Here is a 72,089-nt window from a genome sequence, read left to right as displayed (position 1 = left end):
GTTTCCTGACAGCATTTGAGTTACAGGCAATGTGCAAATAAGGAAAATACGTCCTGATTAACTTTCTTTGCAGCAGATACATTTCTATGAAAATCCCCAACACTACAAGATTCGTTAAAAGAATACTAGCCAAGTCTAGATCCAGTTCTCTTTTTGTTAAATCCTTGCCACCTCTTTTAAGACACATTGTTTTTCCCAAGTAAACTGTATCACTGCAGGTACATGTGACTCTGCTTTCTCTACATGCTAAAATATGCAGACTTGAAATTTGCTTTCTGCAGTAATTCACGCCACTGAAGCTGAGTGACTCAAATTTTTGAGGAAAGCAAACAAAAAAGGAACCTATTTTCAGCTGAAATAAATTAGAGTGAATATTCATGGAGGAATTTTACAGTATATTTCTAAATCTTTTCACCTAAATAAAGTATTTTGTCTAACCTCTTTACATCTCCCAGGACATCCTCATTCCACATTTCTCATTAATCCAACAAAGAAAGAAGGTCTTGTTTCTATTGGTTTAGCAAACATGAGAAAACAGTTTTAATTCCTTTTTCTACGCAAAGTTTTAACAGTTTCGGGAAAATGACTGGCTGTTTAATCTCTACAAGTCACTTGAAGTAGACCTTCAAAGGACTACACTTAGATCACCTTAGGTTGTAATTAAAAAGATAATAAAGTGAACTTTTAAGAGATGTAATTTTAATGAAACTGGAAAGAAAAACCACAAAAATGTAATTAAAAACCTGTTTCTTATATGGTAACAACATAGTTGGTTGTCAGAAATACTAGTCTTTGTTTAAATGAAAGGTGTAGTAGAGACTAATAACAATAAAGTAGTCATCTAGAAGACATCAATGTGAATACCCAGCAATATTTATTCAGGGTGGTGAACTATGCTCCATAAATCAAACACAACAACACAGCAATGACAATACATTTTTCTGGAACACACACACACTACACACACACACCATTCTTTCTTTGTTTAACTCAGTATAGATACTACAATGACTCGCTACATCCGAAACTTGGCCCTAGCAAAATGCACTTACAATGGATCTGCTACTCCAGGTGCGTGTGTGTCACAACAGAGAAGATGAGGGTCAGCAAAGAAACAGTAACTTTCTTGAAGCCCATGAACTGTATTAAACCATTTAGTTCCAAGGGGCAGAGTTTCAAAAGGAACAGGCTTTTTGACAAACCAGCCTTTACTTTGGTAAAGAGCATGTTTCTTATAGACTGTGCAGCTGATGCAGGAACTGAGCTTTAGAATCAGCTGAACATTTTCAGAGATCCTCTTCTCTGTGAAACTTGTGGTTGCTTGGTCAAGCATCCTGTTCTTTATGAATAAAAACAAGTATAAATTGAAAGAAGCTGAAGGAAATCAGAAGCTTGAAAAAACCTAAAGGGAATCTGAACAGAAAAATGAAAGGGAACATACACTTAAATAAAAAGGCAACATTTTAAAAAACAAATTACCCGTATTTGTGTTTCACAAAGCCACAATTACTTTTACAAATTCTAATGCAGACTCATTCCCTGTCGAACTCTATGAAAAAATTCCCAGTAAGTCCTAAATAAAGTTATTTGATCCTACTACTAGAATAAAATTATGCTAGCGTTGAAGCCTTACAGCTCCAGATTTACAAAATATAAAAGAATATTATGTGGTAGACCAGAGGGAATAATGAGAGCTTGATTCCAAACTCCTACAAGTTCCTGGTGTCCTACAATGAGATGTAAAATTTTCCTGAGAGAGAATAAGGGACAATGGTTGAGGGCATACAAGGGCTAGAAATAGACATCTCCACATGGAGTGGATCAGCTTGATCTGCTTCACTGGGCAAAACACACCATTCCACCCTCGGTGGTGTAGAACAAAGGACAATGTGATCTCCCTGCTGCCTCAGACCTGTGCTGTGGGTGTGCAGCAACAGGGAAAGTGGTGTTTTCCCTTACCTAGCTGAACTTCTGGCTAGAGAAGGCTTTGTTCTTGGTGTGGCATGCTAAACTTGCTGTAAGTTTGAACTGCAGAGACATCAAGCAAACACTGGTTTGATAGTGGAGAAAGGGCACTGATCACACCCTGAAACCTTGCAACCTAAAACAGCAGTCAGTCACTGAGTTTGTTATTGAAAAGTCTATGGTGTGGATGGTCATCACTCAGATGGCCAAGGTCATGCTATGACTTGGAGCAGTGTCCAGGAACCAACAAAGGGAAATTAAATTATACATTTCCCAAACTGTGGTGGGTTGATAGACAGTATGCATATCACAGTTCTGTGTTCCTTCCCTGTCTAATTTGCCCTTGGGGCACATAAACAAGGGCTACTTTTCTGTTTAAGCAAGCATTGGTGGATGTCTAGAGATATTTCACTGGCATTAACAGTAGCTAAATAAAGAAGGTGCATGATATTTGACCTTTAGGAACAGAGAACCATTTGACAAGCTGAATACAAGGACACTTCTCCCTGACCAATATATTCACACTGGGGATACTGATGCTAATTGTGATTCTCAAAGAGCCAAATGGTGTTTGCAGATGAAGACCTTGTCTGGGCACATGGACAGCAGCAAGGAAAGATGTAACTACTGGCTGAGCTGGCACATGATGATTTTGGAGAAGTATGTGCCAGATTGAAAGGATGCTGGCACTGCCTCATGACAAGAGTATTTCTCAGTGGGTTAAATATTCCCACTGTTATTGATACATGTTGTGTTTTATATAATATTTATGAAGCGGGGAAGCGTTACAGGCAGGGTAGAGGGGAGAAGTAGAGAGCGAGCGGATTTTGAGCAGCTTGACACAAGGGCAATTACCAGAGCATATCCAGGTGCTATACATTTAAGAGAGGCCTCAAGAAAAGCAGACTGACATTTTCCATAGTCAGACCATGTGCAGCTCTGTGTCACTTTGTGAATAAACAGCCCTTGGCTCACGTATGAATTTTTTACAAAGTGATAAGAAGCTACTGATTTGGGGGGGTTAGCACTCTGTTTTCTTAGAAACAGTACAAAAATCATACTTCTCACAAAGCAAATGTTCTTGTGCAGCAACAAACAAACAGGCTTCTACATTTTTAAAAGAAATGATTAAAAGCAAAGTGCAAGGGACTGACTGAATTGTGAATTATCCAGGAACAATGTAGGCATAATCCAAGTAAACCACTTTATCTTCCTTTGGGTTCGAGTGGAAGGGAAACTCTGATCATGCTGTGTCAATGCCTCAAGGGTGGGATGGCACGTGGCCAAATCTCAGTAGGAAGGAAAGCATAGCAAGGATTCCAGGAGCACAAGCCTTTGGATGTTTTGCTCTATAATGTTTTGTGGAGTCTGAGTTTACTGCTTAGAGAGCTGCATGATGGCCTGATGCATTTTCATATCGTTCTGGCTGTCTTCACATGTGCATTTTTTTCATTCACTGGTCTTCCAAGCACCAGACTGAGTGCTCCTAAGCAGTTCAAAGAACTCCTCCCTTGTTTCTTTTTTCCTGATCAAAATCAGTCTTTCAATAGGCCTGGAGATGGTGCCTTTCAAAGGTACACCAGCAAAAGCCTGTGATAAAATGAGACTCCCCAAGTGACCAGGGAGTCAGTGAACAGGGGTAGCAGAGAGGGCAAGCAGTTTGCATGCAGTTCGCTGGTCAGTTCGCAGGCCAGTTTGCCCCACACTGCTCTTTGAGGGGACAGCCTTTCAGCTTGGTGTGAGGAAACAGGGAAAAAGGAACCCTTTGGGGCCAAGGAACAGTAAATAGGCCAGCTTTCAGGTGAGTTTGCTAGGGAAGGTCTACTTGGAAGAAGGGCAGTAAGAGAAAAGAGGCAGATTAAGAGACCCAGAGAAATGACTGGAGGATGTTGCAATGCCAGAGCCACTGCCACTGCCTCTGCTTGCACCTGTGAGGTTTATGTCCAGGAAGGACTATTTACCATCAAGGCTTCCACCCAGGTCTAGATTTGGTGCTGTGGGGACTGCAGCTGGCAGGTTCCTTCCAGTGATGGCCAGATAAGGGAATGCCTGCCTTGCAAGTAGTGCCTCCTGGTGGTGTCTCTCAGGGAACAGGCAAGAGAGCTACAGGAGGCGGCAGCAAAGCTATGAAGCATCCTCTGCCATGAGTTCATTGATTCAATGTTGCAGGAGACCTCCAGGACTGTGGAGGAAAAACTGCCAGAAGCAGCAAAGAAGAGAAAGGACATGGACTCCCAGGAAGCCTAAAGCTTGTGACCTCTGGCAACAAGCAGAAATCTTCATCTCCACCTGCAGCAATTTGTCTGGAGAATTGATATGGAGCCCTGGCAACAGAGGGCAAGGAGCACATTCCGTTGGTGGAGGTGGACAGGCCAGGCCAGGCCAGGCCAGGCCTCCCCAAGGTGGGAAGGATCGAGACGACCGCCACCAACAAGAAGCGATAGACGGGGGTGGTTAGAGACTCCCTTCTCCAGGGGATAGAGGGAGCCATCTGCCATCCTGACCTGTTATCCCAGGAAGTCTGCTGCTTGCCCAGAGCCTGGATCCAGGATGTCACAGAGATATTTCCAAGACTCATCCAGCCATCTGACTGCTACCCCATGCTGCTCATCCATGTGGGCACCAACGATACTGCCAAGGGACACCCTGAGCAGATCAGAAGTGACTACAGGGTTCTGGGTACAAGGGTGAAGGGGACAGGGGCTCAAGTGATGTTCTCTTCGTTCCTTCTGGTCAAAGAGGAGGGCTCAGGCAGGAGCGGGTGCATCCTGCAGATCAATGTCTGGCTGCACAGATGATGATGCCAGCAGGGCTTTGATTTCTTTGACCATGGGATGATGTTCCAAGAAGCAGCATTGCTGGGAAAAGATGGGATCCACCTGATGAAGAAAGGGAAGAGCATCTTCACAGACATGCTTGATAACCCAGTGAGGAGGGCTTTAAATTAGGTACGCTGGGGGATGGAGACCAAAGCCTGAGGTAAGTGGATGACCTGGAGGAAGAGCAAGCAAAAGGGGGTGGGGGGACAAGGGAGGTGATCTTATTCTTCCTGAGAAATCAGGGCAATCAACATGTTACCTTAGATGCCTGTACATGAATGCAATGAGCCTGGGAAACAAGCAGGAAGAATTGGAAGTCCTCGCACAGTCACAGCACTGTGTTGTGATTGGAATAACAGAGACTTCATGGGATAGTTGCATGACTGGAGCACTATCATGGATGCATACAAACTGCTCATGAAGGACAGGCAGGAAGAAGAGGATGGGGAGTTGCACTTTATATAAAAGAGCCATATGATTGCTCAGTGCTCCAGTATGAAACTGGAGATAGACCTGCTGAAAGTCTCTAGGTTAGGGTCAGAGGAGAGGGCAACAAGGGTGATGTCGTGGTGAGGGTTTGCTATAAACCACCAGACCAGGAGAAAGAGGTGGATAAGGCTTTCTTCAAACAGCTAGTGGAAATTTCCTGATCACAGGCCCTGATTCTTAGGGGGAATTTCAATCACCCTGACATCTGCTGGGAGGGCAACACAGCAGGGCACAGGCAATCCAGGACATTTTTGGAGAGTGTTGGGGATAACTTCCTGGTGCAAGAGCTGGAGTAGCCAACTAGGGGCCATGCTCTTCTTGACCTGCTGCTCACAAACATGGAAGAATTGGTGAGGAATGTAGTAGTGGATGGCAACTTAAGAAGCAGCAACCATGAGATGATTGAGTTCAGGACCCTGAGGAAAGGAAGGATGGAGAGCAGCAAAGTATGGACCTGGACTTTAGAAAGGCAGGCTTCAACTCACTCAGGGAACTCACAGGCAGGATCCCATGGGAAACCAGCCTGAGGGGAAGAGGAGTCCAGGAGAACTGGCTGTGTTTTAAAGAAGCCTTACTGAGAGAGCAGGAACAAACCATCCAGATGTGCAGGAAGACTAGCAAGTATGGAAGAAGACCAGCTTGGCTTAGCAGGGAACTCTTCAGTAAACTAATTCACAAAAAGGAAGCTTATAAGAAGTGGAAACTTGGACAAACAACCAGGGAGGAGGCAGCAGGGGCAGGAGAGTGATGAGGACTGGACACAAGAGGTCTTCATTTTCCTGGGCACATGCTTCGTCACTTCCTCTGCCATGCGCCGCTGCTCGAAGGCCAGTGCTCCGCTCTGGACTGATGACCTCCAGGATAGTGGAGGTCATCAGTCCAGATTTAAGTGATTTGATCCCATGACTCTGGGTCAATGCCAAAACTAGGGGGCAATAAAGAAATGCTATGTGGCCTAGCCCTAGAGTAAATTGAAGTACCTCCAGGAGATAACCATTGCCATAATTTATTTCTGGGAGGCTTCCTGGGCCAACAATATAGAATATTTCTCCCTTTCAACCTTTGAATCAAAACACAGTATTCAAGTAGTTATTTTTGACTTGGACTCCCAGATGGGATAGCCAGAACACTGAGCATTTATGCTTGTATTCACATTCAGTTAATGTATTGACACGAAAACAGGTTGAATTTGAAATTGGATTCTATGCAAGAATCCAGAGTATTTTTTTCTCCATTTGCAATTCTTTTATACTTTCAGTTGTTATGCATTTGGGAATATTTTGTAGTTGCTTGAAGAAAGTTAACCTTTTTTTTCCTAACAGTGCTCTGGAAGGTCACTGATGTGGACGTGCACCTCTGACACCAGTCTTGAGACTCCAAAATGCTTGTGGGTGGCTACTGGGAAGGAGCCTAAGCAGCCTTGCTAGCATACTTCAGGGTTTGGAGTGTGTCTGCAGGCACAGGTAATGGGAGACATCGGAGAAGGAGACTCAGGCTGCAGCATAGGCAAGCCCACTGTGACAGCTCCAGAATTTCTGCTGGCTTCCTTTGCCTTGTGGAAGGGCTATCCTTCTTTACCTGACGTTGCTGCTCACCCTTGTCATTACTCCACATTTCACCTTTCCTGAGCAATTCTGTAGCTGGGCTTGCACTGCTCAACTTCCACCTGCAGGCTGAGGTGGTCCAGAACTCTTTCCTCGACTAGGCAGCAACCCAAAGCTTGTCTCGATCTGCTTCTAGCTGTACCTTGCCCTAGTGCTGCACATCACTGCTAAGATACCAGCAATCTACTTGTAAAGATCAGCTAGCAGGACAAGAGGGAGGGCAGACTGTTGCAACTTCCAGGGACACTTATTCCAGGCCCACTGCTGCACATTTGCCAGTGAATAAGAAACAAAATAAAAATGAAAAAACTTTATTCGGTCGGCTGGCTGGTCAGTCCAACTGACAGAAAGGATAAATGCCAGGGTACAAAAATTCAAAGCCCTCTTGAGAACATGTATCTTTCTACAAGCATTCTTCTTTGAACCATCCAGTCACTGGCTAACACATACATGCACACTGCTAGATGTTATTCCTTTTTCCTACATATCAGTCCATTACCATTTTAATGTTCTTCACATTTCTTGACTATCTTGTCAACTTCAAAGTCCCTCAGGAAGCTACACCAGACTAATAGGACTAACTACCCCTTCTCTGCCCTTGGTTGAGGAAATAGTGAATAGAGGGTATTTACGTTCATTTCCTAATCATTTAAGACTTAGACACTTCCCAGTCCTCTGATGCTGTTCACCATTCTTACATTCCCAGGCTGTGTGTGACAATAAAGCAATCCCTAGGTAACTTCCAATCATGCTGACAGCCAACACAGGGTTCATGAAACTGTGAGCAGTCACTGTTGTGGGGTGCTAGGGGCCTTACAAGACTATTGCTATAGGAATGGGTGAACACATACAAGTAAAGCAGCCACACATGGTCATGGGGCTAAGGGAGTGTATTAGTGTAAACATTAGGCCATTTGGGGCACATCTACATGTGCAAGTAATGCATATGAATAAACTGGAGCTTATTGCTCAGGAATTTATTTGTGCACAGCACATGAAGCCTAGGTGGAGCAGCCTAGGCTGGCAGGGAACCTAATAGGGAAGCCCATATAGACACCAAGATGTTTACTCTGCAGTTAATACAGGGGTGGGCAATTATTTCAGACGAAGGGCTGCTTACTGAGTTTTGGTAAGTCATTGAGGGCTGCATGACAGGCAACCAGGGACAGATAAATATAAATTTTCTAAATTTTTTAGGGGCTCCACAGGCCTGGCAGGCCGCATCCAGCCCATGGGCTGCATTTTGCCCACCCCTGAGTTAATAAGTCAACTGTACAGTAAATATCTCATGCAGATGCACCCCTGGAGAGAGTTTAAGCTGATAGGCATGAACTCAGGGTTCTGCCAGCAGGACTCGAACCTAAATGCAAGTACACATCAGCATATGTTAACCTGGAGCTAGTTTTACTACTAACTCATTGGTGGCAGTCCCTCAGTACAAAGGAAGATGCCTCTGTATGTCTTCGTTTAATGTGGGGATTCCATTGTGCATCATCAACCACATGATAGTTCCTGGGAAGGAAACCTTAATCCAATGGCAAGGAAAACCTAGAAGACTAAGCTTTCTAATCTTCTGCAGCCTTCATCTGCCCTTACAAGTTTCATCTGCCTTTGCAGCTATTGTGAAGCATTGCTTCTTCATCTGCCTGTGCCACTGGTGAGGACTTCTTTTTTTTATTCTTTTGGATTGCTGTTAGTCTAGAAAACTCGCTCTTGACCTTGGAGCCCAGCATGACCCTACCAGGAGTACAAGACTACAAAGGACATCACTCTCAAGGTCTATATAGCACACAAGTCTTGGGAGATGTACATAGTAACAAGGCCTAGGGATCCATTGCCAGAGATGGACTGTTCCTCCCAGACTCACTCCCCGAGTCAGTCTAACAAAAGGGAGGAATGGGGAGAATAACACCTTCCTCAGATGCGTCTCCTCATCAACTCTTCCAGCCTCCTCCTTTGCCCTCCCCATAAATGAGAGTAGGGTAGATCAGAGCTTGGCTGCACAGATGTCCTGTCCCCTCAGATGGAATAGCATTATGGCAAATGGCAAAGAATGATATTTATAGAGGTGCTGAGGATACCAAGCTTCCACTTTCTATATAGAAAATTTACCACTACCCTTGAAGATCAGATTACTTGTTTAAGCAGCTTATCTATGGATGTAGATACCTACCTCAACACCCAAGTTTGAAACAGTTTTGCAATAGGATGGAACAGTGATCCATTTCTGCAAACCATGAATCACCTGTATGAAATTTAAAAAAAACAATCAGCTGAGTGAGAAGCACCTACAGTAGCCATTGGAGCAACACAGAGGAAGGGTACCTTCCATGGCTGCCTAGGTTGGAAACTTTGCTGGAGAAAACTGCCTCACTGCACTTGCCTACCTCTCTTCTATGAAACATGTTAGATTCACTGAAGCAGGGATAGGGACTGTCCAACCAGAAGCATCCTAGCTGCTATACTAGAGAAATGTAACTTTTAACCACTATAAAATGGGAAAGGGAGCTGCCGTTTGGGAGTGTACATCAGCTACTACATTGTAACTGTGACATCTGCATACTCCTGTAGTATTACAAATGAACTAAATCACTGTAATTTTAACTTTGAATGAAATGTGTTTAAAATTGCAGCTGCTTTGCTACAGCATCATGTAAACTGACGCTTGCATCATAACAACTTATACTGGTATCATTTGATAATTAATACAACTCTTACACGAACCTATGTCCACAGCCATGTTTGTTCTCCCAGACTATCCCTAACTCAATGAATACTGGAAAGCAAGATAGTTACCAGATTGCTTCATCTACTCTATAATTGCTCTCCATTAGTAGCCAGAATAAGCTGTTCCCAAGGAAATTGCATGCAAGATAGAGGAGTTTCAGCAGCAGAAGCTAAGAGCCCCTGTTCCACTGAAACCTTGGTGGTTAAGATATTCCTTGAAAACATATGGGTGCGAACCTCCTCAGCTAGAGGCGGGAGTTGAAACCAGCATCCCATATGCCAGAGAGAACTATCAACCTTTGAGCTATTAGATAAAAAGAAGAACAAGCAGCACCAACCTCTCCTGCTCCCTGCACTTTATGGGCCAGGTATGTAGGGTTAACAGATAAGGAGGCCCTGCAGACAAGGTAAGACAGAAGAATGCTTAATTTGTGGATCTGGGCTTAATTTGGTAACTGGGCTGCGGTATGATTTAGGGAGCTGGCTGCCCAGACCGTGTATGTCCAGAAGGAGACCCTCTAACTCCTATGGACCTTTAAGTAGCAAAAATGTTGGGTTCAACCATATGTTCTGCTTATTAAAATCCTATATATGACCTTTTGCAAAGCACCATCTGTCACAGAAATAGGACTTGTTCCATAGATCTATCTGGGAAGGAATACCACTAGCAGGAGCAAAAGATGATGCAAGAAAAAAAGTCATTAGGACTCATTTGGCATAAAGGAAAGCCTGGAGGGGAGGAAAAATCATTCTTATACACCTGAGAATATCTGGTCAGCATTCCTTAACATTTGCTTTCCTTTAACAAAGCAAACTTCATCATTAAAATAGTCATAAAAGTGAACAAAGAAGGGATATAATCTCTAGTGAAAAGCTGTTTTTTAAAGTTTATGATTTGAAGAACTATGACTTGGCACAGTCAAACTGTACACACTGAAGATTTGAAGTATGAGTGCTCAGAGCTTGGCTCCTCAGTTCACACCTAGCCATAAGTCAACCAAACAGGCCGGCATGTGAAGACTGTTCCCTGTGGCCAGGTTCTTTCAGAATTCTCTACTTGAAGATTTTTTGCAATTTACTTGGGAACAGCTTATTCTGGTTACTAATGGAGAGCAATTATAGAGTAGATGAAGCAGTCTGGTAACCATTTTGCTTTCCACATTTTCAAAAAAGGATAGAAGTGGGAGAAAACAGTAATGAGAAGTCAGAAAAGCAAGTTATATTTTTTATTTTCCCATTCCTTCCTTTACTGCAATGCATTGCAGCTCCAATTCTGAAGGTGATTGTGAACAAAAGATAAGCATTGCTTTTGTCTGGTGACAGCTAAAGAAAATACGTTTGTATCCCATAAAATAACTCCATAAAATGTTAAATGGAAAAACAATAAAAATTTTAAAAGAAAGTTAAAAAATGGGATTCAGAAGAGGAACACATGGAAACTACATCTATAGCGAAAAGCCAATTTAAAAATAAAATGAAGAAAACTGGTGGAGAGGACTGAATAAGATGGCCTCACAGAAGTCTCTGCCATCTCTGCTTTTGGTTTCTTTTAAAATCACACTGGAAAAAGGGAGAACAAAATGAGGACAGCTGATTCAGATTTTCAGGCTCAAGGCTGAAGAAAGCTGAGTTCTACTTTTGCTATGCTTTTCTGGAGAGGTTTTCACCTGTGAAGCCATGTGAAAACTAAAAAGGCAGCACGGCTTGATGTTGTATAGAAACCTGCCTCGGTAGAGGACTTCAGCATACAAGCTCTACTTGGTAAATTTCTAGCAAGATCAAGCTTTGAGGCATCTACTTAGCAATGACTTCAGCCAAACAGTGAATAGAAACAAATCCAGGAGCATAACTGCACCTTGCTAGGGATAAGTTAGATGGTTAAAGTACTGAAGCACTTTGCAATAAGGGGAGAATCCAATTTCTGTCTGTCCACACAAACGACACTCACTCAGCTGTATACGTACCATTCCTAGCACTTAAACAGTTTGGTATTCTATTCCATATGCAGCATGAAGCTGTAAGTGTCTGCACAGCTACTGAGCATGTGCAGTGGACATACCTTTGGCTGGACAGGTATGCAGCACCATAACTGAGCTCACATCCCCAAACTAAAGCAGGACAAACATTAGAAGAGGGGGGAGGAGGAGGATCCTCCCATGTTTTAGTCCATTTGCCAAATGGTCAGGGCGCTTACCCAGGAAGTAGACCAGGGTTTTATGCAAGTGTTTGAAGTTACACCTGTCCAACTTCCCAGCACAGTGTTCCAACCATCACGCCATAGGTCAGTCATTGTCCAGTCCCCTCTTGCCCACTCCTTTTAAAGCTAAGCCACTGCTCCGTGCATTCAATATTCCTTAGATAAAATGGGTGGAGAAGAGTAGGAATTTCTGCCCATACGGAAAAACAGCCAGCTCACTGAACCACATGCTTTCTAGCTTGCTCGCTTCTTCCCGACTCCATGTATTGCTCCCTCTTGGGCTGCCCAGAAGCCCAGCTTCAAAAAGAGGGATGGAAAGGAGAGTGGGTAATACTTAACCTGTGACCTGGTTATTGGAACACTGTACTGGGAAGCTGGAGACAGATTCAAATCTCCTCTGAATGAAGGGCATCAAAAACCCGGTCTACCACTTCCTATGCAAGCACCCAAACTACTAGCCTACTGGATGAGAACAGTGGGGGCCAACCTTTTTGCCAAGTGTGTCACAAATTAGCCCATGCAACCAGAGTGCCTCTCTGATCCCTTTCCCCATCTGCTGCTCTGCTTTCTTCTCCCAGCCCAAGCTGCTATTTCGCTTTCTAGTCAATCCTATCTGTTGCTGTATTCCTTTCTTCTCCCTTGATTTACCAGATGTTGCACACACAGGTTGCCCATGCCAGTTGTGGGACCCAGGCTGCAGGTTGGCCACTCATGGGTTAGAACATGGGAGGAGTCTCATCCTTCAACATCTAATACCTGCTAGTCTCGGGTTTTGGCTTGACTGAAATTTCGGGACTCACACACAGGAAAGCATGCGCATAGGCACGTGCCTGCCCAGCCAGCACACTGCTTCTGTTGTCCATACTGCACATGGAACAGGATCACTAAGTGCCAAAAAAAATAAATAAATGAATCATTATGCAGATGTGTAACTGCCATTTAGGTCCATGAAGTGAAATAGGATTCTGCCCTAAATGTTAAAAGGTGTAAAATTCTAAGATGAATATTAAAATTTACAGGTTGCCCGACGCAGTTTAAAAGTGCAGGTGTGTATCTTGAGTACACAGCAAGTTGAGTATGATGCCAGATAGCTCCCTAGGGAAAATATCCTCCATTAGTTCTATACACAGTAGCTTTGGAACCAAAAACAGTATAACTGCATTACTGCAGTGCTGAATTTAGATTAATAAAGTAGCCATACTGCTTGCAATTCTTGAGCTAGCACGTGTTGCCTCCATCATATGGACATACCGACAGCGATCTCAAAGCAAGAGTGATAAAGCTCTTGTGGTCTTTATTAAGGACGGACATGTGCAAGAAAATTTCCTATTTTGGCTAGCTAAACCATGCTGGCAATTTACCAAACTATGTACTATGAAATGACTGGAAACTGAGCTTGCATTCACTCCCACAACACATCCTTTCAAAACAAGGAAAACTAAGGTTCAGCATTCAGTTTGTAAGTGCCGTACTTAAGGCTGACCATCCAAACCTAACTCTGCCCTGCTTCTGCAGGACAAGACAGTAATTATCACTGCCAGAGTAGTCCAATCGGTCCTATGGTCTCAGACATGGGGGGGCTTATCAAGTCTATCTATATTACCTATGCTCTGTAAGTGAAGGTGTGTATTTACAGCACTCTAGCCACTCCACAAACACTTCATGTTGCTTTTAGTATGCACTAAATGCTTCTGTACTAGGTGAAGTAACCTACCTTCCACCTGAACATCCACAAGCAGAGGCTGCATGGAGTAAACTTGTGCACTGAAACTTCGCACCATAGCTTAAGGAGCACTGATTTCTCAGCAAACAGGCCCTCGCAGCACAAAGGGAAAAGCTTAGTACAGGCAGTCCTCGACTTCCAACATTTTGAATTACAATGTACCGCACTTACAACCTTTATAAATTGACACCTGTTTCAACTTTCTGATGTCAGTTTCGACTTTAAAATGCTTGATCCGATGCCACGCCACACCAGCAAACAAGTTCGCTCCCTTGCCCATCTCCCGTCTGCCTAAACTTCCTTGAACACTTGCTTTAAGAAAGCAGACAAGACTCCTGAAAATACTGCAGCCAAGAACCCTTCAAAAAGTCCAACAAGGAGCCCTTCAAAAAGTCTAGCCAAGTCACCTCAAAGCCTTTCTCAATCAATATGATTGCTATTTACGATATAAATACATTAATGTAGCTATATTACTCATCCAGAATTGATTGAGTACAAAATTCTGGGTTATTTTTGGTGAAGAGGGTATTGGGCCTTGGTTCAGGAACCAATCCCCCATTTATAACATTGTTTCCTATGGGAAAAATCAGTTCCAAGTTGCAATGTTTCAACTTACAGACATGGTTCTCAGGAACCAATTGCGTCATAAGTCTGAGGACTGCCTGTAGACCCCAGAGCAGAGGTATGCAAAATACGGCCCATAGGCCAGATCTGGCCCACCAATGGATTTTTATCTGGCCCATGATAGATCCCTTGGCCTTCCCTGACCCAGACGCTGGGGGCAGCCTTGGCTGTGGCATGTGCAACTGGTTGCACAGCCGCTGGGTGTGCAGCAGGGCTGAAGTGGCACAGCAGCGAGATTCCACTTCCCAGCAGCCCCAGCTCCTTCTACCTGCTGCTGCCATTAGACCTGGCTCTGTTGCCCAGAGACCCCAGCCCATCCATCCCAAACCCACTGCATGGGTGCCAGACAGAGCGGGCAGGTAGGGTCTTTATGGAAAACGGCCTGGGACCTGTGTGGACAAGGTGCATTCAGCCAGGCAAATGGCATGGGGCCATGGGCAGGCAGAGATCGCCATCTAGGAGTGGGATGGGTGGGTATAGCTGGGATCATGGGGCAGTGACAGCAGAGGGCTGGACCCCAGGGTAGACAGTCTGCTGCCTGCATATCCATGATGGGAGCTGGCAGGGGCCTAGCAGGACCCTAGCCCCAGCTGCCCTTCCCAAGCCTGGATGCTGCTCCCTGCCCATCCATAGCCCTATCCCATGTGCTTGGCCCAGGATACCCTGCCCTGGAGCAGTCTCCATGGAGACCCTGGGATCACAGGATAGTGTGTAGGGCCAGGCCCCGGAGCACAGCCACTTAGCGAGTTTTAGTGAGCTGTTGCAGGCCAAGGTGGGGAAGGGAAGGGGGCAGAGGTGCTGACCCAGCCTGTGACAGCTCTTCACAACTCCTTAAGTGGCCCTCTGGTCCAAATAATTGCTCACCCCTGCTCTAGAGCCACTAAATCATAAAATACACTTAGAGCCAAAGAAAAGAAATATCTTGGGTTACAAATTCCCACTGATACTCCAGTATTTAGCTCCTAACAAACGGAAAAAGCAGACAGGCTTTTGTCCACAATAAAAAAAGGAGACTGGAGACTGTCGCACATTAGTACATGCCTCTGCCTAAACCAAACATTTCTGGCTGACTACCTGAGATCTGCCATAGCAAGCTGGGAGGAACAAGTCTTTCATACCTAGTATGGGCTTTTGCCTAAACCAAGGCCCCAGGGTTTTGAATCTCCTTGTGGCACTTACCTCTCTTCATGCATAGTACAGGATACCTTGGAGGCTAACTCAGGGATGTTTAGACACTAAGCCACTCTACAGTGCAATGTCCCCTCTAAGGTTCTAATCCATACCAATGAAGACATGAATGGATTAACATAAAAAAAAAATCAGGAGAGATACACCAAGAAACAGCAGGTACCTGCTTATGTCTAATCAGCTTTGAATAGAAACATTATATTTAACCTATCAGAAATGGAGTATTACCAGTTTCAAATCCAAGATCTTTTTATAATAGGATATCCAAGAATTAATAGTAAAATAGTACCTTAACTATTTCAACAAACAGCTTAATATTTCCAAGTCATTCTGTTTATTCACCACAGATGCACGTAGTTTTTTCAAATTTTGAGAACAGAAATTCCAAAGTTGTGGGGAGTAGTTTTTTCTTTTTTTAAAAACACAAAATTAGGAACTCACTTTTAGCTTTAATTTTTTATTATTATTATTGTTATTATTATGATAACGTTGAAATACTGATAGAGTTTTTCAGGGCATGCACAAATATCTATCAGTGATGATGTTTCTGTTTAAACTGAAGTCCACAGTAGCCACATGTCCCAGTTTTTGTTTCTTTATCCTGTCAAAAAATAAAATAAAATTATTTTTATAAATTTTCTATAAAATGAAGTGTGTAGCTAACAAATTTCTTCTGAAATTAACTATATTTGCATGATATTGAAGTTATTTATTTCAAGTGCAAGGCTATTCTAAAAAGTAACAAAAATAGCAATATGAAGTTCATACTTGATCTGTAAAACATGCTCCGTTTCCAATGTTCTTACTGTTATTTCTGCTGGGATTTTAGCCAGTGTTGACATCTAATACAGCAGTGCTCAAATCCTGGCCTGTGGTGCCATGGCATCCAGCTCACAGGGCTTCCCTAAAGTCAGAAAACTTGATGGTGGGGGAGCAGTGACCATTATTACTGACACCTCTTCCCTGCTGCTAAATTCCCAAGCTATGCATGGCCAGGCTGGGGCCAGACTGGCTCCTGCCCCACTCTGCATGTCCAGGTCAAGCCCCGCTATGCTTGTCAGACTACCAATATGCTAATAAAGCCCAGCTCATTATGGATTTGACCAGGCCACCAATAGCTATGACCTTCATACACTTAGTTGGAACTTGTTTCTCTAAAATGAGGTATGTCAGGGTTAGGCAACCCCCAATATATGTGATAGTGTGGCACATGAAAGCATTTTGCTTGGCATCCCCACCTTGGGGTGAATTGCAAGGACGTGGCTGGGGCTGCATTGCCACAACAAGGATTGGGCCCCTCAGCTCTCCCACAATCCACACCTGGCACGCCAATATCTTACAAGTTGCAGCTGTAGGTGTTTTTGACACTGACCCAAAACTCTGCCAGTCCCTTATATACATTATCATTAGTAATCATTTGTTAGTACATTAGTATTAACAAACTAGATAGTAAGAGGAGGACTTTTACCATTCACTTACTACACAGAGAGCTTCTCTCCTCCAAAACCTATTAAAACTTTAAAAAAACCAAACCCCAAACCAAAAATAATAATAATTAAAAAAAATACTCAAAAAAAATTTAGGAGGGTTGGTCAGAAATTAATACCTTCTAATTTTTATCTCCTAAGCAAGCCATGGACATAGAGGTTGTTCTTGTTGACTCCTTGGATAAGAGACAGCCAACTCAGAGGTCTATCAAGACTCTGACAAAACTGAAACATTGCAAAGAGTCTGCCCCAATAGAGGCATGTCAGAGATGCTGCTTCTGCATGGCAACGCTTGCACTCCAGCTTGTGCACCAGAGAGGCAAAGAATCTCTTTGTTTCAATGGACTTCTCTGCCCCAACTTCCACTCAACCCAAAGAAGGAAGAGGCAACATTTTCAGGAAGACAACAAAGTGATAAAGACTGTGCAACAGTGGTTCCACAACAAACAAGGGCTTTTAGGATGTTAGGATCTGTGCCCTTGTTTACTGGTAAAAAAAGACCACTAATAGAGAAGGAACAATGTAAAACCTTTTTGTGAAAGTTAAATGCTTTTTCAGTAACAGGAAGTGCAAGACTCTAGAACTCTTGGTTCACAGATAATAACTTATTAGACCAACTAAGAAATAACTTTTTGTGATCTTTTTCTGCAAGCTTTCACAAAGGCTCACATGCCCTTCCTCATGGACCCAGAGAAATAGACTTCCATCTTCAAGTTCCTCTGTGCAAAAATGATGTTTGTTTCCTACCTATGGGGATTTTTTACCATCTTTAATTTTCCCTGAGCCTGATGAAGGGCGAGAGCGCCCAAAAGCTTGCAGAAAAAAAAAAAAAAAAAATTGCGATTTCTAAGTTGGTCTAATAAAAGGTATCATCTCTGAGCCAAGAGTTCTAGAGTTTTGCACTTCTTTTTTGTCTCAGACCAACATAGCTACCAAATACATCCCTTTTCAATAACATTTAACTTAAAAAAACCCAACAAAACAAGCATTATTTTCTGACTAATACACAGCAGTGCTCAAATCCAAGCCTGCTATGCTATGGCATCCAGCCCACAGGGCTTCTTACTGGTCAGAAAACTTGATGGCGGGGGAGCAGTGACCATTATTACTGACATTATTAAATATTTGTATTTAAGCCAACAGAAAAATTTCTAGCAACTTCAACAAGCTTTGGGTCAGAATCATGTTGAGCCATTTAAGACTGTTGTTGAAACAGCTTAGACGTCTTCCATTTTAAGGACACTGTGGCACTATAGAAATAAGTCTATTGTTTAAGAGAATCACTTCTTACCTCATTAAAACAGCACTCCCCCCCCAAAAAAAGAGAGATGATCTTACAAAAAGTAAAATATGCTACAGAATAGCCAAAAGAGAGGTTCATTACCAAGTTTATATATACTTTAGGATGTCCCAAAGCTCCTCCACCACCATCGCATGATATCACTCTGCTTTCAACTTCATTCACAGGTTGCTCTGCTATCAAATCGATGGCAAAGCTTGTATTCACCTGCAACAGAAAGAAGTTTCAAAAGTGCACTACAGCATAACACAAAGCAATAATCACCAACTTATCTCTCCTCAAAAACCAATTCTGCATCTTCTCTTTAAAAGTAGCATCAATAATTATTGCACAAATAACTACAAGTGATGGTATATAGCTTGTGCTTTTAACTTTTTCTTCGTTCTAATGTTCTCATTTGCACAAAACCAGTTAAGTTCCTTGGCTTTAGGAGGAGAGCATTTAAACTGCCTACTGAAATAGAACAGCTCAAAAAAAAACAAACTTTAAAAGTATTCAAATGCATTGAAGTATGAGCTGGTCTCAAACGCATTCATTCAACCTCACCTAAATCCACTGTATATATATTTCAAATGCTCTCTCTCTTGGAGGACATACACTTTTAATTAGATTCTTAATTGCATTTCTAAACAAAAAAAAAAAAGAAGCAATAGCTACACTCAAACCAGAGTGCATCCACTAATTGTTAAGAATTCAAATCAGCTAAAGGAAAATTTAGCAACAGATAACTTATATGCCTAGAGGTAATATGCACCAGCTAGCAAACCACATTTAAGTTTGATTATGCAGGTCAAACCAGAGATTTTTTTTTTTTGGATATTATTTGGAGAATAGTGACAAGTGATTCTTACTAACTTTAGTATCTGACCATTGCATTTCATATATTAAAAAGCATGCAATAGGGAAGAACCCTTGAAGTTATAGCAGCAGCTTAAAATGAACTTTTTATCAATGAAGAACACACTCTCACCCCTTTTCTTTATAAGTCTTTGAACTAATGGCCTTCACTAGAAAGGCCAGAATAGTCTTTTTATATAAAATTACACACACACACACACACAAGACAACAACCTACTGGGCAATTCATATTAAAAAAGCAGTACCTGCTGTGTGTGTATGTTTGCATATCGTAGCAAACATTATACAAAATATACGAATGAGTTTTCATCACTGTGAATCCACAATGTAAAGCAGGTAAGCAGTGGTCATACGAACTCTGAAGTGTAATAAGCAGTTCACAAAGCTCTGCTATACAAATCTTATAGAAAATGTACTAAAGAATTTAAATCTTGGAATTTTGTACAAACGTGGAAAATTCATTTTGCAAGTCATGCTCAAGAAGATTCAATTATCTAGGTCAGATTTGTTGATAGTTAAAAAAAAAAAACCACATCTCATGAAAAATAACTATGATTAATTTTCATTTTTAAACAAATTTTCCAGGGACCTCAATATGGCACTTTTAAACAATCAAATGATCATAAGATACAGACACTGCACAACACCAAACTGCATCTTGGACCTCCATTGGTTCTGGACATATATCCAGAAGTTGGGCAAAATTTCAGTTTGCATATGAGGTTTGGGAACTATTACAGAAGTGGGTAATGGAGAAACCCCTGATTCCTTTACTCCTCCCCGCACATTACAGTTATCACACAAACTGTAATGTCACCAGTTCAAGCAATTTATCACATGATAAAAATAGTGAATCAGCCATGCTACTCATTAAATGTAAAACACCTTCGTGGCTGGTTCTTACTGTGCTTTAATTGGAAAGTGAGCTGCTCCCCAGTGCTGGGATGCCCCTGCACCCTTTAAACTTGCCAGCACATGGGAAGCCCTGCATCAGGGACAGTCTCCATGCTGCCAGGCTACACCCAATCCATTTAAATTTCCTAGTACATAGGAAGCCTGGCATTGGGGAGTCAGTCTCTAATGCAGTCACACAGGGCTCCCCAACTGTCAAGTTTAAAGGGCATGTAGGCAGACACACATTGGAGACTGGCTCTTTTTGAAGATCTGGGCACATGGAGAGCCTGAGTTTGAGAAGCAGCTGTCCAATCCCAGGTGCACTGGCAAATGTGGGATGGGACCCAAGGAATTTTATCCTGGATCCTAAAAATCATGCACCGTGACAACTCACACAAAGCACAGGATGACCATTTTTGAGATCCATGATAAAATTCCTCATGAACCCATCTAACGATTAATGTCTGGAGGGGGTCAGGCATACCACAGTTGACTGAGATAAGGGAAGTCTAAGTGCTGAAGGACACTGATTCAAAAGAGCAGAAACAGAATCCATCCTCCCCAACCCCCAGTTCACTGCCTTAGTTAAAATAATACCCTTTACCATACAAACATCTGCTTGATTCACAATTCAGTCTACACAATAACAAAGGCCTAAGGAAGGAAGGTCTAAGGAAAAATATGATCAAATCATTAAACATTAGACCACATTGAGCAAGGAAACAGATTTAAGACTACATGGTAGCTCAATCTTCGCACTTCCTACCAATGAAATTTCTCACTTCCAGTATTTATAATGAGAGTCCTACCAAATTTGCAATTGTGTGGTTTTCACTAAAATCACAAATTAGAGCATATTCCAAGATAAACAACAGATTCACTGCAAAAAAAAAAAAAAAAAAAAAAAAAAAAAAAAAAAGCAAACCAGGGGGGCGGGAGGGGTTAGGAAGGAGTCACAGGGCTGCTCACAGCAGGAGACTGCACAAGCAGCTGCAGCAAGGTCCTGGGCCAACTGTGGTAGGCAGCCAGGAGGCTGCACCAGGTCCTGTGGTGCCCGATCCAAGGGGGTGGGGGGGAGGGGGGAGGTGTCTGCCGCTGACAACAAGCCAGGCCAGAGCTCTGTAGACCCCAGTGCAGCCTCCCGGCTGCCTGCCGCAGCCAGCCTGGGACTCTTCTGCAGCTGCTTGTGCAGCCTGCTCACTTGGCGACAGCCTAAAACTGTGGCTTAATTACCCTGATTTAAGCCTGAGGAAGGCATTAATCCATGCTTAATAATGTGTGGATTAATTGGTTCCTCAGGCTTAATCAGAGTACTTAAACTGATGTTTTGGGCCATCTGGCAATCTGCGAAGAGGGGCAGAAGTGCCAGGACCCCTTGACCAGAGGTGCAGGGGGGACCCTGCCACACACAGCCCATGAAAATAGTGACTGGCCCCAGGGTCTGCCCATGAAATCAAGTGGCAGCCTCCTTGAGTTTAGTAAACCCATATTGATAATGCATGCCAAAGACTATTACTTAGTATGCTGCCATGGATGCTAACATAAAATACTATAACATGGTAAATACTTAAATGATACAGGGGATCCCATATCATTCATATTTGGCTGCTTTGCAACCTAGAATACTATGTACTTATTTGTTTACATAGTTAAGACCAAGAAACCAACTAAGCCCTCCTAGACTGGAAAATGCAGGAGTCAGACTGAAACCTAGCGCTTTCCTCCTTTACAGAACACATGGCAAAGGACTGCCTGCCTTCCCATCTTGGCCAGTCACCACCTCAAGTCTGCATCTGTTCACACACTTCCATTTTTAATGGTCAGAAATAGGTGACTCTACATCACACCCGAAGCGTGTAATTTTTAAGGAAATTAGTATTTTAACCATTTATTTTGTTAGCCACTTTCAATTCTAGCTGAGATTCTCTATTATTTCACAACAGCATATATTAAATTGACTTAGGTAACATAAATTATGTAACTGACTTGCAGATTTTGTCATCTGACTGATAAAGACATTTCTTATGAAGGCACTGAGCAGTTTAGACTAAAAAAAACCTTAAGATTCTGAAAATAAAAACATAAAATTAGGTTTCTAAATCCAGAGTTAAGCATATATCAGATTATAATTCAGCAAGTGCTTCTCTGAACACACGTGGTATTAGTGGAGTTGGGAGTTATGTTAAGCTCAAGTGCGCTGCTGAAACAGAGCATGTGACTTAACTTTTCCAATGCTGAGCAGTCAGGTCTCACTTAAATTAAGCCACTTAAACTGACTACATATGATTTGGTAGACTAAAATGAAGTTACTTCTAAAAAACCTGGCCAAACCTAACAACAACTTGTTCTGAAATGCGGTGTCTAAAATAGACAATGCCATTGCCTGTCCTAGGCTTTTCAAAAATATACCTCATCTTTATTTCAAGTAGCAACTTACAAACTAAAATACTGTCTATGTCTAGGCTAGCCAGTCTTAAGGTTAAGAACTGTTAAGCTGTACTAAAGAGTCTACAGATGCTCAGCTGAAAGAGGAAAGAGGCAAAATCTGAGTTTTTGATGCTAGAAGTAACCCTAGCCTGAACCTGCACAGGTTTCTTGGAATTTTTCTTTTTGGCTAAAGAAATGTCTTAAATTTAAAAACTGATCTGAAGTTAATTGATATTTATCTTCATTTAGTTGCACAGTTGTTTGACAATCAAGTTTGCCATTCTATATTAATAGGATTTTAAAAATAGCCTAAAAAATTCTAATAGGTTTTTTAAAACTGTTTAGTGGTTTTACAACTCCTTATCTTGTTTTCAGTTAAGAGGTACAATGAATTCCCTTGCAGTATTACTGATATCAGTGAATGATGAAGTTAATGTTACTTGTTCACATAAGTAATTTGAATACATGGATTTACATGTACATCTGATTACTAACCCTTTTCCTTTCCTGTATTTTCAATTTCTTATTACTTCAATAAGCCTAGAGGTATAAACAGACTTGCTAACATAAATGTTAACATCCTAGTTAGAACCTACGTAAACATGATGTCATGTTAACGGTTCACCTCAAGATTACAGTTTACCATGACTGTAAAATACTCAACAAAATCAGCCACCATATTGCATTAACATTTAGAAAGGGGAGATGGTTCTGCTTTGCAATTTAGCTTTGTGAAACTGAATTTCCAAACCCAGAACTTACAGCTATGTTCTCTAAAAGCTCCATACCTCAAAATATTTTCTAGGGAGGATAGTTTATTTGAGATTTTCTTCAAATGTTTTGTAGACAAATTCTGCTGTTGCTCCAAAAGGCCTACTGGAGAGGAGAACCTCCAAGACACTGAACCCTGAGGAAGCCTTGATTTAAATTATTTTATTCTTGGTTTGCACTTGGACTTCGAATTTTTCTTTAGCAAAGTAACAAGACATGCACCGGTAAAGATGTTCTTAGCCGATACTGACAGCTGATTATTAACCAGCTATATCAGCCAATACCGATCCAATAGCCAATTTACAGGAATGCAGCCCAGCAACTTGGAGAGCAGCGCCCTGCTGGTAAGTCTGGGGGGGGGGGGGACTGAGCCCCCCCCACAGTGAGGGAGGGAGTGGAGCAGGGGCAGCCACTGCCCAGCCAGGGCAGTGAATGCAACCCTGGAGCCGGGACAAAGCAATGGGCCTTCCCCACCATGCCCCTTCCACACCACAGACTTACCAGCTGCAAACTGCTCTCCAAGCTGCTGGGCTGCATTCCTGTCCACATGCATACTATGGCTGCACACATACACGCGACATTTATCAGTGACGTTACTGGCTACATCAGCCAAAAAAGCCAATGGGTGATAATGTTAATTTTCCTTTTATCAATGCCAGTCCGATATGCAACTGATATATTGGTGCGCCTCTAAAAATAAGTATTTTGTTTCGTTTGTAACCATTAAGACATTTTAACTTTCAACTACACTATAAAGAACTTGTACAAAAAAAACTGTACTTCAGGCACAGGAGGAGACCTCACAAGTCTACACTTGGTGAAACAACTGTATATCTTAACCTAAATATATTCCAATTTTCAATTTACATTTACTATTACAATTTAGGAATGAATCTATCCTCATGGAAAGGTCAAAGCTATCAAAGGAGAGATTCTTGAAATCAGTATTTCTTTTCCATTCTATCTATGGATAAGATGTCCTTGGCTTTTTCCTCTCACCATGCTGCAAGTTCCTGTGGAAATTCAGTTACAGAAATGTAACAAATAGTAACTGAGCTTTTCAATTTGTTTGCACTCTCAACTGGCTGCTGAAAAAACAAACTGAGGCAACTAACTGACTTGCCTTGTTTATAATAGTTCTAAGAGGAAGAATCTAGTAGGTACAGCTGCTTGCAGACATGGAAAAAAAAACCAAAAACACAGCACTTTAAACTGCATGCCCCCACACTGAGCCCAGTGCATCCCCAAAAGAGGTAGCGTGTTAGCTGGACCTGGCTCACTCAACATCTGTATAGATTGGGTGCTTTAGTGGGGCTTTTTTGGCACTTTTATCTAATAGCTGATTGAATCAACTAGTAGATAAAAGCACCCGATCTATATAGATGCTGTGGAGCCAGGTCAAACTAATGTGCTGAGTCTTCCAGTAAAGTCGGGTTTTTGGGGTGTTTTCCCACCATGTCTGTCAACAGCCTAAGTGCTCAGCACCCCAAGTAAATGAGCTATGAGAGAAATGCATAGCAAAAAGACATCTCAGATTGGAAAATAAAAGTGAAACTAAAAAAGGCAAAAAACACCTAGACTAATGAGCAGTCAGATCGGGAGCACAGGTGCTGTATATGAAATTTATGACCAAATGGTATCAGTCTACCAGGATTTGTTTCCTCACTGGACAATTTCCGACCTATCAGTTCAAGACAAGGACAAACTTCCCAACCTCACTCTGGCTGTAGCAGAGAATGACCACTGACTTGAACACACCAGGAACAGCAGAAGTACTTAACTAGCAACTTGCTTCCTTTTGGAGATGGCAGCAGACATGAGTAGAATGTGAGGCATAGCTTCTACAATGGAAGAAGTGGTTGTCCTAATTCAGAAGGTAGTTGTGACGGCGGCCCATCGCCGTCAAGGACACAGGCGGAGGACAGACAGGACTGGGGGGCAGCAACACCCCTTCAAGAAAATCCAAGGCCAAGATACTTACCTCTGAGAGCGGTGTCGGAGCCGGGATCGCAGCCGCAGCCGCCGCTACAGCCATGCGAGCCAGGACTACGCCAGCTGTTTAAACAGCTGTTCCCGATAAGGGCAAGAGCAGAGCCAGTCGCGGCAGCCGCTGTGGCTGCCGCAGGGAGTTTAAAAACCCCAGCAAACCCCGCGGGAAGGGGGAAGCCAGAGGAGGGGAGAGGAGGCGTGCAGCACGGCGCTGCTGCTGCAGCTTCCCCAAAGCCAGAGCCTCAGGCAGCCAACTGGGCATCAGCCCAGCAGCTGAGGCGAGAGCTGGAAACCCCGGTGGGGGCAGGAGGAGTGATCCCCAGGGGTTGCCGGGACCAGAGCAGCGACTCGGGAAGTTCCCCCATTCGCGAGGAGTATTATTTCTGAGAACAGGGGAGAGAAGAAAAGAAATGACCTGAGCTAGCGGCCGGGTCAGGCGGAGGCTGAGCCAAGCTGCCTGAAGACGACTGTTGGTCTCGGGAAGGCCTGTCAGTAAGAAGGGCTGCAAGTAGCGGCGGACAACCATCCCATAGACAGGTGACCGGTTGGCGAGTGGACGGGGTGTAGGGGTTGCGGAGCCCCGTGGAACATCTGAGGACCCAACCGTGAGTACCCCCCCCCACGTTGGGCAAGCCCCTCTGGCAGAAGATCTCCACTAAACCCCTCCTTCGAATCACTTATAACATCCAAGTCGTGGCAGGCGGGATGAGGGGGAGGGGCTACCGGATGAAGGGGTGGTACTGGACGTGAGGCCCACCGACGTCACAGTAATCATTCCTTTTTAGCTTAGTTCTATTCTTCTGCTGTACTGATTATGCTATATACCAAATGTTGTTCCACGATCATAGTGCAGGAGAAGGGGGCTGCCCAGAAAAGAGCTGTTCTAGGTAAAAATCACTAGCACCTTCCTGAGTCTTTGAACAGTCATGCATCTTATTTGGACTCATCTGATAAGTGTGGCAAACACAGCAAACACCTCATCCTTAGAAACCACCATGCTAGAAAATAGTTATGGTATTACCCATGGTATTTTGGGATGGAAAGCTTCAATGCCACACAAATGCTGAAGGACATTCTCAACAAGATCCCTAATACTGGCCAAACCCCAAAATGTATTACATCAAGTTTATTTCCTGGTACCTCAACCTGTACTCTAATATTATAAAAGCCGTAGTCTGTCTGTCTGTAACACTTTATTCACACACTGATTGATTGTTTGAAACAACCACAGTGCTCCAAGAGCATTCCAGACAGGAGGCAGTGGCGGAACACTGCCATGATGGGGAGAACAGAGTGGGGGGGCAACCCCCCCACAACCCTGCTCCCTGGAAGCAGCAACAACAGCGAAGGGGGGGGGGGAAAAGGGGGACAAGTTGGCAGCAGAAGGGGTGAGGGGCACCAGCCCTGGGCCCAATGTGGGGGGAGGAACAGGCCCAGGCCTGACTCAGCTGCGCAGGGGTGGGATGGAGGAGGGGCACAACGGGCCCAACGCAGCAGAGGGAGGAGGGGGGAATGGGGCCAAACCCCAAATGGCAGGGCAGAGGAGGGAAAGGGGGGGAATGGGCCTGGATGAGCGGGGGCCAACATGGGGCTCTGGTTCCCCCCCCCCACCATTCATTCTTGACAGGCAATTTGCTAGTATGAATATACAGGTACAATTACACTCTATTTTGCACCAAATAAGAGGGTCAAAGAAAACAATCCTGCTGTATGGACATTCAAATGTTCATCTTTATAATGAAGGTCCAAATGAGACAATTAAATTCAACTTGGGATAAAAACATGCCACTCTTTTATAACTAAGTAAAATGAAGCCCTTCTCAATTACTGGCATTCTTAATGTTTTTTTTAGTTTTAGAATGGTTTTCACTCTCTTACAAATATCAAGTCTGAGGCTTCCCTGGTTTCAAGACAGCTAGTTCTGGAAAGTATCAGAATTGTTTTTGAGGGCTCCAACTCTGTATGCCAAGGAACAATGGTGTTTTAATATTTTAATAAGATTTTCTTTTTCAAAATGTTATTAGCCAAGACTAAGTTTTAAAAAAAACAGTTTCTGACAGTGTGACTGCCTTTCCAAATTTGTTCCACTTGAAATGATGAAGACAGGGCTAGACCTCAGGAGGTCACCTAGTCTAATCTCCTGCTCAAAGGAGGATTCTTCGCAAGTAAATCACTCCAGCCAACCATTTATCAAACCTGTTCCTCAAAATGTCCAGAGATAGAGACTGTACAGCTACTTTAGGTAATCTGTTTCAGTGTTCAACCACCCCCATATTGAGAAAGTTCTTCCTTGTATGCAACCTGAATTTCCTGTTTTTGTACTTTCAGACCATTACTTCTTGTCCTATCTCCTGCAGCCACAAAGAATAGTCTATTACCATTTTCTTTTTAGTCACCCTACATGTATTTGAGGACAGCTAGAAAATCTCACCCCTACCTTAATTCTTGTATTTTACAGACTAAATAATCCCAGTTCTTCCAACTTTTTCTCATAATTCATGTATTCTAGATGTCTAATCATTTTCATTACGCTCCACTGGACTCCTTCCAATCTATCCACATCTTTCTTCAAGTGCAGTGCTGAAACCTGGACATGGTACCCTCCAGGTAATAATGTCACACCAGTCCTGAACAGAGTGAAAGACTCACTTTTCCCAACTTGCAGACATTCATTCTTAGCTTCTGAGATATCATGCTTCACTAGTTTCCCAACCAATCAATTTCTAATGTAATAAAGTATGAAGGAAAAAGAAGACTTTGAATACAGGTGTGCGTGCGCGCACACACATACACACACACACACGCACGCACGCACGCGCAACAGAAAAATTAAGAAGCATTAGCATGACCTTTTTCTCATTTATAGATCAGTTTTTAAGGACACCTCAAACTTATGTAAAAATTAAGCTTTTCTCAAATTTTAATCTAATTTTGTTACACTGGGGGGGGGGAAGGACCATTATGACAAAAAATAGTGTAACTGTATCATAATATAAAATGCTACACTGTGCCCAACATCCTAGGGAAACTTACTTGAAGATAATACCATACCATATTATAGTACAAGCCATTTAAAACACCATTTAAATCCTGCAAATGACAACAGTCAGTCATTTTCCAAAATTCTACTGATTTCAATATCGACTGTACTGCTTAAGCAAATTTTGGCTATTTCACATATGGGAAGTTTGTTCTTAGCTTTCCCACCTTATTAATAGTGGTTACACATTGCTACTCAGTGCTTCTGCTCACCTGTTCACACCTTATATGGCTACATACATTTAACTGAGAGCCTTGCCTCTAAAACAAACAGTGAAACTGTTGGAAGTCAACTTCACAGCTTCTAATAGCATAGAAATGACAGCAAAAGAAACTGGTTAGAAGGAATAACCACACTCCCCACGTCAGGATTTTCTGCTTACCGAAGTGACCCCATTACATGTAATTAATCCATTTAATGTCTCAAAATCTATGCCGAAAGGGAGATGGTAACATTGCACTTGTATCGTCAAACTTGGCATGACTGAGCATTTAACTAGAACATGCTCTTCATGTACGCTTCTGTTCACAAATTCGAAGGTCTATTTAATTCCCTAAGCACCCACATCCTATACATTTAAGAGGATATCCCCAAGACAGATGTCTTTTTACAGTAAACTACTGCATCTCAAGCTAGTTCACATGGGGATTACAGAAAAGATTTTCTAAGGCATAAATGAAAGCCTCCCTTAGGCTATGTTGAAAATCCCAGCCAAATCTGTTAGAGTGGTATAATCATCCTGTACTTTTCATGCCATATATCTTCAAGTAATCTCTAGAAAGTATGTTTGCTTTCCTCAAGATTGGGGGTACCAAGGCTTATTTTTTTAATAAATATTTTGTGTTTGTAAACTAGAAGTCATATTTGTATTTCACCAATTAGAAGTAAATGAAAGTTAGTTCTTGTCTACATTAACAAAATGCTTGCATATTTAATTGTATAACAGTAAAAGTAAATAAGAAAACTGTAAGATATATTAGTAATCACTTTCTTCACTTACATGTTTAACTAAAAAAAGAGAGGCCTACTCATGTAAGTAATAGGTATGCTTACAGAATCAGGGCCTAATACCACTACCACTCATGGGCTTGAAGTTACATCTGCGTTTTAACTGTTTTGCTGAAATGAAGCATGAGGCATTCCATAATTTAAAAACTTCACAAGTGACAGCTTAAAATGTCTTTATTATTGTCAGGCATTACAGAAGCAGCATAATACCCAAGTTATTATAATTATATTTCCTACACAACTGTTGATTCTAGCACTATAAATGCACATGTAATAACTAAGGTTGTATTAAAAAAATAGTAATTTTGTAAATACTGTCTTTATACCTTCTCACAAGAGAAAGATTGCAGGCTGCAGAGTATAGGCCAGTTTCCTCCGGTCATTTAATAGATTTCATAGACATTAGGGCTGGAAGGGACCTCATGAGATCATCAGGTCCAGCCCCCTGTCCAAAGGGCAGGAAGTCAGCTGAGACCATATGACCCCAGCAAGATAATCATCCAAATGCTTTTTGAATGTGTCCAGAGTAGGTGCTTGCACCACCTCTAGGAGGAGTCTATTCCACTCCAGTCTGCTCTGGAGACTCGGACAGTAGAGAAGTTTTTCCTTACCTCCGGTCTAAAATGGTCTTCCAGCAGTTTGTGATGCTAGACCTCGTCTTCCCTATAAAATTGACAGAACTCATTCTTGGTTCTTATGTATCGTTCTTGTGTTGTGGGATCATACTATGCACCAAGAAATTTTGGGGGAATTTTCTTTTTTCCAAAAGAATCCAATAGTATCTTGTTTGCTTGTGAGAGAATCCTGCTTTGACTGCCAAAGTTTAAACATGGTCTGTTTGTTTTCAGACATGAACTTGTGATGTGCTTGGGTGACAGAAGCTTGTGCAGTGCAAAATAGGTTCTATTTCCTGCTTCCATGCTTCCTTTAATTCCTTTGCGTTACCATCCTGTGGTATGATGGAACAGAAATATTTGAAGTGGATCCCTTGCTTAAAATTTGTGTTGTTTACTGTTGCATGAGATCCCTGACTTACTACTGTGCTATTTACCACCAGCAACCTTTTTATCCAGGTTCACTTGCAGTGTAATTTTTTTTGCTTCATTTCTTTAGTCAGGCATACCAAGCCTCTACATGACATAACACATTACCACAAGCAATTTGAAACATGGTTTACCTCACTACCTGTTTGTACAGTAAAATTCCTGATATCCGGGGAATGGAGGTCCTGGTGATGTAAAAATGCCCGTTACCTAAGGGCACAGGGTTTCCACCCCAACGGAGTGGGAGAGGTGGCGGCCACACACAGAGTGGTGGCAGCGCAGCGGGGTGGGTGGCAGCAGCAGCAGCCACATGCAAGTTTCCTCTCCCCCCCAAAACCCCGGCTGGAAATTCCGGTTAGTAAAATCCCACATAACAGGGATTTTACTGTACGATATTTAGGCACAAGAGGGACAAGGAGTCTCCGTCATAATGCAACTATTTATTAAATATTATATCGTATTTCCCTTGAGTATTATTACGTGCGTCTCCAGAAATAACTTGTCAGAATTTGATTTTGGTTGAATAAAAAAAATGCATTGATATTAACTGAAATTTGGACTTTTTCATACTGCTATGCACTTCTTTGTTATACAGGGAATAACTATATTTGAATCATAGAACTATATAAAATTAGCGCTGGAAGGGACCTCAGGGGTCATCTAGTCCAACCCCCTGCCCAAAGTAGAACCTTTGCAGCCAAATATTGGTCTACACATGAAGTTATTAAGGAAGAGCTGTTCCTGCATTGATCCATGTATGCAGAAGCTCTTGGATCAGAGCTGTGGATCAGGAGAAGTTATAAGCCATCCGATATCATCAACAGCAAAGTACAGAGCAACGATCTTTGCACAAGCTATTTGTTCCCATGCAACACAAAAATTAGTCTACCGTTTTTACTCTAACAGAATGAAAAGTCTTTACAATTTAAAAACGTGTTTAAATAAAACCAAGCCTTAAGGTACTACCAAGAAATTTAAAATCAACTCCGGCAGAGCCTAGATACAGTGTATTTTACCTCCTTCTGCCGTGTCACGAAACGAGTTTTTCTGTAGTCCGTTTCATCATATACCTGAAATACCAAATAAGTTGCAGCTTAATTATACATTAGGAACCATTAGCCCTTTTTGCCACCTTGCACTGAGATCTTGTGTTGAACTACTTGCTTGCCTGTTAGTCTACTACAGGCTTTCCAGAACCATTCCTTACAGAACAGCCTGCCATTCCGTACATGCCTTGAATTCCTTGCTCCCAAATAAGTCACTTTGGAGGTTCTCTGTTTCTACAGGGCACCAAGGCACTGACCCCATCAACACTTCACAATAAATAAAAAAAAAAATGGGGCTTGATGAATACAGCGATAGATAGGAACGTGGGCCTACTTGACACGTATTGGAGACACAGGCCTTAAGAGCAACAGTTCCTCCCCCCCCACCCTGATTAACAGAGAAGACTAGTAGATGTGTGTCAACTGATTACTTGGAACAACAAAGAACAAAGCAGGGACGGGAGTAAAGGTCACAGGTTAAAAACAAGTACACAGAGAGGTGACACCAAGCACACTGGACAGTGCCCAGTGGCCCTTGAAGGAGTCCAAGGAGCCAGGGTACGCTGACCAGTGAAACTCTGCTTGGAGACATGAACGGTCAAATGACAGAAAAGTGATCCCGCAGTCCCTGGGGGCCCTCCCAGCCTGGTCAGAGAGATGTCTAGGTTTGGCTAAGGCAGGGGATTTACCAGGCCCCAGACATGGTGGGGCCGCAGATGGGGCACGTGTAAATGAAAAGGTGCGGGGAGCCACACAGCCAGAGCCTCGGCAGAAGACACGGCAGGGGGCCCAAGCCTGCAGGGCCACCTGTCCCTCCGCCACCTGGCACCTCGGCTACTCCATCTGGGAAACGGGGAGCCCGAGCCTACAGTGCCAGCAGTCCCGCCTCGGCGCCGGCGCACACGTCTCCGCCCCCCGCGGGAGACATCACCTGCCCCGTGTGTGTCACCAGCTCGCCAGTGGCGGACGTCCGCCCGCCGTAGCCACGGCACCACGCCCGGCCTGGGACCCAGCAGCCCCACCGCGCCAGCAGCCGGAAGGTCGAGCTGGGCGCCGCCATCTTGGCGCGGCCACGTGACCCGTAGCGGCCACCCCATTACGCACGCGCAGCAGCCTTTAAATCACACCCACACGCACACCCACGCGGAGGGGGGTGGGGAGAGGTGAGTGTTCCTGGAGCCGCGAGCTAGGTCCGCTGTGCGGGTTCCGCCTCCTTGCGCAGCGTGGCCGTGTGCGTATGCGCCGGCGTCCCGGCAGCCATCTTAGCTCCCGGCGCGGCGACTGGAGGTGCGTGCGGGTGTGGAGGGAGGGGAGGGTTGTGGGGCTGGTAGCAGCGCGCGATGGTGCCGCCCCCGTCCTTTAACCATCGGTCGCTTCTCCCCTTCCCAGGGCGAACATGGCGGCCGTGCTCGTGCGGCGCCTGGCGGCGGCGGCCCTAGCCCTGTCCCGGCCCGGCCTGCCTGTGTGGGCCCCGGCGGCTCTGGGCGCCGCGCCGCGCCCGCTGCTAGCGGCCGCGGCCCTCCCGCCCTTCCCGGCGCCCAGCGCGGGCATGAAGGTGAAGGTGGTGCTGCGGCGGCGCTGCAAGGACTGCTTCATCGTGCGGCGGCGCGGCCGCCTCTACGTCTGCTGCAAAACCAACCCCCGCCACAAGCAGCGCCAGCTCTAGCGCCCGCGGCCCCTAGCTGCGAGCGCGACCAGACCCTCCCTGGGAAGGGAGCAGGCGGCAGCTGGAGCCGAGGGGGTGGGAAGGAGCCTTTGAAGCCTGCAGCGGGGACCAGCACCAGCTCCTGTAGCTTCTTCTCTCTCTTTTTTTCACCAGTGTCTGGTGTGAACACTAGGCTGTAACAGTAAACTTCTGGGTTCCTAGCAAGTGTGTGCTTCAGTTATTGTGTGTACACGTGTGCAGTCATCAGCAGGCAGTGCCTTGGAGGAGGATCTCGACCCCGGCTTAGGGATGGGTCCTGAGCTGATGATGACTGTTTTTCAGCCACAGATTCCCCCTGCTGCCTGCCCCCCCCCCTCCCCCCCAACCTGAAGGTTGCAGGGGAGAGGGTGAAGTATAGATACAGTGCATCTACTGACAGATTTTACTGCTAGGTGTTGTCGTTGTCTGTCTGTGTGTGGTCATCCCCCCCCCCCCCCCCTTTGGATGGGTGTGTCTGTGCCTTTGCATCAGGGTGCTTTTAAGGACAAGAAAACCTACAGTCCCTGCCCCACCCATGACATGCTGGTGACTGAATGCAGTGAACAAACTTAAGTGGTGCTCTAGTTGTTGCATATGGTTGCATAATGTGTGTGCGCGCGTGTGTATATATGCATGCACACACATGGATAGGTGGATGTAACGGGGACCTAGCAGCAATTTCTGTATTTAAATACCTTATACCAGGGGTGGCCAGCTTGGAGCACATGTGCCCTCAAGTGGCCCTGGCAGCCTCTGCATGTGGTACATAGCAGAAACGGGATGAGTGGCATGGTGGCAGGCTGGACAGGGAGCACAGGGTACAAAAAGCAGAGCAACAGATTGAGCAGAGGAAGGGGATCTGATTAGTACGTGGAGAGAGTGTTGGGGCTAATTATGACACCTGCTGAAAAGGTTGGTTCCGCACTTCTGTACCTCTTTTGTAAGTAGTTCCAACACCTGTTTTCAGCCATCCTTTGCAATCTGGCAGTGAGATTAAGACCAGGGGATTATACAGGGTTGGAGTGTTTGTTTTATTTTGTTTGTTTTTCCTTTCACTTTTTTTTTTTTTTTTTTTTTAATTGCATGCCAGAAACCTTGATTTGGAAGAGTTTAGATGTGGACTTGGATACAGTATATCACAGCAACTTTCCCAAAAGAGCTTTTCTCCAAGCAGGCCCATACCCAGTTGATTATGTTGGTGACAGTGATGGGTGGGGTAGGAGAATGACAGCTTGATTAAACATGGTATTCCTCATATCTAAGGTGAGGCTTTTTTTCTGAGTCATCTTGGATTTGGGTAAATACAGTATGTCTGTTTCTACTTATGAATTCAGTTTAGTTTCATAAACAATACTTGTGACTTTGATTGAGTCAGGCTGTCTGCTTTATTATAGGTATTTGATATGCAATGAAAACCCATGTTCTGGAAGATGTGACCAAATAATCATTGGGGCATCAATACTGAATGGGTCTCTGGAGCAGTGAAGGTTTCTTGGAGCAGCACCTTTTCCCTTGACTGGACTGTATCTTCACACAAAAAAGAAGGCAGTTGAGAGCAGATGGAGTTATTTTCTCCAGGTTGTTGTAATATGAGTGCTTCTCAAAGACCAGCAAGGAGTTTTCATTACCAGAACCAGGATGGGTGAAGAAGAGAGAAGGATCTTGGTTCAAGTTCTTTCAGGGAGGCAGCATCTATTCTAAGACATTACAAAAAGGGATGAGATCATGCTTAGGGGATTGGCTCTAAAATTTGTTTTCCATAAATATGTAGCTTTTATAGTTTAAGTGTCAAGTGCATGGTAAGAAATGTCTTTGTTTTTCTTCATTTTATGATTCCTAGGGAAAGTAAGGGTCCATTCAGGTAGTGGATTCTAGGAGGAACATAGAAAAGTAGTTGGTGGACCTAGACAGTGCTTTCAAGGTGTATGTAGTCAGAGTGTGGGATCTCACAAGGATATAAAAACAAAGGGCCTGAACTGCTTGACCCAGAAGTTGGATAATGACTGATCATTGTTTCTGGTTGGGAACATGGCAGCGCACAAGATTCCCGTTCCTAGATTCACTCAGTCCAGATGGTGTCTTAAGAGAGTGGGCTGTTATGGGCTTGTGAAGGAATAAGAGCTGTAGGGCTGGGACATAACATACAGGTTATGTCTCTTCCTTCCACCAGCTGTGCTATCCACAGATACCAGACTGCTGCTGGCAGCTACTATAGTCCGTACTCTAGCTGAAGTGGTAGAAGTCTGTTACAGTGCAAATTTTCAGGAAATAAAGCCCTGATGCTGATGTGTGCTGGTGATGTTATAGCTGTGCATCAGAAAATACTCAAGTTGCAGATTCAAGCATTCAGAAGATAAAAAGGCCAAGGTGTGTTGCCTATGCATTCTGAATGTTGCCTTTCTGCACCTGTATTATGACAATGCTTTTAATCCCATGGAAACATCTCATGGCTGGGGGAGGGATAGTATGCCTGTTGCTGAATGCAGCATGCAGAATAAGTGATATTCTGGTCATCAGGTAAAGTTGCATACTGAATGTTATCTGTAGGTTCCACATCTCACTTACTGTAGAAGCTGGAACATGGGTGGAGAATAAGAGGATTAGCGTAAATGAGCAGTGAATGTTGGATTCTGTTCAGGAAAACTAAATTTTTTCCCTTGCATACGCTGCACACTTTTCCCGTAAGATGCTGTATAGGTAGCCACTAACTGCTTTCCTCATCCCCTGGGCAACCAGCTTCAGGTACGTGGAGCTACAGTTGTCTGGTGAAGTACTGAACACTTGCAAGTGTAATTACAGTCAGCTGAAGCTGTGGATGCTCAGCTGCTCTGATAGTTAGACAAGTTACTATCAAAAGTAAGACAACAGCTTTAAACAGGGTGCAGGCTTCTGTGGGGTGGGCACCGCTGAAGGATCATGCTCAAGAACGCCCTTTGATGTTACCCTTCAGTGTGGATCAGAGTGAAGGGGTGTGTTTTAGGGAAAGTCAGTTTGCCTTTCCTTCTCCATTTGCAAAATGGAAAAATACCAACTTAGTACTCCATGATGTTCTGTTACTAATTTAATTCCTTTTAAAGTGTTTATATAGTATAAAAATGCCAAGTCCTCTGAAGAATTGAGCTGTAGATCTTTCTGATTATTGGCAAAATAAGGTATCCAAACTTTATGGTCCAAATATGCATAAGTTCCAGTTATCATTTTCTGTCAGATTTAATCCTTAGAAACATAGAAAATAGGACTGTAATATACCTCAAGACCTCTTCCACTCCAACCTACAGTTTAAATAGGATCATTGCTGTCTAAACTATCCCAGCCAAGTGTTTGGCTAACCTGCACTTAAACTTTCAAGGATGGAGAATTTACAACATCTGTAGGTAGTCTGTCCTATTGCTAACCCACCCTCACAGGTTGGGTATTGGCAAAAATTTTCTAAATCTCCATTTTTGCAAATTTAGTCCATTACTTACTGGTCTGTCCCTATGTGGACACAGACCATTGATTGCCGTCCTCATTATAACAACTTCCAAAAGAATGCCTTTAACAACTGGATTGTAAATATTCTGTGATAGAATTCTCTCATTTTGTCCTTTTGAATGTTTCAGTTTATATAAAATGCATATACAACAGTGCAAAGACTAGAAACAGGTTTCTCTCTTTCCAGGTGAGTGCTCCAACACTTAAGCGAGGGTACCAACTCAACCTGATTTCCCTCCCCTGTGTATCTGGACTGCAGGGCTCCTCAGGAACTGAATCTGGAGTCACAGGGGTTAACACTGCTATCACTCGCCTCCTGCCACTGAAATGTGTCCTCAGAGGGGCTCTATACCTTGGATTTTGGCAGTGGGTCCTGCCCTTGAATTCCCTGCTTCTCTAGAAGCCCCTAGATTAGGCTAGATCAGAGCTGGGGACCACAGGACACACGGGCAACAGGCCCAGGGGCTACATGCTGCTTTGGTGTGTCCCCCTGGCTCCTGTGTGTTACGTGGGCTGCTCAGCACCCCCTTCCTGTGCGCATGGTATGGGCACCTTCATAGCCCAAGCCACCTGGCTCCACCTGCATGGCTGGGAGGGAATTGGGGGGAGCTGGGCAGCCCTCACTCCACCTCATGAACAGCCTGACACCCTCTGCCAGCTATGCACACCACCAACCTGTAGTGTGGGTAGGCTCCCTTCTTTTGGCCCATGCACAGCTTGGGCAGTCTAACCCACCTGGCTGCTGTAGTAGGAAAAAATGGGGAGGGGGGAACAGCCTCTGGGGCTGCATATGGGCCCACAGGCTGCCAGTTGACCAGCCCTGAACTAAATGACACTTCTGCAGGCTGGATCCACTGCTGTGAGCTGTATATTTGACACCACTGCTCTAAGAAAGAATTATCATTCATGATAAAATGCCATTCATGTGGCCAGGGAGTATTCAGTTATTCAGTGCTTCAGCAGGGGGGACTGATGATAAGGACAGTCTCCTGAATGAAGGGAGAGTTCAGTTCCTACCCCCTTAAGCTGAGAGAGTCCTTTAATCAATATATCGCTTCTGGGCTGAATGCTCTTAACATTTAAAAAAAACAAAAAAAACAAGGTAGCCACCTGTGGCAGCAGTACTACTATCACCACCTTTGTAGATGTTCTTTACAAAGTATTGTGTGCCCAGTCTAATTTTTTTTAACAGTAGATGCTGGTGCCTGCCCTAGGGGAAGTTCAGGCTCTGGATCTGTAATGGGTGAAGGCAGCTGCCTGCAGCTGTGACTTAGGTGCGTAAGTTCCAGGGAAAAATGAAGTTACAGGGGTACCCCTGTGCTTCATGTTTCCTGTTGGCTACCTCTGCAGAGCTCCCTGTTCAGCTGGAGAGTTTTTTTTGGATCACCCTTCTGAGGAGACCACCCCCCCACCAACACACACACACCCTCTTCCCTGTTTACTATATAGAGCGCCTGGGCATCTAACTCAAGGCTGTTGATTCCACATCAGGGACATAAGAGGTATCTGATGTCCTCTTGAATCTAGCCCTCTGGCCTTCATCTCTTCTGTACCTTAGTTCTGCAACAGTAAATGGGATATAGCTATACTTCCTTGCCACTTGGGGTTGGTGGTGTGATCATGTACTAGTCCTAGGCTGCCATTAGCTATCTACTGTGCACCCTTGTCAGAGCAAATGACTATTAAGCAGTGTGTGTGTGTGACTTCTGTGTGTGGAGGGGAAGAAGGGTCAGTTTCTGGCTACAGCGCGTGTGCTTCAGGAGCTTTGGTTCCTTTCATTTGCGATGCAATATCTTTTATTTTGGCATGACCTTTTAAAATTGTAGCTTAACAAATGTTAAAACTGAAAAGATTAGTATTGGCAGTGGAGACTGTTGTAGTGTTTGTTGGCAGTTTCAGAGAAGAGTCAGACCCTTGATCAAAATGATCAAAACAGCCGCTGTTATTTATTGTTCATTGTATTACGGAAACAGCCTGACTGAGATGAGGGCTAGCAATACTATCTAAACAATAAGAGATGCCCATGCCCTGAAGAATTTATGATCTAAGTAAACAATACTGACACGGGGCTAAGGGTGAAGAGATGCTAAAAGGCAGATTGAAAAGAATGGTAATCGGCAAAGGCCATATAAATTATAGAACTATTAAAAATATTTTCCTAAGTGTTTGTGGTTGGGAGGGGGCTATGGAAATGAGAAGAGATAAAGATCATATTGTGGGGTGGGCAAAGACGATGGGAGCATGGAATGCAAGTGCCCTGAGGATTGAGCAAAGGCCTGCAGGAAAAATGGCAGCAAGTAGCCTTGGACAGAGGCTGCCCAGAGTAAAAACTGAGCAATGCAGTTGGGCAACACTGATCATATCAATGTCAGCAGGTTTCTTTGAGCTGCTTGCTTGGGTCTGCTTTGGCCATCCAGTAACTTGGCTAGGCATTCTCAAAAGGTATCCTTTCTTCCCCATCCTCAGGCAACCGGTAATGGGAAGGGGGCTGCTGGCACTTCCAGGGGGTGCGCTATACAATTATGGAAATCTACAATGAAGGTTCCTTATTTCTACACAAGGCTTTAAAGAATAATACCCTGTCCTTCAGAGTCCTGACATACAACAGGTGAATATGTATCTAGGTCAACTGTAGTGAAAATCTTGGAGCTCATGTATATTAATGAATGTCAGACTTAGACAGTGGCAAAGACTATAGGAATCACTGCACTGGTTGCTGAAATAAGGACAGTAGCTCTTTTAATAATGACAGGTGAGGGAGAAGCCTGTCTGAACTCTACTACTTGGAGAGCTATGTCTGCTAGGATCAGCGAGGTATATATTGAGGCTGGCTAGCTGACAGATGACTTTGCCAGATACTGACATAGCCAGAATCAGTTCCTCATGCACTGCTAAAATAATAGCCTTCTTTGCTCTGTAATCTCTTACTGTTCTTCTATTTTTCCATATTACTAACATAGACAGAAAGGTGAGCTTAGACATCACTGAACAAACTTCATTAGGAATTGCCAGTGCATTGTACACAATCCTGCATTTACAGGGAATGGGCTGGGTGATTTTTAAGATTTTTTTTTTTTTTTTAATCTCTAATTTCTATGATTTTGTGGCTATTAAAGAAAATTAAAAACTAGGAATAATTTAACTAAAAGAGAAATTACCTAGAAAAATTGTACAAAGAAATGAAGTACAGTTCTCATTTAAAAGACAGAGAGTATGTCAGCATGCAAACAGAATCATAACTGAGTTATAAAATCTACCTGTGTAAGTATTGTAGAGTGTCTTCAGTGCATCTGCATGATCTGTTCAGGATTTTAGTCTGTATCAAGCTGTGTCCTGCAGTGACTAGATTGCTGTTTGTACCTGAGCTAGTTCAATTCAGGTCTCTACACTGCACTGTCTGCCACATAGATGCAGAATACAGCCTGATTTCAACAGGGTACTTTGCATAGACCAGGGGTTCTCAACTCTTTTAGACTCAAGGCACCCCTCCATCACTTTTTCGAAATTGAACCTTACCCCAGTTGAGAACGACTGGCTCAAAATTTACTTGATGTGTTTTGTCACCTTATTTCTCTTGAATCTTATGGAATGCAGCAGGGGTAAAATCAAATCCATTTAACACAATAAAATAGTCGCATTAAAAATGATGTTAAAAACTATACGTATAAAGGAATACTCATGACAGTCTTTGTAGATTGTTTTAAATCGATAAATGTTGTGTTTTTGATCTATTCTAGAATTCTTCTGGGTAGCTTAATAATCTCTAAAAGGAGATTGTAAACAAAACTGGGAAGTATTGTTATGCCCCTTGATAACTCCATGGTGCATCCACACTTTGAATATTGTGCCTAGTTCTGGTCCCCACACCTGAAGAAGAACTAGAGAAGATATAGAGAAGGGCAGCAATGATAAGTAGTGTGGAGGGGTTCCCATATAAGAAGAAACTAAAGAAGCTAGGCCTATTCAGTTTAGAAAAGAGACATTTGAGGCAGGGGACATAAGGGTTTACAAAATACTAAATGGTAAAGAGAACTTAAATAGGGATTTTTTAATTTTTTTACTCTCTCTCACAATACAAGAACCAGGGATCATGCAATGAAACTATCAGGTAGTAAGTTTAAAACAAACAAAAGGAAGTTCTTTTTCACACAGTGGGTGCATCTACATGTGCCTCTTAAGCAAGCTTAACCAAAAATTGCCATTTTTAAGGTGCATTAAGGACAAGTGTCCAAACATGTTCTTAATGCACCTTTTTAAATGGCAATTGAAGGCTGTGTGAGCCTAAATTTGATACCTGCATTAAACCAGGTATCAAACTTATGCACAAATACCTAAGTTGCATTAGCACACATGTAGATGTGCCAATGCACATTAACGCAGTGTGTGTCAGTGGATATGCACTACGTTAATGCGCATTAGAACATCTACACGTGTGCTAACGTGACTTGGCTATTTGCGCCTAAATTTAATCTGCCTTAATGCACACTAGTGCGTCCACATGTAGGCATGCACCTAAATTGCCTTAATGCGCCATAAGTAAAGGCAAGTTTAAGTTTAGGCGGTCATAAATACACATGTAGATGGGCCCAGTATGTAATTAATGTGTTAAACTCAATGCCACGAGATGCTGTAAAGCTAACAGTTTGGCCTGATTCAAAAAAGGGATTGTACAAATTCTTGGAGGAAAGGTGCATCAGTAGCTATTGAGCATGGGAATTAGGGGGATAGCTTCTGAATCAACATTTCCTAAACCTTAAATGCTGGAGGCTGCAAGTGAGAGAGGAGCAGTGGATAAAACCCTGGTAATACCCAGTTCACTGTCCCTTTCAGTATCCACTCTGTCACTGTGTGACACAGGATATTGGGCAAGATGGTCTGCCCCAGTAAATAGCAATTCTTATGTTCTTACATAGTGGTAACACAGCAGCCTGGAGAGAAATCCAGAGAATAGTGGTTCTCAACTAGCTGTCTCTCCATGCTACCGCCACTGCCAGACAGAACTGTCCTGTATGCCTCTTTTTCCAGGAAGCATGTGCAGGGCCTGACCAGGAAAATGTCCACCAGAGCAAGATATACCTGCTCTTGCTGCAGTCACTTCCCAATCCAGCTTGGCATGCACTTGGCAGTACTGCAGCATTGTTGGAAGAGTATTGTGGTACCCTAGAGTTCTGCAACACCCTGGTTCAGAACCACTGGCATAAAGGTTACTAGATATTTTTTATCAAAGTCTAAGTAATGTGAATAGTTGTGCTGTTGACTTAAAAATGAGAGCATTTGCATACTTAAATTTGTTGTACCGGGATCTGTTTGAATATCAAATTGCTTAATACAAGATCATTAATCTTTTACAAAACCACACCATATTGCTCCAAGGGTCATCCCAGACCAAAACCTCATTAAGCTGCAGGTAAGGTTTAGAGTAGTATCAGTAATTTATATGCCAAAACCTTCAATCTAGTGTTTTTCTCCTGAAGATGATTCTACTTCTTACAGAAAGATAATATTTTATTCTCTCTCTCTTTTCTGGGAATCACAAAAATGCCTGATGCTACACAAATCTTTTGGAGGTTTCATATTATGTCACTAATACAATAATGGTTTGAGAAACAGTTACAAGATTTTTTTTTTTTTTAATAGAATCTGGATCCTTGTCTGGGGAAAAAATCATCACAAGTAGGATTATTCCTTTCATATAGTCATGATCTTGGAATCAGACCTGCTTAGGTGGACCCTAGCATCTGCACAGAAACCTTCTAGAGCTAAATCCTATTTCACCATTATGTGCCTAAGTAGAATTTATGTCATTGCTTAAGTACAACTTTGGGCACTTACACAACATTTACATTTTATTTATGCTTCCATAGTTACTCACCCTGCACTACCCTTCCAAGGACCCTAAGGCTGCACTCTGACTATGTAGACTCTTTGCTGGAAAAGAGGAAAGCAAGTTGGGGGAGGGCAGCTCAGTGAGAGAGGTGCTGCCCTGGAGAGGGAGGCCATGGGTTCTGGCCTAAGCTCCTTTACCCTGATGTGATGGAGGCTGTTCCATTACTGCTTATCCATTTTATGTTAAATGCAAGGTGCAGAAAAGCCATTGTGGGCCAGACAGTAGAAGCGTATCCCTTCTGGGGCAGCTTCCAAATCAATAAACCAAACTTTCTTTAGCTTTGTGGAGCAAGGAGGAGCACAATCTTCCCCTCCTGGATGTTCAGTGAACCAGCTTCAAGAGGAGGGCTTTGCAAGTGTGCCTTGGGAAATGCCTACTACATGGACGGACACTTTTACTGGGGAGTGTGAAACAGGGTCGAATCCCCTCTCAGTGAAGGGAGGACCAAAACCTGGGTCTCCCGTTCTTGCGCAAATGCCCTAACAACTATGCCAAGGTTCAGCCCATGAAGAGGTCTTATCTAGCCTATGCAGGTGTGATCTGGCATGATGGATCAGTGACATGGAGCTACACCATGCTGCCCATCCTCTCTGCAGTAGAGGGGAGAACCACAGAATCTGCTGTCCACTGCATCTAAAGAAGGGATTGGTGGTGAGGGTAAGCACAGGGTATTCCAGGCGGCAGAGTCCTGTTGTAAAAGGAGGCCTGTACTAGGCTATTGGGCTAAAAGGTAAGAGTGTGCTCTCCCCCACCCACCACTTGGCAGGTACATGTGTACCTGGGCAATCCCATTCTGCCACAGATGGAAACCAAAATCTAAAAGCCATGTTAAACGCTGAAAATTACACTTACATGACAGTGTAAGCATGACTTGGGTGCATAAAGGTGAAATACGACAATGCAAGTGGCTCCACACTGGTGCAGCAATTTGCCTATGTGAGTTCAGTTGCAGGGCCATGATCTGTATTAAACCAATGCCTTAGAAATCTCTGTACTACTCTTATGTGGAATTTTAAAATCCCTTCAAGGCAATTCTAGCTCTCACAAAACCACAATCAGAAACCAAAGAAATTATAGTTAAACTGTAACTTAAAAGAAACTGAGACTCCCAACAATAAGGGAACAATGAAAGTTAATTTTGCCATCATAAGCATACCTTTAGAACCATTAGAAAGGGGTGAAAAATTAATTGATTTCTACTTATTTGTGACTGCAGAAATCTAAAAAGATATGTTTGGTTGTTTTGCCGGTGTTATATGCAATTTACTGCAAAAACTACCCTTTACATGTGCCTGGTTAGCATATACAGGGTAGATGTTACTCCCTTCCCACCTAGACTCCCCTGGAGGCTAGGTGCTGCCAATTATGCAAGTGTCACTAGCCTGCAGTAAGTGCATTTAACTAGAGCCAGGTTGTAAAAATCTTTTATCTTTCTTCCCTGCTGCGGGTCATCATCACACGCCCTTCCAGAGGGCTCCAGCAACTTCCTGGGCTAGATAACAAACCAGGGGTTGGCAACGTTTTTGGGCACAGTGAAGGTAACAAGGCTGATGTCCCCTTATGAATCCCCAAGACAACAGGCTGAGAGAACGGTGGGATCTTTTTGGACAATAATGATGATGAGCAAATACTGCTGCTTTCTGGACCTTAAGACTAAAAGTTAACTCTTGGTGCAGGCAGAAGTGACAATTTTTGCCTGATCTGGACCCTGAAAGTGCTCTACAGCTACGGCCAAACAGAAGTACATGGCTGCAGAATGCTTTAAAAGGGCTAGATTCCCATTAAAATCTGAACCCTCATTCCATGAAGGTTTAGATAAAGACGCTCCAAAATGGAGTGGCTTCAGTAATTTGTGTCTGCACTCGGGGCTATGCTGACAGCTCAGCCCTGCTCTGTTGCTGTCTTCAGAATGGGAGGGGGAAAGAGAACAGGGGGAGTTTGGTGTAGGGTTTTTTCAGCTGGCTCCCCCTGGGTGGAGGGGGAGCTCCAATCCATCCACCCCACCCTCCAGCACTGGCTGGGGACCCCCAAGAACCAGTTCCCTTTTCCCCCCTCCCATTCTGAAAACAGCACAGAGACTGGGTGGGAGGAGGGGCCTTGCTATGGGAAGAATGGTGCAGACTGGTTTCCCCAACCCATAGGACCCAACAGCAAATTTCTGTTGTGTTTGGGGGATTGTAACTCATGGCACTTCCTGCAAAGCAACATGAGTTACAACGGGGCGCTACTTTCTTGTCTGTGTCTTCTGAGATTCTAAGTGTAAAAGGTACTCTAGGATTTTGGTGACTCCCAGCTGAGATGCACTAACCCTTTACTTTCAGCCTATATGTCATTTTTACTTTTGTGTGTATATATGGGCAGGTCCAGGATTTTTAAAGTGGGGTACAGAAGCTGTGACCAGAGCTGCAAGAATGACTATACCCCACCCCCCCATGCTCCCAACTTCCCCCTTACCCCATCAGGGTGGGCAGACTATACTGCAGGAACTTCAAGTCCCCAAGGCAGGTAAGAATACCCCACTCCTCCTTTCTGTGCTCGGTGGCATGTCCCCTCTCCTTCCCTTCTGTTTTCTCCCTTCCCTGCCTGCTCCTTCTGCTGTCTCCAACTGGTGATGGGTGGATTTCCTCTCTCTATTCCTGCTTCCAGGCTGGCAAGGAATACCTGGGGGGACCAGGCAGGAAGAACTCACTGCCAGGGATTGGCTGGGCCCAGCTCCCCATGCTCCCCATGCAACCTGGCTGAAACACAGCAGGAGGGGCTCTGGAGCTCTCCCCACTCCTGGGGCAGCTGGAGACACCAGGGACAATAGCGGAGAGGCAGAGGAGGGGGATCATGGAAGGAGAGAGAATGTGCTGTTGAGCACATAGCACATAGGGGAAGGGGGAGGGGGATTCTTTTCTGTTTCAGGAACTAAAAAAGGTCCCTGCCTGCTGCTCTGACAGCATGGTCTGAAAGTGGGGAGTGACTGCACCACAGCATCCCCTCTGGATCTACCCTCGTGCCTACAATATCATCATGGACTGCTTACTGGATTGGTGCTTGTGCTCCTCTTTGCTGATGATATAATGTGTAACTGCAGATGGTCTGTGACAGTGTTGCAGGGATGGGAACATGGCTTTGAGAGCCCAGTGCCGTGACTCTGAGCTCCACTAAATCTATACAGAGTCTGGACTTCTATGCGTTCTACAGGCCATGTATTCAGAGACCCTACACAATCGCACCGTGTTCCCTTTTCCCCCTTCCCATTCTGAAGACGGCACCAGAGCAGGGCTGTGCTGACAGCAGTTCAGCCCTGAGTGCAGACACATGTTACTGAAGCCACTCCATTTTGGAGTGTCTTTAAACCCTCATGGAATGACAGTTCAGATTTTCATGGGATCAGGCACTTCTAAAGTGTTCTGCAGCCATGTACTTCTGTTTGGCTGCAGCTGTAGAGTGCTTTCAGGGTCCAGATCAGGTGAAGATTGTCACTTCTGTCTGCACCTAGACTTAACTTTTAGCCTTAAGGTCCAGAAGGCAGCTCATCACCATTATTGTCAAAAAATCCCAGGGGGACTGGGGGATGATAATGGTAGGGGTGAGGAGCAGGGGCATCCCCTTGAGGACATAGTCTATACTGGGGGTAAACAACCCTCAGCATGCATGCCAGAGCGGGCGCACACAGGCATTTTGCTTGGCATGCATGCCTTGGGGTGGAAGGTGGGGGAGCCATGAGGGACCCAATCCTTGATGTGGTAGTGCAGCCCCAGCCCTTTCCCCACCATTCACATCAAGACACATGTGCAGCCATTGCAGCAATGAGCCAGGCCAGGGCTCCAGGCCGGCTGTGGCAAGCAGCCAAGAGGCTGCAATTGGCTGTACTGGGGTCTGCAGAGTCCCAGCCAGGCAGCAGGTGCATGCATGCCTTGAGGTGAATGATGGGGAAGGGGCCAGGGCTGTGCTGCCACAAAAAGGATCAGGCCCCTCACAGCTCCCCCGTCATCTGGCCCTGGCATGCCAAAATCTTACAAGTCGAGGTTGCGGGTGTTTTTGGCACTCTGCCCAAAAACGTTGCCAAACCCTGGTCAATGTTATCTAACCCATGAAGTTGCTGGAGCTCTCAGGAAGGGTGTGAGGTGATGACCCACCACGCAGTATTGCAAAAGTAATGTATTCAGGAGAGCAGATTCACAGAACTTTAGGGCTAGAAGGGACCTCGTGAGATCATTGGGTCCAGCCCCCTCCTGTTCTGGGCAGGAAAAGCTGCTGGGATCAAATAACACCAGCAAGGTGTGAAGATGTCCTGGGTAGGTGCTTGCGCCACCTCTCGCTGGGAGTCTATTTCAGGGTCTGGTCATACGGACCGTCTAGAAGTTTTTCCTTGTCTCCCATTCCTGGTCAACAACCTTCCCACACAGCCTCTGGCCACCTGCTTGGAGGGATAGTTGTTCTCCTCGCTAGTGATGGAGAGACTGTCTTTGGTAGCCACTGCAAGTCATGGCTGCAGTCATGGTTGTTGAGCGTAGCTCCCCACTATCTACAGAAATGACAGAGGGCCAGGAGAATTAACCCTCTCCCTGCAAGAAGGTGGCAAACGTTGCCTCCTGTTGAGTGGCATCAATGACATACATTGTTTAGGCCACAATTCAGCAGCATATGTCCTGTGAAACCTTTGGAACCAGTTTGTAGAACCAGCCATTGGACCCAGTGGTCCTTGGCCACACCACATGGCAGCTGGGGCGTAGGCTTTGCCTATGCCATGCTCTGGTGGTGGGAAGAAGCGGCAGTGGCAACAGCAGCTCAGGCTGGGAGCACCAGCCTGCCATTGACCTCAGCAAGGTTGATCCAGTCTGCTGCTTCAAAAGCTTCCCTACCCATTAGTTTATGCCACTAGACCCAGGAGCCTTAAGAAAAACGGTGTACTTTGTACTAGTTGCTCCCTGAGGGTTGTCAGGGGTCCAACATTTTCCTAAAAAAAACCCCAACCAACTTTCATTTGGAAGAAATATCTTGGCTTGAATGGAGTCCAGGACTACTGATGAATGTGATCATCTTCACAGCTTAGAAAGGACTTTTTCCTAGTGATGGACAGTGCTGCATTGTAGCAGATGCCATGAACCACAAGGGAAAGGTTAAATGATGCCCTCAGGAGCCAGGTGTCCTTGAACAAATGTTTTGTGGATATTTGAAGCGTCCATCAACTGTGGCAAGGCACTTTGTAAGCAATTGGAAGGCTATCCACAAGCTGATGGGAAAGACACCGAAAGTTCTTGTCCCCACACCGAACATGAAGTACTTAGTAGAAGAGGTAATATCCTCCAGAATGAGCATCCACAATTTGAATATTCAGAAGTAATCGTGTACTATACATTAAAAAATGAAAAAAATATCTTTCAAAGAGGAGAAATGAGGGGGAGAATACCAAAGCTATGATGGAATTCAGTGCCAGGCTCTTGAATTCCCCCCCCCCCCCATACACAAAATTACTAGGAGGTTGATGTTGCAGGCAAAGATGTGCAGTATGGCATCCTGCTCATGCTGATAGGACCATTTATTGGCAGCAGACTGAGAGGTCAGTTGATGTAATCTCAGAAAGTGCACCCCCTGCTGTGGAAATAAGGGCCATTTGCTCATCTTGTCTGAACTCCTGTGTGTCACAAGCTGTAGATCAGTGCTAGTTACCCTTTTATCAAGCCCAGCAATTTGCGTTTAACTAAAGCACATTTTCCCTAAAGCACATCTTCCAGGAAGACACCTACATTTGATTTGAAGATGCTGACAGCAGGAGATAGAGGTTCCTCCACTGACTACACTAGTTGAGAATAAAAGTGGGGCTGTTTGCTGATTTGATCATTGGGATGAAACAGAAAAAGAAGCAAGGGAACAGAAAAAGGGACAAAGAGATGGTTTAGAGAAGCAGCCTTATGCTCTCTTTGACTTCCAGGCTACTGTAGATCAGGGAGGAGTTAAAATTCATGGCTGGTGGCGATTCAGGCTTGATCACTTAGCTTGCAGTCCTTTCTCGTTTTGTCTTTGTTGCATTTGTGCTTCAGCTGTATTAATGAACTAAATCTGGGTAGAGGACTTCCTTCCTTCAACAGTATCCCTCTTAGTGCCCATTTATAGAGACTGTTGGGCTCCATGGTTTAATCCAAATAAAAGATTCTTGCCTAATCACACTAAGATGAATTGCCCACTGCATGTAAAAGATTTGCTTTGCATACATTTGTTTGGAAATGTTGTTTGCTTGTATTAAACTACACATTTTTAGTGATTCCTTAACAATGTTTCTGTGTGTGTGTATGTGTGTGTGTGTATGCGCGTGCATATGAAAGATTTGACCAGACTCACCAATCTTCTTTTTTTTTTTTAATAAACCAGCATAAAGTAGAATTTATTTACATAATGCAATGATCCATGAAGGTTACCATAACATCAAGGGACCATATTAACCGCTTGAATGGAATTCATTAGAAATTAACTACCACTTAAATTAATTTTCCCACATTCACAAGGCTGTAATGGCGGAAAAAGGAACCGTCCATCAGCATGTAGTGACAGGAGAGCTGTCACTGGTTTTATTTATAGGTGAATACATTAACCCGTGAAGCAGCCTTTTCATGCCAAATCCTGATCATGTGTACGCATAAGCTACTTCAAAAGACTTTTCTATTAATAAGTAATCCAACTTCAGTTAAACAGGAACTTGTCTTGTCTTAACATGTTCACCAGTGGTTTTATATGAGACTGTTGTCATTTTCTCAAATATAAAAGAGAAGAAATTGCTCATAAAACTCCAATAACTCCTGATATTATTTCAAAAAGTCCTGATAATATTCCTAATATTAATTCCTACTACAATAAGATTATTTTCAGGAATTAATATTGCTATTAAATATAGTAGTATTATTGATAGTCTCTTAATCTGCTATCTTGAATGCTTTAGCCAATAATACGCTAACAAAAATAATTGGTTTTCTTCCATTCTCCTTGAGTTTGTTGCATCTTCACCAACCTACCTCTACTGAAAATAAGTATGTGCGTGCATGTTAAATACAGCGGGGGCAATCAAGAGGGGGACATCTATGGCACTTAGATTCCTAAGTGACTTCCATGCTTTTGAAAGTTTACCTGTTTGTTGTTGTTATTTAATTTGGACTGGCAAAATAGTTTTAAAGTTCTGTGTAAAAAAGTAAAAATACTTTACAACAATTGCTAGATCAGCATTTTAATCATTAGGTTGCATTAATATATCGTTAGAAGCTTGTGACTTTTTCTGATTCTGTGATTTGTAATGCAATGCGGAAAAATGCTTTCAAGTACTCTACATACTTGTTACTTCGAGCACTTTTTTAATGAATAATTGCCATTTAAATCTGCAGATGTTGAAGTGCTGGCATTTGCCAACTGATAATGAATTTCATTTTTTCAATGAAATGAGAAATCATTAGGAAAATACTGAATTGGATAGCTTTTTAATACCCTACTTTGCCCCTTTAAGGTTAAGCATATATAAAAAAGATATCTGGTGATAAAATTACATCAAATTATGCTGCATCCCAGCCACAGGCAACTGCTCAGGGGGGCCACGGGAGGGGGCACATGCCCCCCCCCCCGAGTTTAGCCCCCCAAAATGCTGGGGGGGCCTGTTGATACACCCCAACTCGGCCTGACCCTGAAGCAGTTTTTTGCCACAGTGGCATGTTGGGGGGGCACTAAGCCGCAGCATGTGGGGCTGGGCCCCTCCAGCCCCTGAGAGAGCTTTTGGGCATCGCAAGCCAGCACCCCCCACCCCCCTCCACATGGCTCAAAGGCTGCCTCGGAGCTAGGGTTTCAGGCATCGTGGCAGCCATTTTGTCTCAAAGCAAAACTTGCCCAAAAATGCAGGCAGAGTGACCCCAGCTCCACTTGGGGTTTTTTTAGTGGTTCTAAAGTAGAAAAGTTTGAGATTTGCTGATTGTTCTGGAGTGGGTATTAAGACAAAAAGAAAATCACTGAGCATTCAGCTTGTAAGTAGGGAGCTCACAGAACATGGAGAACAGAAAAAGCAATTTGAGCACTCCCTGGAAATATTCACTTTTACACTATTTGGATTCTAAAGTCTAGTTCTCCTATGCTTTGTGTTTGATTGAAAAGGGACAAGTCTATATCTCATTTAACCATTCAAAGCAACTAAAACTAAAGGCTGCTTGATACTGTGCATTCTGTTTCCTCTTGTTCTTGTTCTGCCAAGAGAACATAAAATCTGAGGGTAGCTCAGGTCCCTTCACACACACACCCTAAGTCCACGTTTCACTATTGTCAGGTACTAATAATGTACCTTTTCTTTAGCTTTGCAGAATGGCAAAGAGACAGTTGAGTTTGGACTTTTTCTGCTCAAAGAAGGCCAAGACTTCGGCCTCCTGTAAGAGTTCTGCCCGCAACACAAGCAGCGCAGTTCTGAATTATGGTACCGGAAGCAGCCACAGTCAGAGTGACACTCCAAATTGGGATGCCACATCATGCACAAGCACTCATACAGACATTAGTATGGCTTCCAGTAGCAGATACCCTTGCTTTGGGCCAGATGCAGCTTTGCAATATCTTAAGGAAGGGCCGTATCAGCCCATAATTGTGTTTCCAGGCACTCCATCTGGCAATAAAATAAGGAAATTCAGAAAAGAATGGTACAGTGATCACACATGGCTTGAATACAGTGTCTGTCAGGACACAGTTTTCTGTTTCTGCTGCTGAGCATCACAACCTGACAGTCGGAGAAAAAAAACTGGACAAAAACCAAGCATACTTACAAACTGTAATACAGACTGTATTGTTTTGTGCTTGCCAAGGCATACCTTTGAGGGAACATGAGCGAGCTGATTCCACAAATCAAGGAAACTTGCAGGAATTGATGAAAGTGCGTAGTGAAGACAACAAAGTGATTCAGTGGCTTATTATTAACCGAGAGAAGTTCTTCACCTACCTCCACAGCTCCTGTCAAAATGAAATACTTGAGATTATGGCTTCACAAGTCCAGAATTCAGTAGTAAAGGAAGTAAAGTAAGCTGGCGTGTTTGTCATAATTGCAGATGAAACAATGGATCTCTCCAAGCATGAACAAGTCGCACTCATACTGCGATATGTAAACCAGTCCTTTGAAATACAAGAACAATGTATTGGCTTCTATAAAACACTGCAGACAGGTGGTGCTTCACTTGCCTTACTGATCAAGATTACTTTGTCAGATTTGGTACTTGATATTTTGGCTCTAAGAAGTCAGTGCTATGATGGAGCTGCATGCATGAGAGTACCCTATAAAGGTGTGGCTGCATGAATACTTAGTGAGAATCCTTTAGCTTATTACATTTGCCGCTATGCTCATATATTAAATCTGTGCATAGTGGATGTGGTTTCTTGCACTCCCTCTGTCCAGAATGCCTTCACACTTCTCCACAAACTACAAACTTTCATTGAAGGAAGCGCAAGGAGACATGCTATCTTTGGAAAAATTGTATCAGAAGGAAGACAATCAGAAACTGCTGCTTTTTCTGGTGGACCAGTAGGTCTTAAACTATTCAGTGATCCTCGATGGAACTGTCAAGTCGAAGCTATCAAAGCTCTTTTAGAAAATGTTGATGAAGTAGTTGAAGCTCTGGATGAAATCGAATGTGGGGGTTCAAAAGCTAGAGTTGAAGCTTGTGTAATTCTCCGACACCTGCAAGACTTCAACTTCCTGTACTGCATGCTGCTTATGAGGAGAGTGCTTATGCAAACCAGCCACCTATCGAAACTTATTCAATCAAAAGACTTTACATTTCATAGAGCAACAGTGATGGCTAAATCCAGTGTCTGTACTGCAAGGACTCAGAAGTGAGGAGTTTGCATCCCAAGTATTCAACAACGCTAATGAACTGTGCCAGAAAAATGGGTATCCTGTACCTTGCGTCCCTCGTAAATGATTTATTCCTCGAAAACTGGGAGTTGGGGAAATGTCCTTCTTTGAGAAACCAGAGGACTATTACAGGACAGAAATACAGTACAGAACTTTGGACACCCTTATTAGTGACATCGAAGACTGCTTCGCTGAGAATGACCTAAACATTTTCAAGTCCCTGGAAGATGTTCTCTCTTCTGGGACCCCATCAGAGGAAAGCATAAGCACTATTTTCAAAACTTACAGGATTGCTCAAGAGGATCTGAGGTCTGAAATCAATGTGTTTTCCAGACTGTTTGAAATTCATGGCAGTGCTGGCATGAGTAGTGAAGTGGAGTGCCCCCAGCTTGAAAGAAGAGTGAAGTTATTTCATGAAATGTCACTGCATGATATCCTTCCAAATATGGGAAACCTCTTCATACTTTACTTAACTATCCCAGTTACTACAGCATCAGCAGAGAGAAGCTTTTCTTCATTGCGGCAGCTGAAAACGTACTTGAGGACTACGATGACAGATGCTCGTGTTTCTAACCTGGGAATGCTACAGATTGAAAAACAAGCTATGAAAACATACCTGACATCCCTGCACAGTTTGCCAGCAGAAAGGATTCCTAGCAGTACTGCTTACTTGGGCCTTTAACTTCCATAGATCTAGCTGGGAAACAAGCAAGCTGCCTCTGTGAACATGGTGATGAACCAACTAGTGTTGTGAGAACTTTGCCCTCACTCCCCCATCCCACCACACATGTGAGCAGCTAATGAAGTAATTTCCACAGCAGTCTCTAAGATAACTTCATTCCACAGTCTCCTGTATAAGGAATTTGGCTTTCTTGCTCCTGACTTGGAGCCTCTACAAATCATTTCTAATATCCAGATCCATTTGGCATTAATGGCAAATCAAAGACTGAAGGTGAGGCTTCACTCCAATGATGAAATTACAGAGTTATAACTGGTATTGTTCCAGCAGGACTTATGCTTTCCAGTAAACTTAACAGGTTTAGAGATAATGCAGTCAAAACCAAAGGTATAAATGTATGCTCAACAGAGCTTAAGAAAATGATGTGAAAAAAAGTTGACATTTCAATATGTAGCCACCAGTGTGTGCCTTGTTTTCCTTAAGTGTTTCTCAGATGTGGCTCTACTGTGCCACTGAACTGAGTTAAAAACCTCTCCATCCATATTTCATAAAAAGCTACATGTACAATTGTACTAAACTTCAGTCTGTTATACTGTAGCTCTTAACAATGAACTTGTTCACATTTGCTTTCCTCAACTTTTTCTATGACTTAACAAGCAATCCATTAAAGGATTCTCCCAACCTTTTATAATGTTTCTTATTTGCAAAATAATGCTTCTTTTCAAGAAGGATCAGACTTGCTAGAAAATAATGGCATGCTACATGGATCCCAAGAGGGATTACATTTAAGTTAGTTAATTGATAAAATATTGATCAAGTAATGACTTTCACTTCTGTAGATGTTTTTACATTTGTTAAATTCCCCTGCATGATTCTGCCTTTCTGATTTACTTCCTTTTAAAATTTAAACCTCTTCCAAGAAAAAAACCCTCTTCCTTCCCTAATTAATGCACCTCATGGTCAAGAAACACTGAAATTAACTTTCAACCAATTAAATTTTTACGAGTATTTGTTATCGTCAACAATAGTAAAAACTTCTGTTTCAGCCACATCAATTATTAATTGAGAAGCACATGCCTGAAATACTTTACCACATGCAAAAGAAATGCTGTTATCCCACTTCTTTCCTCACCATCATCCTTGGGGCTCCCTTGGCACTGCTGCACCATTATTTTGTTGGCAGCATTTTTATTTCTGCATGGTTATGATTAACCTGTACACTGTGTTCCTCTTAATGCAAAGCTGTTTTCTTATCCTTTCAATTGTACAAACTGGAAAAAAAAGCATATAGCCGGAGGCCACATAGAATAATACCAGTGTCAAGCTTTAAAAAACATATTTATTTTGTGTCCTCTAAGGACAAATGATAGACATGTAAAAATGTTTTCTCTGTTTCTCTTTCAGGGAATACTTAGTTTAGAATTAACTTCTGTCAGAGAAAACATAATTTGCTGTGCCTACTATATATTATTTCCCACCATTTCTATTTTAAGGGGGGAAAATAGTACATTGTGTATGACATGTGTGATTACAAGGTTATAGAATCTACTTATGTTCCTGTTGTTGTTACAGTTCCTCTTTAAGAAAAGCTTGTCATTGGAAACAAAACAGCAATTCTCCTTCAAAAGTTACAAATATACTAAACTAGCAATCCATAGTACAGGATAATGCATTTAAATTTTAATCATTTTAGAATATTCTATATTCCTACAACTCCAAAATGCTTTATTTTTTCATGCATTCTAATCATGTATCCCATTTGAAACACTTTTACAGGGTGAGAGAGATCTCACTCACTATAGCCTTAAGTCTTCTTTGATGATTGCACTTGCATAGCTAACTCTTCTCTCCCTTTCTTTGGAAATGTATTCCAGCTTTTAATTCCATCTTCTAATATAGCCCATCCTATTGTCACTTTAGTTTCTTTATTCATAAAGACGTTCGTTACCTTACCCTTTCTCTTTTACTGATTTGTTAATTCTGTTTTTCTGCAGTACCAAATATACTTCATTTCATGCTTCATTGTCCAGGTTTTAGTTTCAGCTCCACCATATTAGATGTACCCACCCTTTTGCTCTATATTTTAAAGCTGACAGTACACAAGTGTTAAGAGCCTCTCTGTCAGAGAAAAAGAGTGAGTGAAAGAAAGAGAAACTGGTTTTTGTGACATGGAATTCTCTTCCATCAGAAATCAGTCTGACCCCAGATCTTATGACCTTTAGAAGAAAATAAAAGATTCATTACTTTGCCCATGTACAGACATTCAGTTTCTACCAAGAGAATTACCACTCTGCTGGTAGAAATCGCAAGCGTATAGACCTTCCAGCTTATTCTCCCAGAGTAAAAGTGGCTCTTCCCGGAAAAAAATAACCCAGCTTTAAACAGGTAGAAGTGGCCTCCAGGAGAGTTTCTTCCAGTAGAATGAATGTCTGCAAACTTCCTCACGGTTTAACTCCTTCTGAGGACCAGGAAAAGCTCCCATGCCTTCCACAAACCAGGGTCACCCTGATGTGGAGAAGGAGCCAGGGGGCAGCTGTTCCCACCCCTCCCATAGACGGGGAGGGCTAAAGCAGCTGCCAGCTGCTACCTGCCCACTTCTCACACACTGAAATCCCTGGAGTAAGAGACAGGCCGGAGGTTTTGCCAGGCTGCTTTGTCCACTCAGCTCCTAGGCACTGAGAGCAGACCTGAGGGAGTGGTGCTATAAATCCCTGGTGTGAGGAGCAGGCAGGGAACTTTGTCTCTCTGCTCCAGTCCTGGTTGGGAATGGAAGGACTGCAGCAGCTCACACTTTCCCCAGACGAGTATAAGCCCAATTTCTGGAAAGTAAAAGAAGCAGGGAAGAGGGGGCAGTTGCAAGTTGAATTAAATTTTCCACTACTTTGGGTAAGACTTTCCAACATGACAAAACCTGAAAATTATCTAAACAACACTCCCCAAAGTTAAATATCAGAAATAAATCCTAGACTCAGAATTAGAAAGAATCCCAAGGGTTATCTAATTCAACCTCCTGCAAAAAATGGTGTTCCTAAACTATACTTGCTCAGTGCTTGTCCAGTCTCTTGAAAACCTCCCATGAAAGCGATTCCACAACTTCCTCTGGCAGCTTGTTCCATTATCCTACTGGTGTGATAGTATGGGATTCTGAGATTTAAGGAAGTTTTTTCTGAGATCTGAATCTCCTTTTCTACAGTTTAAAGCCACTGTTTCATGTCCTACCCTCTGCAGTGAAGGAGAACAGTTATTTTCTATCTTTATGGCAGCCTTTCAAATATTTGAAAACTGCTGTTATCATATCCCCCAGCTTGGTCTCTTTTAGTCAAACTAAACATACCGAGTTCTCACATAGTTTGCATTCTATTCCTTTTACCATCTTTTCCAGTTTTTTTACATGGGTGGATCCAGAGAGGATGTGGTAGTGCAGTTGCACCCACTCTTGGACTGTGCTGTGGGAGCAGCAGCCACACACTTTTTTTTAAGTCCCTGAAGCAGGTAACTTCTGCCCCACGCACTGCACCTCCCCTCTGTGCTCCATCTGTCCCCTTCTCCCCTGCTGCTGCTGCTGCTGCCACTGCCCCAAGCTGAACTGGGGGTGGGGAAAACTCCAAAGCCACTCCTGCCCTGCTCCAGCAATGCTGCACAGAGAGCCACACTCAACAGAAGAGAGCGGTAGTGTGGGAAATGGGAAGATTCCTCCTCCCTGCCCAGTCCCTCTAGGTGTTCCCTGCCAGCTTGACCACAAGCACAGTGAGGGGGAACTTGCCCATCACCACTGCCACTGTCCCCGGTTAAGCCCAGGTCCCCACACAGTCTACCAGCTGCAGGGCAGGAGTGGCTCTGGACCCCTCCACCCTGCTTCCAGATCAGTCAAAGACAGCAGAGACGGCAACAGTGGTGGGCGGAGTGGGAAGAGAGGGAAAAGGATATGCCACTGAACACGGAGGGGAAGGGAGTGGATGCCAAGATGTGCACCCCACCCCATGAAGGAGTCTTACCTGATTTGAGGACTTTAAAAGCTTCTGGTTGCTGCTAGTGCAGTGTGGTCTGCTTGACCCAGTGTGGGGAGAGAGGGATGCAGTGCCGGTAGCTGTTTCCATACCCTCACTTACAAAATCCTGGATCTCCCCACGTTTACATCTTTCCTAAAATGCAGAGCCCAGAACTGAACACACTACTTCATCTCAGGCCTAACCAGTGCTGAGAAGAGTGCTGCTATTGCCTCCCCTATCTAACATACAATGCTGTTAATGCACAAATGCAGCATTTTGCTTTTTTATGGTTGCAACATATTGCTGACTCATGTCAACTCTGTGATCCATTAACCCCAAACTCAGATCCCTCTTAGCAGTGTTACTGTATAGCCTATTATGGCTCAGTCTGTATTTGTACATTTGTTTTTGTTTATTTCCCCTAGGTGTAGCACCTTACATTTGTTTTTATTAAATTTCATTTTATACTGTACGGCCCAGTTCTCCAGCTGATCAATATCCTTTTGAGTTCTACACTTACCCTTCAAAATATTTGCAGTCCTTCAGTGCATCCAGACAAGTGCACACATGCCTCTTGTGGCATCTCAAAGGAGTTTAAGATGCCACAAGAGGCCTGCCAGGAACAAAAAAAACATTCCCTGCACTGCATATTTGCAGCATGGGCTCAAAATTTGATACCCAGAGACACAGGTATCAAAATAAAATCTGGGGGTGGCTTCCTGGAGCATGAGGGTGCATCAGTGTGAGAGCTGCCTGCCAGCTTGCTCTTGCTCCATCCAGCCCTTCCACAGTATATTGAGACAGGTCAGAGCAGCCCAGGCTGGCAGACTGACTCCCCAGATTGCCTGTCTGCTGGGGCTGCTCCAACCCAGTTCAATGTGCTGTGGTTCTAGGCACACGTGTAAATGCAGTACCCAGGTGTAATAAACTATGGCATGATATGCACCAGAGTTTTTTGTATTGCATTACTTTGCATGTATAGATGAATCCCAGCAGGCTCAGTCCAGGGAAAAGCAGCAGTCCAGCAGTGGTGGTGGCCAGACACACTGGTTAACCCTTCCCTGCCTGCTACCCCAGAGAACAGATGGCCTAGGCAGCTACAAGTGAGTGTGGCGGGGAGGAGAGTTCAAGGAGGAACCCTGAGAGGTAGAGGGAGGGCACGGTGGGGACAGGGACAGGGGGGAAGCCTGGAATGGGAGTGGGGAGGATTCTTACCTTTCAGTCCTCCAGGCTTCTAATGGCTTAAATGTGTAACTACTCCAAACCTGAGCTAACACTAACACCCATCAACATTTGTGTGGTTCACAGTGTAACATGTAAAGAGGCCCTTACTCCACAAGAAGTACCACTCACTTAAATACAAAGATAACACTCAACACAGGTCAGGGCTGCATCTGACCCTATGTTATCTATTAGGAAATCACCAGTAACAGCAAATAAAGTTCCCATTATTAAAATAAACTATATCTAATTGCCCAAGCCACACACTTTACAGTTTCCAGTTTTTTACACTGTATCTAAGGTGAGTAATGTCTGGGCACATAGCAAGCCTTGTTTCTTCTTAAGGAGGAGTGATTCAGGTTACCCTTTTGATGAATTATTGACCTTATACACTCCAAAGGATAACTTAAATCGTATATCTGCATTGGCTAATTCTGGTCTTCATAGAAATTTGAATTGAGAAGGTGAATACCGCTGATACGCTAGCCTCCATTCTGACAGATGCTTTTTACTTCAGTGACCATGTTAATTCCAGCAGCTTCTGATCATTGTGGCAACCTTCTCATGGTCTACTCCATCAGTACCTCTTTGAGGGGAAACTAATACCACACTTCAGTAGCTGGCTCCACAAGGGGATTGCTACCAGCTGAGTAGCTTCTGGGATTGCTGGTGGGGTTCCTACACCAAACATAGTGCCCTCTTTAGAGAGAGTGCTTACAGCCCACACCACTAATTGGCGATGAATCTCCATCTACTGTCCTACAATTCAACATCAAAGGAAGCAGAACAGTTCTCTGTTGTTAGTCAGATGCTGCTAAACACAATGCAGCTGTCATCCTTCTACAGGAAACACACTGCAAAGCACCTGACAGACTTCAAGGCTTTGGTCTGGCTGCCATCACCCTCAGCAAGACTCATGGCCTTGTAACCTTCGTCAGAAGGGACACAGTGGTGCCAGGTTGCTTCCTCACCAGATGACAATGTTGAGTGGCTCACTATCAAAATCAGTGACACTTCCATTGTCAACATCTATAAGCCTCCAGGAATTCCTCTATCTTCTGCCCAGCATCCACCAATCCAACATCTATGCATTATAGCTGGTGATTTCAACTCGCAGCACATATTGGAGCTATAAAACATAAATCTTGATGGGGTAGTCCTTGCCTAATTAGGCATCAACAAACAACTTGTACCTCCTATTTGGCTACAAAGAACCTGAGAGCTTTGATTCAAGATGATGGCAGACAACTACCAGCCCTGACCTGACTTTCTCAGGTGTAAATGTCAGCTGCCAGTCTACCAGATGAGTGCTGGAGAAGTTCCCACGGTCACATTGTTGGCCATCGCTAATTGTACACCTAAGTTTTGTAGCACCAATGAACAGCAGACCATCACTTAGGTAGAACTTTTGCAAAGCCAGGTGAGAGAAATTCAAAACTGATACAAACTCTGTTGCTGAATCACTGCTGAACCCATGGAATACAGACGTGAATGCCTCCTACACTGCACTTTGTGATGTCATTCTTAGGTGTGCCAAGAATAGTATAGGGTATAGGAAAAATGATATCCCTGCCTGGGATGATGAATGCCAACAGATGTATGAAAGTTTCATCTCAGCCAAACCAGAGCAAGCCAGAGTGATGCCACAGAACTCATCAACCATCTAGACAAAGTCAGAAAAGCCTGATAGGAAGAAACATTGGAGTCAATTAACTTCTCACACTCCAGCTGGAAGGCTTGGCAGAAGATAAACGTGCTCACAGGAAAGAAACAAAGTGTAAGCAAGTGTGAAGTCAAAGCTGATGCCATTGCAGCTCAACATGTGCATAATGGCTGCTACATCAAACCTGACAAGGAATTCACTAGGCAGATAAAGGAAGAAGTTAAACAGCTCTGGAAGACTCATGGTCCCGATGCTCATCTGTCTGGAAAATTCAATACTCAGGAAATGAAGGCAGCCCTTAAGCTTTTTACGACCAACAAATCGCAAGGACCTGATGCCATACATGCTGAATTTCTTTATAACTCTGGGGAGATGATGACTGTTTGGCTTCATGAGTTCATCTCTAACCACGTCAAATGCAACAAGCTCCCTTCAATTTAGAGAAAGGCCACAGTCGTTGCAGTCCTAAAGCCTAACAAGCCCAATGATGATGCAAAGAGCTATAGACCAATCTCCCTCTTGTGCATCTCATTAAAGCTACTTGAATACCCCATTCATGCCCAAGTCTACCCCATAATCAATCTGCAGCTGCCTAAGAAGCAGGTTGATTTTAAACACAGAAAGTCAACAGTGGAGCAGGTAACTCTCCTTACTCAAGACATTGAAGAGAACTTTGAGGCTAAAGAGAAGGTAGGTGCTGTCCTGATGGACCTCACTGCTGCATATAACACTGTCTGGCTCCATGGCCTCTACTATAAGCTACTCTGAATGATACCTGACAAAATGATAATTAGGTTTATTATACTCATGCTTCAGAATGGCAGTTTCAGTCAAGAACATCGATGAACAGGAAAGCTGCCTTAGAAGTCTTAAGAATGGCATCCCACAGGACCTGGTACTTTATCCATTGCTTTTCAACCTGTACATTGTCAACCTACCTGATGACCAGACCAAGAAGTATGGATATGCCAGTGACCTGGCTCTCACCAAATCAAGCAAGCAATGGGAAGCCATTAAATCCACTTAGACATCAGACATAAATACCTTTGCCAGCTACTTCCATAAATGGTGTCTCCAGCTCAGCCTTGCTAAAACAGTGGCAACCACCTTCCACCTAAATAACAACCAAGCGAAGAAAGAAATAAAAGTCAAGATTGGTGACTGTACACTTGAACATTGTTACACTGTTACTTATTTAGGAGTTAAGCTGAACTAGACCCTTACTTGCCACCAATCTGGAAGGGGTCCAGGGTAAGGTTAACGGCAAAGGAGCTTTTATCGGTTGCCTTGCTGGCACTACCTGGGGTGTAAGTTTCCAAACACTTTGCACCTCCAATTTGACATTTATGTATGCTCCTGTTGAGTACTGTGTACCAGTATAGGGCCGGAGCACACACACTAAGTTAGTGAACTGAAGTCCAGCCCTAACAGCATCATTACTGGATGCCCTATGCCAACCCCAGTTGACTGCTTACCAGTTATCTCAGGCATTCTCCCCCTTCCCCACGCCCCCAACATCCGGAGACAAGCTGCTACCCTAGGCCTCAAAGTTAAAACCTCAAAGCCCATGATCCAGACCATTCTTTGCACTCCAGCCTAGTACCCGCAAGCCAGAAAACCAACTACCACCTGAAGTCTCAGAACCCATTTTCCACTCAGGCCAATAAGCTCCTCAAATCCGCAGATGGCATGTCACCTACAGCATGGACCTCCTATCAGTTGGAGCAGGAAATATGCTGTACAAGAACTGCAGCTAAAGAACTTCATCCCCAACACCAGCTTCTACCCCTCAGGATGGCAGCTACCCTGCAAGGCCTGGACCATTCTTAACCATCTCAGAATGGGCATTGGATGGCTTAAAGCAAGCATGCAGTCTTGGGGCCTCTCCAGTGATGGTCCTTGGGGCCTCTGGAGCTGTGATCTTCAAGCTCAGATTGCCAACCACATAATCTATGAATGCCCATACGGCCACACTTTGGACGCCCAAGGTCTTGTTTACATTGACCATTCTACCTGTTTGTGGCCCTCATGCTTCCAACATATAAGTGTGGTGACACTTGTTTCATCATCATTAATAAAACCATGTTCAATCCAACAAAGGGATGTATATGGAACAGTTTACACCCACACAAGATAGCAAAGCCTCTTTATTCCGTTTAGGATTATCAGTTTTCCACATGCAAAAACACTTACTTATATAGCACAAAGCTTGTAATCATTGCCCCTTAATTCTGGTCTAATAAAATTCCTAAACCTATCAAATTATTACATCTTTAGTCATAGAATTGAAGAACCAGAAGGGACCTGCAAGATCACCAAGTCCAGTTCCCTGCCATGGGCAGGAAGTTATTGGGCTCAAATGAGCTCAACAAAGTGCTTATCCAGCCTCATCTTGAACACCTCCAAGGATGGCAACTGCACCACCTCTGCTGGGAGTGTGTTCCAGATTCCAGTAATCCTTATGGAAAAAAAAAATCTTATGTCCAGCATAAATGTTCCCTCTATTAGCTTGTGCCCAGGTCTTCATCCTCCCTTGAGGGGCCTTTTGACACTGATTCCAGTTTGACAGTGGGATTAAAATTTGCTATTATTCTACTGTTTTATGGATGCTGTTCTATCTTATAAAGTGTTGTCATCTCTGTTGGCCCATGTCCACACCACTTCCTTGCAGGTCAGTCATCTAAATAGTTTTGAAATAATTTCCAAATAAGGGATGATGTACTTAGAAATAGTTCTCTAAGGGAGAATGTTTCTTCTGGCTATAAATCTCCAGCAGAGAGTACATTGCCCATAAAAACCATGTGATCTCTTTACAGTTTCTAATGCTATGCTCCAACACCTTCCATTGGTATGTATCTCCTTTTGTTCCTTGACCCATACTAGGATGTCATTGCTTACTGGTCCCTTTGCACCCCTGCAAAACCTGTCAGCTGACATGCTGATGCACCTCTGGATCAGAGGATACCCTAAACGTGTGATATCTGCACCTGTACCAAACATCACGGGTCACATATATATGAATTCCTAACTTATTTGGTGAAAACCCCATTTTAATTCAAGCTCATCAGAAATAGTTGTCCTGTTCATATAGTGTAAACTTTTGTGTGTCCAACACAATCTGAAGGCCCCAGATTCTGCACCAGGCCACTCCTCCCTGCCCCATCAGTAGTTCGGTGGTCTGGTTAGAGTGGCTTCGCAGGCTGCATCCAGGTCGCAGGCCATATATTTCACACCCCTGCTCATGCTCAGTCAATTTGTCCTTGACTATCTTCCTTAGATCATTGAAAATTCTGCAAATCTTTTGGGTTTTTAGGAACCATAGTGGTGTCCTGGTTGTGGCTGGCACAGTTATATTTCTATTCAATGGAAAATATTAGCTACTATTAATGAACTGGTGCTCAGTTTTATTTTGCTTTTTAAGGAAGGTGTTGCTATAGCCTTAGGCTCAGAATATCCCTAACCCTATAATGCCTGTACCTTGCTGGTACAATGAAGGGTATGATTGGGGATGGATCATTCTGCATAAGCCCTGTGTCTTACATTCTTCCTTTAAGCATCTATTAAATCTTTCCATGTTAAAGACAAGGTACCAAGCTAAATGGATCTTTACTCTGATCTCGTATGATCCTTAAGTATGAATTATACTGGTTTGATGTGTTCCAAAGGGTATTTTTTTTGTTGTCCACAAGTGATACACAATCCTATGTTTTTAAGTATGTAAAAGTGCATGCTACGATATTTCTCAATGAACTGTGCTGATTTCTCAACAGAATCAAAAGTCAATACTTATTTAAATACGTATTTTAGTCCTAACATGCTTTGTGTGGTGCATTGCCCAATTCAATTCACAGCTCCACTTTTTAGTATACTTTTTCTTACCATACCAATACCTGAAAATTTTTACAGGGTACTTGTGATGGTTTAGAAATTCTAAGGTTTTCTTTGTACTTCAGTATAGCAGCTCTGACATTGCAAGTTATGATTTATTGTTTGGAATTATAAATGTTTCCAAAAGATTTTCCAAAAGGAATTTCTGCCTGTGTTTACTATTGAAAATGGTACCCGTCACCATTTGCCATCTGAGTACCTTACATTCACTTGTAACATGAAAATATAGAGATATGAGTCATCCATTTGAATGGTGCAGTGTAGTTGCTTCACTGCACACAGCCCTGAGCCTTGTCTTGATGGTTTTTAATTAAAAGCCTGATCAAACAAGTAGGCCTTAGGCTGGGCTCACAGGGCCACCAAACTCAGGTACTGGCCTGCTATTAGAAGTAATGATGTCACAAACAAGGGCTAATGAGAATGATTCACTGACTGTGGATATATGTGTAGACTTTATAGACCTGACATTCCCCAGGCTTGTAGAAGACAGCTTCTAGGTGGCTCGATGCCTACCATTTACTCTCTGGAACAGAGTCATGTATTTTTTGAATGTACAGCAGAAAAGAACTGTGAAAGTGCTAGAGTAATGTTTTGTATTTGTTTTTGTGAGTGCAGTATGGCAATTAGTAATTTTAGAAATAAACAATATGACAACTGGTTAATGGCCGACTGTAGAGAGTGAATTAATCAGCACCAGCACACTCCCACTCCCTCTCGTCCCACTTCACATCATCTCAGTTGTACACCCCGTAATTGAAAGTTGAGACAACAGCACTTATTTTTAACACTGCATAAAGGTATACAAATAACAAGCATTAAATAAGAAACATTATGCTATATCAAGATTAACAAAAGGAATAATGCTGACCTTGCTAGCATTCAGCTCTTTTCAACCGCGGATAATCTTTTCTTCTGACAAAGAAGAGCAAAGAACTTAATCCTCTAACATGGCCATAGCAGGGCCACTCCTTCACAGTCAATCATCTTCTGAGACACTGAGTCCCCTACACTGGAGGATATTTTTGTTAGTCCTCTCCTGGATGGCTTTCTTTGGTACACAGAGAAACCATCTTGAAGTGCCTTACATTTCTGATCCAGCAAAATTAAATTTTGCTCAAGCACAGTCACAGTCAGAATCACATAATTGGTAGTATACCATTACTTCAGGATCTCAATACAAGTTGAAGTGTCCCTATTTTCCTAAAATGCAGGATGTAAATGTATTTGCAGTTTTTGTAAATGTGATAATGAAGGTATAAGCCATTTTAAAACAGCATGAATATCAGCAACCCATAAGGAGACCCTCATAAAATTAGATTTAATTTGTATTCCCCATGCCATGTTTCCACACTGAGTGCAGTGCTGAATTTTGGATCCACCTTGTCAAATATGTTAGTTTTATTATGGTTTGCATCTCTCTTCATCCAAATTATAATATTGGCAAGCTTGGCTGTGTGCTGATTGTTCCAGTGAAAATGTATTTCAGCCTGCATATCAGCTGGTAGGGATTATGCATAGCTCAATGAGAATAACAGCTTCCTATTACTTTTGCCAACATAATGCAACTTGTCCTTCTGTACTGGGTATTCAGCTGTGTAGATAAGCTTAACTGAAGCACCTACCTTTTCAATTTGAACTGTATACTGGCATCTATAAATGGGTATATTAGAAGCAGAATGCTGTCCTATTTCCATTTGCATTCATTAAGACATCACAGTATGTCTAAAATAGCATCTAATCTGTAACGCAGTGGTTCCCAAACTGTGGTACGCATACCACCAGTGGTACACAGACACACCCTGTGAGTGGTACGCAGAAGGCAAGGGGGGAATGGCAGGACACGTACACACACAGACATCTAGTCCAGACTGCTGCAGGCAGCCAGGAATACAGCCCAACCATGTGTACAGCAGTGCCCAGCAGGTAAGTGTGTTGGGGAGAAGGGGTGGGGCCAGATTGAGACCCCCACGGTGAGGGAGAGAGTGGGGGAGGGAGGATGGTGAGAGCCCTGGGTGGGTCATCCAGGGGTGTAGGATGGGATCTCCTGCCCACAGCACCTCCCCCACCTCTGCTTCTCCCCACACCTCTCTTTTGTCTCCCTGTCTTCCCTCTCTCCTCCCCACCTCGACACAACATGCTTAACCAAAAAGAATACATAAGAACAAAGATAGTATATGAAATTTTATTTATTGTCACCAGGTTTAGAATTTTTAGAAAACCTGGTATTTACTGTAAAAAAAAAAAAAGCAGCAGCAATATTTATAATTATTAACTATATTAATATGCAGTGTGTTCTGCCATATACCCTCCGCCCCAGTGTTGTTTTTCTGGTGTGCCCATACTCCAGCACCTTACATGATACACATTGTGGTTTTTTCAGTACTCCAGCCAAAAATGTTGCCTACCCCTGGTTTACACCGTTTTTTTTTCCAATTTACAATTGTTTTATATGGCTACCATAACTGATAAAAGCATGTTTGTGATTACCAAATGTTTTGATGTTGTTTTCATACATAGTCTGTTACCTATGTGTATGAAAAAATTGCCAGTGGTACTTAAAGCTATATCATTTTAAATTGGTGACACTCTGTTAGAATTTGGGAACCGCTGCTCTAATGTGCTGTCTAAGACTAAGGTATTTGCATACTCCTGTCTTTGTCAGTGCAAAACAGTATGGGGTTAAGGCCCATTTTAATATTAGCAGTCCTACAAGTATCAGATGGTCTCAATATTGCCATATCGCTGCCTTCTTCATCCTACATATTATTCTTTGTTTCCACATCCAAGGATCATGTTATCTCTTCTGACCATAGCATTGCACTGGGAGTTCAGGTTCAGAGGGTCATCTACAATTGTACCTAAGCACTTCAGATTCTCAGGATACAACCCTACTCCCCCCCCCCCCCCCCACCACCACCACTCGTTTTGTAGGAAAATTCTATGTTATTTGTTCCAAAACATATAAGCTTTGTTTTAATACAGCCCAAACCCATATGATTTGTTTATACCTAGCTCACTAAAAAATCCAAATTGTTCCATGCAAATGTCCAATATTCACCACCATAATCTGTTCTACCAGTCTTTTTTGTCATATGCAAACTTCATAATCAAGATTTTTATATTTTCTTCTGAGTTATTAATAAAAATATACACTAGCCTTGGGCTGAGAACCAATCTCTAGTCTACAGAAAAAGTAGAACTCCCCCCCATTGGATTATTAATCTCCATACTTAATTACAGTTTAAAATGTAATAGCAAGCTTTCAATCCTTTTAGTGTGTACTGCAGTGATTTTCTTTATGCCTATTTATCATCAGAATTTTACCTCCATATAGGCATAGAAAAACCATGACTAGCCACTGTTTAATACTGAGGAGTAGGGAGGAAGGTTGAGGAATGGTATCTTACTTTTTACCCCTATAGCCTAGTGGTTAGGACATTTGCCCAGGGAACGAGAAACCAGGGTTGCTGGCTATCTGTAAATATATGGACAGTCAGTAAAAATGCATGCTAAAAACACCTATCAGTAAATTCTGTAAATAAATTTAAGCCCCCTCTAAAAACAATCAAGCTCTGGCTGTTTTGTGAAGCTCCTGCTCAAAAGGTGCTGACAGATGTGGCGGTTTGTAGCATGATCATCCACTGAAAATGCTCTACAGCTGTGCACTGACAGAAGTGCTTAGCTGCAGAACACTTTAAAAATGCTCAGTTGTGTGACAATCTGAACCCTCATTACATGAAGGCTCAGATGAAGGTACTCCAAAGCAGAGCACTTTCATTAATGTCTGGTCAGTGCAGCTGGCAGAAGGGCTGAACTGACGCAGCCCAGCTTTGCTCCTGGTGCTATCTTCTGAACAGGAAGGGGAGAAGGCAAGGGAAGGAGTTCAGTCTGGGATTTGCCCAGCCAGCACTGGAGTGTTGGGCGGGTGGATTGGAGCTCCCCCATTTCAGGGGGGTAGGGGGGGCAATCCACCTGCCCCCCACCTCCACCTCCAGAGCAGGCTGGGAAAACCCCAGAATGGACCTTCCTCCCCTGCCTTCGCCCCCACCCCTCGCATCCTGAGACATTACAGGAGCTTGGAGAAGGATGCAAGGCTAGGGGACAGACTGCAAACACACAGCCTCTCTCCCCAAATGAGCTCCAAAGTGGAGCTCAATCGCCTACCCTGCCAATCCAATAGTGAATGTCTGTTGGGTCTGGAGGGTCGGTCTAAGTCATGGGGCTTTCTGTGAAGTGCCATGAGCTAGACTAGTGTGGAATCAGAAAAAATATATGCCTTAAACTTTGATTATTTTAGTTATAAGATGACATAACGGCTTTGTGGAGAATTGCTGGCTCTGTACAGTAGAACAGATAAGGGCAAGTGTTTGTTCTTTGTAACTCCTCTACAACTGCTTCGCTCACCGCGGCCTTGAAAATAACAAAAAGTATGTACAAAATAGATTTCCAGGTGCAAGAAGGAGGTTTGTGAACTAACCTTGCCTCCCCCATTCATTCCCATCCTGATTACAGCAAAGAAATAATGAAGTAATATTATAGCCGCTTTTCATGCTAATTTCACTATATGATCACATGAGTTGTAAGCGACTGTTAAAAAGTATATAAGCCTCCTGATTTTGCTGTTGGGGGGGACCCCTTCCAAGTGCTTGGAAAATCCATGTCACTTTGGAACTCCCCCTACAGCTGTAGTTTCTTTTAAATAAAAGCTTCTGCTGACCTGACCCAAAAATATGCCGCGTGTGTTTCCACGACACTAGGGAGCTTCACATCTGTCAGTGCCTAGAGCCAGAGCTTCATTGAAGCACTGAATGAACACAGCAGCACTACCCAGTGTCCTAAGGTAGTGTTTGTCAACCCATGGGTCGTGACCAAAAAGTGGGTCACAAGAATATATGAAATGGTTGAGAACAAACTTTAAAAATGGGTACTCCTTTAAAGGAGAAAAGCATGGGAAACTGTGGCTTTTCCCTTGCAGGATGCCAGAGCTCCAGCTCTGGTGTCTTACTTTTAATGACAGAAGTGCTTGGCTGCAGAGCACTTTAAAAATGTCCCCTGCCCCACACACTGGGGGGCTGGGGCCTCGGGGTGGGGGGCAGTGAGTCAGGAATGAGGGGCATGAGGTTGGGACTGGCCACCAATGTTTACAAATGGGTCCTGGTACAAAAAAAATTGAGAACCACTGTCATAAGGGGAGCACAGTACCTTGCAGGAAGCCGTCTCTCAATGCTTTGTAGACCCCTCCCCCTATATGTGTTGCTGTTGCTTCCCATTGTGCAATACTACTGGGCTGCGGGTAGTCTTCTTCAGTGATCCATGCTGGGACAGAAGTGGAACCAACAGGGGTAAGGCTAGGGGGTCAGCTGGGGAGGTAGCATGGTGCTGGGTGTACTCAGGGGCATCAGCAATGTAGGGGTGAGTAGGGAACACCTAGAATGGGCGCAGCATGGTGTAAAATCATTGCTGCAGTCAAGCAGTGTTGCCACAAGACAATTATTTTTACTGCAAACATTTTACTGACCATCACATGAAACTTGTAACTTTTTTTTTTTTTTTTTTTTTACTATGGTTGGTGTTAAATCCCTAATTTGAATGTAGTCCTTCTAACTAGGGGTCTAGCAGCAGGGCAGGACCTGGCAAGAGAGTTACATTTACATCATGTAAAAATATAACAGTAAAAACAAGAGTCAATGAAAAAAGTTTGGTTATCAATAAGAAACTTGCAGATTGTCAGTAAAAAACAATTTCTTGGGCTGGCAGATTGCGGGAGATCCAGTTTCTGGGTCCCTCTTATTCAACAAGGATTTGAACTTGCACCTCAAACACTCCAGCAAAGTGTGCATGGGCTAGGCAAGATGATAAAGGACCCCACAGGCCTCCTCTTGTTGCAAAGTTCTTTAAGCGCTACAGTTGACAAGTGTTATATAAGAGTTATTATTATTTTAAAACATCTCTACATTCTTTAGATAAAAGCATTATAACATTTGCTTGCTAAGAAACAAAGGTCATATGTCTTGAAAGTTTTCACAGTAAGTACTTACAAGCTTCACATTGTTTTTCATTACCAATTATTTGTTTTCTTGTAGAACAACTTCCTGTAAAATATTAAACATAGTCAAAGTGACTAATGCATTTTTTTAATCTAAGTATTGCTCCATTAAAAATTAATGAGGCACACAATTTTTATTTCTTCCTACAATAGTCAAAACTTATGTTTTAGTTTATAAGTAATTAATCTTTATACACATCTTTTTTAAAACTGACATTAAATTTGCATCTGCAGTGGTAGATTGCACTTGATTTTATTCTGCTTTTCATAAAAAAAAGGACTTTTGATGGACTTGGAGTCTACAGTTACAAATGCAAATGCAAATAGAGTATCTAATTTGACTAAGTGCTGTTGTTCCCAATAGGTAAAGGAAGTCAGCAATAGTTGTGTTTATGACTCTTTCCTTTCGAACATAATGGAGTACAATTTTGCATTTACTACTTCATAATAAGAAAAAAATCCAGTGAAGTCTGAAGTTGCCTTATTTTATTTAAACATACTGTTTGTATGAAATATGCATGTATAATATGAACACAGATTACTTTCTGCGATAAACAATAAAAAAGATGTTGATTTTGTATTAATTGCATTACATACCTTATGTTTCTATTAAAGGAAAATATTATTTTTGAATATTGTTATCATTTAGTATACCAAGACTGCCCTCTATAGGCCTATTGGGCCAAATTAATCTCTGGTGTAAACCCAGCAGGCCTGAAGTAGCTTTAAAACTGACCCGTTTGTTACAGAATCAGTGATTCAGATAGTTGCATTGAAGAAATAAATCTTTGTTTTTAAAACAAGAGAATATATCTGCAAAGGTGTACATTTCTTTCACATTAAACAGGTTCTGATAACTTATTACAAAAATTATTCATGGACTCTTCTACTACATGTGTTTAGCATTATAACTTAGCTGTAAAAAAGACTAGGAAAATTATGAAAATGAAGATAGTTTTAATCTTTACTAAAAGAAACAGTAAAAGGATATGTACCAGTAGAGGAGCAGAGGGAAGGGAAGAAAGCATACTGATGAAATGGCTGCATTTTAGGAAAATGTCCCTATTTCTTCTTTCCAGAAGTTAAAAAAGGATCACTTCTTTCATTTAAAAGAAAGACTATGCTTGAAGCCAGTGGCAAACCTCAAGTAAACAGGGAAACAGAATTATTGCACTGGTTGCCAGAAGCATTTGTATTCAGTTGTTAAATTAATAATGGGTATCTGGTTCAATAAACAATTGTTTAGCTGCTGTGCTGCTTCCTCGTACTTAACAATATGCTGTTTGCAAAATAAAAAAAGAGTGATGTATGCAGCCCATATACTGTGCTTTTATAATATACTACGTGATGGTACAAAATCCTGGTATACACCTGAGAATGATATAAAATGATTCATTGTCTAAACTGATGCAGGAAAGACTTGTGTTTTTGGATGGGAAGTCCATAGCTTGCCTGCCTAAGTGCAATTCACTTACTCAGACTCTTTTTTCCTGTCCAAAGTATTTAAAATTCACTTGTCTCTTGCTTGCCAGCTCCCCTGACAAGAATATATGATTCAGATCAGGTAATACTGCATTTATTAACCATTCTGAGCCAAATCCTGATGGATTTACTTAGGTAAACTCAGGGAGATTACTCACTTAAGTAAGGCCAGCAGGGTTTGGGTCTACATTGATATTTACAGCAGATGTGCACAAGGCTAAGAAACCTCTTACTGAATTATTTACTAGAGTATACACTCACTTTGAATAATTCTGCTTAATTCTGACCTTTATACAGTTAAATTACAAAAATCAATGCAAGATGCACTTGGTAGCCCAGAACTACAAAATGGTTATTTTCTTTTAACCACAGAAAACTCAAAGTTTTTGTAAAATAGTTGAAAATAGGGCCTAATGAAATATCATCATTCTGTATTCTATGGTATTGAAAGTATTTTAAATAATCTAATACCAAAAAGGGGCAAAAATTAAAAGAATGAAGCCTTGGAGGAACCATTTCAGTATTATTCTACACTAATTGAACCATACAGTGTTTTGCATTTTTGACAGCAAAAGGTGAGTTTCAAAAAGTGTCATATTAAAATAAGTCAGGTCAAAAGTTGACCCTGTTAATATAGTTACTATAACATAATATAATATAAAAGTAACATTTAATTGAATCCAAAAAATTTCTCGACTGGTCCTGACTACTGGTGAATCATCTTATGATGAATGAAGGCACCATAACGTTAATTGTGATAAACACATCTTTCACATTTGCAAAGAAACTGGTTAGTCTTTGTGCTGTGCCAAACATATCACCAACCCTAAGGACACATGCTATAGGTTCTTCAGCTATTAAAACTATGAAGGCATCTAGTACTAGTTGTTAACTCGAGGATGACACTTGCAAACATGGTCACAAAAAGAAGTCAAGACCTAGCTAAGCCAATGCAATTTAGTTCAATAAAGTTACAGTCCTTCTGTAAAATGTGTTTCTTGTTCATATAATGGAATATGTGATACTT

The 72,089-nt window shown here is 43.1% G+C and overlaps 2 protein-coding genes across 3 annotated transcripts; one reads left to right on the top strand and one right to left on the bottom strand.

Annotated features, from left to right (window-relative positions):
• Positions 1 to 15,777: 15,777 nt before the first annotated feature.
• Positions 15,778 to 32,300, bottom strand: NDUFS6 (NADH:ubiquinone oxidoreductase subunit S6). Of its 2 annotated transcripts, XM_059724462.1 has the most exons (5): positions 32,131 to 32,300; positions 31,170 to 31,223; positions 18,208 to 18,330; positions 16,105 to 16,240; positions 15,778 to 15,937 (listed from the first exon to the last, which is right to left on the bottom strand). In XM_059724462.1, the coding sequence occupies exons 1-4, from the start codon at positions 32,257 to 32,259 to the stop codon at positions 16,145 to 16,147; spliced, it is 402 nt and encodes a 133-aa protein (XP_059580445.1). In that variant the 5' UTR covers positions 32,260 to 32,300; the 3' UTR covers positions 15,778 to 15,937; positions 16,105 to 16,144. The 2 variants fall into 2 exon arrangements, with proteins under 2 accessions (XP_059580445.1, XP_014450693.1); XM_014595207.3 differs by lacking the exon at positions 16,105 to 16,240 and having other exon boundaries at positions 32,131 to 32,294.
• Positions 32,301 to 32,343: 43 nt separating this feature from the next.
• On the top strand, positions 32,344 to 33,065 carry MRPL36 (mitochondrial ribosomal protein L36). The gene is made up of 2 exons (XM_059724463.1): positions 32,344 to 32,486; positions 32,589 to 33,065. Exons 1-2 carry the CDS (start codon positions 32,437 to 32,439, stop codon positions 32,863 to 32,865), a joined length of 327 nt encoding a protein of 108 aa, XP_059580446.1. The 5' UTR covers positions 32,344 to 32,436; the 3' UTR covers positions 32,866 to 33,065.
• Positions 33,066 to 72,089: the final 39,024 nt, after the last annotated feature.

The sequence above is a fragment of the Alligator mississippiensis genome, chromosome 3 (genome assembly GCF_030867095.1).
Source record: "Alligator mississippiensis isolate rAllMis1 chromosome 3, rAllMis1, whole genome shotgun sequence".
NCBI classification, from domain to species: domain Eukaryota; kingdom Metazoa; phylum Chordata; order Crocodylia; family Alligatoridae; genus Alligator; species Alligator mississippiensis.
This window is presented reverse-complemented; position numbering and strand designations above follow the sequence as displayed.

Excerpts from the sequence above, each read along its gene's own strand:
- MRPL36 (XM_059724463.1), top strand. The coding sequence starts at position 32,437 with ATGCGCCGGCGTCCCGGCAGCCATCTTAGCTCCCGGCGCGGCGACTGG. Across the intron at positions 32,487-32,588 it reads TCCCGGCGCGGCGACTGGAG|GGCGAACATGGCGGCCGTGC; the intron begins GTGCGTGCGGGT and ends TCCCCTTCCCAG.
- NDUFS6 (XM_059724462.1), bottom strand. The coding sequence starts at position 32,259 with ATGGCGGCGCCCAGCTCGACCTTCCGGCTGCTGGCGCGGTGGGGCTGC. Across the intron at positions 18,331-31,169 it reads TCGTGACACGGCAGAAGGAG|GTGAATACAAGCTTTGCCAT; the intron begins GTAAAATACACT and ends TTTCTGTTGCAG. Across the intron at positions 16,241-18,207 it reads CTAAAGTATATATAAACTTG|GGAAGCCCTGTGAGCTGGAT; the intron begins GTAATGAACCTC and ends TTCTGACTTTAG.